Here is a 72,089-nt window from a genome sequence, read left to right as displayed (position 1 = left end):
GCTGTCTTTTATGTTTTTTCCCTGAGGTCTTACGTTTCATCCTTTTTCTACTTAACGACTTTCTAAATAATCAAGTTCCTTTTGTTCTAGTTTTTCTCTTATTTAAGGTCTTTAAGGTTTACATCCTATTACTTTTCATTCTACTAGTGGGTACCCTTCATTTTTTACAAACACAAGTTGAGGAACAGATTTGGGGAGTGGTGATTTCCGTTTAGGAAGGAGTTGGAGATGGTATGACGTCACTGACATAGGGAAGGCTCGGGCCTGTCACCTCCAAGTTTGAATGCTCCAAGGCCTGGGCAAAGTGCCCTCCAAAGTGCTCCAGAGTGCTCTGTCCTTAGCTGTCACAGCTCTGTGACCCTGTCTTATCACTGAGTCCTCCTTGTCTATCCTCGTAGAGGTGGATGTTGTATCTTGTTCTCTGGCCTCTCCTCGGCACCCAGCTAGGGCATACCAGAGGCCCAGGAATCCGCATTTTAAATCTCTTCCCTGTGGAACACTGACGGAAACACTGTTTCTAGGGCCAGAGACAAGAGAACTGATGTGTCAGCAAGAAGAATTTTAGTAGAGACCCCTAGGGGTTAGTCCTGGGCCAATCTTCCCACATTTCAGGGCAAGAACAGTTTCAGTGCAGGAATTGTATCCCAGCACTTTGGGGGCTTATGAGGCCTGAGAGGTCTCATGCCATTGGACAATTGTTGGAGGTAAGTGAGAAAACAGGGAGCTTCTCGGCCTTCCTGAGCCACAGAGAGCACAGCAGTGTCCTGAGGGAGAAAACCTGCCTGCGTCTTCTTACTGCGGCTAAGTGCAGCAGCCCATGTTCAGTGAACGCATTTACGCCTCCAGAAGGCACCTCTGTGGCCAGAAGTCATGTTGCTTTTCAGTCCGTTCTCCACCATCACTGACACAGAGGAAGCATACTTGGTGCATTAGCTCTCATTCCCGCTCTTTGGTCATCGCAGGCGCTGAGAGGTAGAGCGGGACACCTGGGAGGCCAATTGTGGGAGAGCCTGGAAACCTGTTTCACGACGCAGTACATCCCCTGGATTCGTCCGAGAGAGCCTGCTCCCAGTTACTTAACCACAGGGACAAAGATGATGTGTGGCAAGGATAATGGAAATCAAGATCTCCTGTGGCTTATTTCCCACCGTGGGAGTTCTGCTTACTCTGAAAATGTGCCATAGGGACTGAGGATATGTAGGTGGACGCAGAAGGGGGTGCCATGGACAGGAGGAAATGGCAAGGTGGGCAGAGGGTCCTGCAGAGCCCAGCTGGTCCCTCCTTAAAAACAGTCTCGCCTGCTCGGGTAACCTGCGGAAGTCTGTGTTACACCAGAAGCTTTTGCTTCTTCCCCTGGTTTGAAAGCCTGTTGTTACCTCTGAGCTCCCTTTTAGAATTGTGATTAACATAGCGCGTGGATTTCAAGTGATTGAAATGGTGGTATTTACATTCGAGACTCCTGTCTGTTTCAATATTAGGTTTGGTGCTCGTTGGGTATAATTAGATACCAGCGTGGAGCAGTACTTTTGTGTTTGCTGTCACTTCAAAACCCTAGAATCAGCCTCCCCTCAGGAAACTGTGTCTGTTACAGGAAATACACACGTGTTAGTTGCGTCCTCTTCATCCCTTGAGGAGGTGGATTTCTGCTCTGGGGTCACGGGGACGGCCGCACACATGACACCTGCCGCTGAACAGATGAGACTGGCAGCAGTTTATTAGTACATCTGTTTGCAGGCTGGGAGAGGAAGACACTGCGCGCCAGGCAGGGCCACGCAGGGCTTGTGCTTGGAGCAGCATGAAAAGACCAGGGGCTAAGACAGGGAGGCTTTGCTGCGTGAAGACGATAAGGTGCCTCTTGGCTCCCGAAGGGGGATGGGGTTGGCTTGTTTGAGTGATTCTATGGGATCGTAGGGAACTAAAGCCCATACTTGAGGATAAGCAGACACTGTGCCTGATCCCTTGGAAAAGGAGGGTTGTTGGCTAGAAGACCTTGTCCGTGGGAAGAGAGCGGGGAGGAGAATTTGCTATTAGAGCACTCAAGGCCTTCCCAGTTCACCAGATGTCAATAGCAAGCCTTAATCTCAGGCTCGACACCACAGGAGAGCCCCAGCAATTCCAAGGAAGATTATCCTTTTAATCATCTTGAGACCAGAACCCAAGCCCTCCTGGGCATCCTGATGATAGGATATAGAGTAGCAGTTAATGGTGGCATTCTTGGCTGTGATACATCTCCTAATCTTTTTAGTGTTGTTCTAGTGCTTACTTTTTTATTATGTAAAATTAGCATATACCGTGCAAGTTGGGTGGATTTAATGCATTTGTATATTGAATATCACAATGCTCTCCAGGTCCATCCCTGTTGTTGCAAATGGCGGGATATCCTTTCTTGCGGCTGAATAATAGTCCAGTCTACACATATACCACATTTTCTTTATCCATTCATCCACTGATGGACACTTAGATTGTTTCCATGTCTTGGGTATTGTGAATAATGCTGCAGTATCTTAAAGCAATTACATATTGCTTTATTTCAGAGGAAGAAGAACCAGATAATATCTGCTGCTTTACTTACTTGGAAAGATAGGGCTACTCAAGGGCTACTCAAGCATCAGCATGACCTGGGAGCTCAGTTAGACATGCAAATTCATGGGGCGCCTGGGTGGCTAAGTTGGTTAAGCATCCAACTCTTGATTTTGGCTCAGGTCATGATCTCAGGGTCTTGAGATGGAGCCCGCCCCCCCCCAAATTGGGCTCCATGCTCAACAGGGAGTCTGCTCGAGATGTGCCCCTCTTCACCCATGTGCACGCGCACTCTCTCTCTCAACTAAATAAATAAAATCTTAAATAAGAAGAAATACAAATCTGTTGACTCTACCCTAGAAATAATACCATCTGACTCTTGGGAAAAGGCCTGGGAATGTAGGCTTTAATAAGCCCTTCCAGTGATTCTTTTATTCCAAAACAGTCATGACAGTTACTCTCAATCTCAGTTAGTGGAAAAGAGAGAGCAGTAAGGAGAAAAAATGGTGAATAAAGGCCAGATAGTTCTGCCCTTCCCCTACCTCAGCCACTGGTAGACTGTGAGCCCTATTCCTTGAAACAAAACCCTTTACTGGCCCTGGAAAGGAAAAAGATGGAAGAAAACTGTTAACCTTAGGGTTGATATTGCAAAGTGACAGGAAATGTAGGGAGAACAGTTTTTGGAGAAAACATTTGTTTTTCCCAGTAAAGGTGACTTTATTTATTTATTTATTTTTAATTATTTTAAGTCCATTAGCCAATACATAGTACAGCATCCGTTTCAGAGGTAGTGTTCAACAGTTCATCAGTTGCAGAGAGAAAACATTTTTCACGAGGGAAATGAAAACATACGGGTTGAACTGATGGTCCTAGAATAGATGAAGAAAGACACCCTCAGTACAAAAAAATCAGGGTGCATTTGATTTACACTGATTAATCAATTTGAAATTGTAAAGTTGAGTTTATTAGACCTACAGTGAGGGAGAATGCCACTGTCATGGAATCTTAGTGGTGTCTCAAAATGGGGAAATTAGAGAATGAAACCTATCAGGCTTTAGGGTCTGAGCTGGAGAGGTTTAAGGCAGGTCTTCAAGAGGGCGAACTGGTTGGGACTGGACACAGGTCATGGCATAAGAGCTTTGGATGGGTGGGCCCAGTGTGGCCACCTGAAGTGGACCTGAAGAGCAAGTTGTAAGTCTTGATAAGTAATACAAACAAAATTAAACTCATTTACAAAAATGCTCCATAATATTTTAGATCACCTCATTTGATTAAAAAGAAATCTCTCAAGATTCAAACATTTCTGAAATATGACATGATCAGCATTGAAGAAAGCATGACCGCCATGCTAAAATATATTTTGATTCAACATCAGCCTCATCCTCAAAATTACGTGGCTTATCTAAACCCTGAATATATGTAAAAATATTTATAAATTTTGTCAACTCCAGCTTCTTTCTGATTGAGAGAGTGTCACTACTTATCTGGAAGCAATTACAGACTATTTTCACTGCAACCAATTCAAGAAGACTTCTGTTCCATCGGTTTCTTAATTTAGAACAATATTTTTCATGATGCTGTCCTCCACCAAAACTTGTATTTGCGTTACCATCCCCCAAACAAACAGCTTTTCCTTTCACGTTGAGTTTTTATGATTGAATTCATAATTCATTTACAATAATTTCAGAGGTGTTTCACTTTTGTGACAGGATGAGATTCAAAAAGCTTTGTTAGAATTTCATGAACTAGGTGAAAAAAATCACACCACTTATGGCATCAACCTCATTTTCTACTTGAAGCGTCTCATGCTTGCAAAGTTCTTGCTCTTCTCATTGTACTGGTACATTAACAGCTGTTGCTTGACTTTTTTATAGGCACAAGAAAACTTGGAAGAAGAGCAAGAAAATTATTTTAGAAGTGTCAAAATGATCTAAATTTTATTATTTTCATTTGATCTAAATGACAACTCATGTTTCAGAGGGATATGTAAATATCTTTTCTGCAGAACTGCATATGTGAACTTGTCTTTAGGCATGATCTTCTTTAAATAACTCTGAAATAATAAGATATATACATCTCTGACCCCTGCTCATGCTGATTTTTCATCTTTGACCCCGGTTCCTGACATAGCACTCATAAAACCCGTGTAATTCCCCAAGTGATAAGAGTATCCTTTGTTCTAATGAGGCGACTCTTGATGGGGCTCCTGGATAAGCACTGGTCACCAGAAAGACCCAGCCATGATAAGAATCATGGAATTTCCAGGCCCACTCCTCATTCTCCAAAGGGGAGATGGGCTGAAAAATGAATTAATAATCAATCATGATCACATGATTAAGGCTCTATAAAAATCCCCAAAGTATGGGGTTTTGGATTGCTCCTGGGTTGAACACATCTAAACCCCAGGAGAGTGGCACAGTCCAACTCCATGAGGACAGAAGCTCCTGCACGTGGGACCCTTCTAGACCACGCCCTGTGTATCTTTTCATCTGGCTGTTCATTTGTTTACAAAAATCATATTCTTTATAATAAACTGATAAATGTGAGTGTTTCCCTGAGTTCTGTGACCCATTTTAGCATGTTAATTCAAGGAGGGGGTCCTGGGAACTCTGATTTGTAGCTTGTTGATCAGAAGGACAAGTGACAAACTGGGGTTTGTGATTGTGTCTGAAGTGGGGGACGTCTCGTGGGACTGAGCCCTTAACCTGTGAGATCCGATGCTATCTCCAGGTAGATGGTGTCGGAACTGAATAGAATTATAGGACACTGAGCAGGTGTTGGAGAACTGGTCAGTGTGGAAAAAACCCACACATCTAGTGTGAGAGGTGTTGTGAGTGTGAGCAAAGGAAAATAGGGTTGTTGTTTTTTTTCTGCACAACTGGTAACTTTGACATAGGTGCGGATGCTTCTCCAGCAGACCCATATCTTCTGATTTTCATTGTAAGCTTGTTGCTGCCTAAAGGGCTTAATTAAAAAAAATTTCCAAAACCAAAATGAATGAATGTCTGCAGTTTGACATTGTACAATAAATAGCAAAGCCACTAATGCAAGAATGCTCTTGCCGCAAACTATAGACTTTGCAGTGGAACTTCTCTGTCTCTACTTCTGCATATTTGACACACACTTAACCTATAAGCTCCCCCATCTGCCATTGGTCTGGCCGATGTCAGTTCAGGGACTTCATGCATCTTGCAGACTGTGACCTAGACTATGGGGTCGGCCAAGGACAGTAGCACAAAATCCTCCCATTTCCTCCTAAGACCAACAGAATTAGCTGTTCTCAAACATTCATGTCCAAGCCCAGTTCTTTTTATCATCAGGGGACTTGCTTGCTGTCGTTTGAGAGAGAAATGTTAAGTTTGTTACATCTGGAAACAGTTGGGGATGGCGTGTAGGCTTAGCCATTTGTACTTGTGTCTTACGTGTTGCTAGAGGTTATAAGAAGAGCTAGGTCTGCAAAGCGAAACATCTATCAAACCCAACTTGCCTTATTTTGGTATAACCGTTGGTCATGATCCTTCATGAGAAAATGGAACATCTGGGTGAACGCGAAAGGTGACAAGACCTGAGGACAGCAGAGATAAACTGGTACTGACCTGGCAAACCAGATCATGTGATCACCCTACCCCCTCCACCTCAGCCTGCGTCTTTTTTCTCTCTGTAAATGTCTTCCTGGCCTCTTAAGATCCAGGTAAGATGGGCTGATCCTCTTGTCTTGTAAATGCCCAGTCCCCTTTCCAAAATGCCACTCTGGAAAACAGTGTGGAGGTCCCTTAAAAAGTTAAAAATTGAGCTACCCTATGATCCAGCCATTGCACTACTGGGTGTTTACCCCAAAGATACAGACGTAGTGAAGAGAAGGGCCATATGCACCCCAATGTTCATAGCAGCAATGTCCACAATAGCTAAATCGTGGAAGGAGCCGAGATGCCCTTCAACAGATGACTGGATTAAGAAGTTGTGGTCCATGTATACAACGGAATATTACTCAGCTATCAGAAAGAACGAGTTCTCAACATTTGCTACAACATGGACGGCACTGGAGGAGATAATGCTAAGTGAAATAAGTCAAGCAGAGAAAGACAACTATCATATGATTTCTCTCATCTATGGAACATAAGAGCTAGAATGATCAGTAGGGGAAGAAAGGGATAAAGAAAGGGGGGGTAATCAGAAGGGAGAATGAAACATGAGAGACTATGGACTATGAGAAACAAACTGAGGGCTACAGAGGGGAGGGGGGTGGGGGAATGGGATAGGCCGGTGATGGGTAGTAAGGAGGGCACATATTGCATGGTGCACTGGGTGTTATACACAAGTAATGAATCATCGAGCCTTACATCGAAAACCGGGGATGTACTGTATGGTGACTAACATAATATAATAAAAAATCATTATAAAAAAAAAAAATGCCACCGGGGCCTTGCCTTCTCATGATTAGCTCTGGCCCTAACTTTCTGATTCTTCTGAATTATTTTTCACGCCTCTCTTTTCTATTTCAGTTTACACTTTGGCATCAAAGGCAATTCAACTCCTTTCTTGATCTCTACAAGACAAAAACTTATGTGGAAGATGTTTTTGGATGTTGGATGTTGAAAGAGGAGCCGACAACTTATGTCCCGAATGTCTGAAATGGAAGATTTTGCATCTTTGTTTCTCAAATACTTTGGGTTTCTCTTTCATGCTCTTGAAAATTCTTGCCCTGCTGTCACCTCCTTCACAGGACTCCCTTCCTTCCATCCAATTTATACCATTTTTGCTGTGATTATCACTCACTAGATCTGTACTCAGACTCAGCTCCAGGAGTGCCTGTGGGCCGAGAATAGCTGGAAATTAGGACTCATAAGGAAGTACCAAATTAAATACTGTTTTCTTTCTTAATCTATGCGTGGCAGGTGGGCATAATTTTGTTCTTCCATATATTCCATATGTTCTTTTATACATTCATATATATATATATGTTTATATATGTAAAAATATATGTGTATGTGTATATATTTCCTCTAAAACATTTCCCTTGCCTGTCAGTTTGGATAGGATCACATGAATATTAACACCCAAATTTCATTTCCTCGCAATATCCACTTCTTTGTAGGACCTCAGGCTCACAGTCATTGCAATTATGATGGTTCCCTGGGATCTTATCATACAGATAAATCTGCTTTATTGGGTGCAGCTCTGATTCTCCATAGAATCTTCTTTTCTTTGAGCAGCTCATCTTCTTTGAGCTGCCATCGATGGTCAGCATATTTTCTGGCCACTATAATCCCTTCTGGTGTGTTGCCATGGTTCCTGAGATCATCAGCAAAACAGCGGCAATGGGCCCAGCACAGCGGGGATGTGTTCTTTTTAAAGGTGGGGCAAGAGCTTCTCTCCCAAACTTCATGTGATAGCTCTTCACCTAGAGACCCAAGCAGGAGGGCTCACGGCTCACCCATAGCTCTCTTGACCCTACTCACAGGTGTCTGTCCAACAAATTTCTCTTGACAGTCTTCTTCCCTCACCACCATTCCAATGTAAACCAATTGCCACAGACACTTGTGTGTCCCTGCCCCCCCTCCAGATATGTACACATGTCAGCTCAGGTTCATGTGGGAAACTGGCCCTAGTTTTTGTGTGTTTGTTTTTCCTAGATTCTTAGAACCACTGGTATAACAAGAGCTGTTTTCTTTTCTTTTCCTTCTTTCTTTCTTTCTTTCTTTCTTTCTTTCTTTCTTTCTTTCTTTCTTTCTTTCTTTCTTTTTTGGTTGCTGTTGTGTTGGTGGTTGTAGGGGAAGGCTGGGAGAAAGAACTACCATCCTATAGATATAGTTCCTTCTAAGACACACCTTAATTTCAGAAATTTCCAAATGTGAAAAATGTGAAATGTGAAAAAAATCAACCTTAAAATTGAAGAAAGAGATATTACTTAGTGGGTTTGGGGTGGCGGGGGGGGATTTTTTTGAATTTTGCTTTTGAATTTCCTTCATTCAAAAAAAAAAAAAACCACATAACTATGCCTTGCCATAAACTTAGTGCATATTCAATGCATATCTATGAGAAATAGCATGTTAGAGCTAGGGGCACCTGGGTGGCTCGGTGGGTCAGGCATCTGCCTTCAGCTCAGGTCATGATCCCAGGGTCCTGGGATGGAGCTTCACCCTCTCGCTCTGCCGCTCCCCCTGCTTGTGCTCTCCCACTCTGTCTCTGTCAAATAAATAAATAAAATATTTTTTTAAAAAAAGATATTACACCAAAAACTAAGGATATACTGTATGGTGACTAACATAACATAATAAAAATTATTATAAAAAAAAGAAAAAGAAAGATTAGAAGCTAGAAACGGTGAATTTCCTTATTAGCACATTGGGGACCAGCAATGTTGGTTATGGTGCAAAGAAACTGAGCTGGTATGATGCAATAGGCCAGGCACAGGTTTTCTGTCTTCCTGTTCACTATATTTTGTCCAAAGGAAGATAATGGGCATTTTAAGACAGTCATTTAATCATGAAAAGTTTCTTTACGATCAGTTTTGCTCTTACTTTGTTGACTGAAAAAACTGACATATGCACTTGATTCTTCGGAAGGTGAGCCATCTGTAATGCAGCAAGAGAAGTTGGGGAATATTTTTGTCTTACTAACGTAGAAAGACAGCTGTAACCAAAAGCGATAGTTTATAATGTTCAGTGTGTCTTACTGACACTGCAAATTTTTTTTAATGAAATAAGCACAAAAACATCTGGATATGTTTTACATAATAAAATAAATATGAAATTATATAAAAATCAAAGATTTGTTTCAGCCGATTTTATATGAGAAATTAAAAATATTGTGTTCTACAACCATCTTGGGGTTTACCTTTCTCTTTCAACATTCCTGATGGCTTGGAACAGAAATGCAACCCACGAGAATTCACCATGAAATTACTCATAGGAGTAGGAGAGCTCTGTAATGTAGACGGATACAACAATAGGATTAGTAATTTTTCTTTCTCTTTTTAATAACCAGTTACGAAAATAGTAGAGGGGTGCCTGGGTGGCTCAGTCCATTGAATCTCTGACTCTTGATCTCAGCTCAGGTCTTGATCTCAGGGTCGTGAGTTCAAGCCCTGCATTGGGCTCCACGCTGGGCTTGCAACCTACTTAAAAAAAAAAAAAAAAAAAAACTCTGTCCACAATAGCTAAATTGTGGAAGGAGCCAAGATGCCCTTCAACAGATGACTGGATTAAGAAGTTGTGGCCCATATATACAATGGAATATTATTCAGCCCTCAAAAAGAATGATTTCTCAACATTTGCTGCAACATGGACGGCACTGGAGGAGATAATGCTAAGTGAAATAAGTCAAGCAGAGAAAGACAATTATCATATGGTTTCTCTCATCTATGGAACATAAGAACTAGGAAGATCGGTAGGAGAAGAAAGGGATAAAGAAAGGGGGGTAATCAGAAGGGGGAATAAAGCATGAAAGACTATGGACTCTGGGAAACAAACTGAGGGCTTCAGAGGGGAGGGGGGTGGGGGAATGGGATAGACCGGTGATGGGTAGTAAGGAGGGCACGTATTGCATGGTGCACTGGGTGTTATACGCAACTAATGAAGCATCAAACTTTATATCGGAAACCGGGGATGTACTGTATGGTGACTAACATAATATAATAAAAAATAACATTAAAAAAATTAATAAAAAACAATAGTAGGAAAAAGATCTGATTAATAATATCAATAGAAAAATAAATAGTAGAATGAATATTATACAGAAAGAAGCTCATTTGACTGCAAAAAGGAGAGACCTTAAATTAAGGTTGCTTGTTTAAAAACAAACACAAAAATGTTCCAAGATAGGCAGCACAGGGCTAACTAAAGTGGTGGGTCCAGAGGCACCTAGGTACCGTTTCCCTTTCTATTCCACCATCCTTGGCTGCAGTTTCCAACTCCACAGTGGTATTATGGTCCCGGATAACTGCTCCACTTTTTCCCATCACGTCACATTTGCATTAATCAGTTTCTAATTGCCGAGAACTGAATCCTCTTTAGCTACTGAACACAAATGACTATGTTCCAGCATACTAAAGGGCTTATAGAATCAGAGGCAAGGCTGAAAACACAACCTCTAGGCTAAGATTTCAGGAATAACTCCCAAAGTCAAGCGAAAAAACCCGGCCACCGAGGGTCCTACTGTCCCTTTTGCGATCAAGAAGCTGCTTGCCTGGATGGAAAGCTGCCACTTCACTTGCTGGATCCAGAACCACACGTCTACTGCGGAATAAGAGCTACCCAATCCCTGGAGGTCACATAATCCCAAAGCTGCAAGGATTGGAAAGTTTGAATCGCTGTTGGTATTTTCAAAACCCAGGTGTTTCTGCTGCAATCTGCACCCATGACTTCAATGACCAAAAATGGGGTACTCAGCTAATGCGTCGCCAGCGTCACTGGATCCCACACAACGAGGCGTGCCAGCAAAAGCAGTAGAGGCAGCACTTCTGCATTCTGCCAACTTCTGCCTTCCAGATCTTTCATGCACGCCTCAAATGGGTTGAACATTTACCGTGTCCAGAACTATAGTTGCAAGGAAATCTGGGGAAAGTCATTTTTAGCTTTTCCAGTCTTTGAAATTTAGAAAGGCACACTTGAAGGGAGTTGCAATAGACAATAAGCCAATCTACCATTCTGCTAAAACATTCCAGGCAAAAGGAAGGAGAGGAAGGGGGAGGGTAAAAGGACAGCCCTTCTCACTAGATAAGCTGCCTTTAAAAAGCTTTTCCCGAGGTCTCACCCAGTGATTTCCATTTGCCATTCATTACCCACTCCTAGCTGCAAGGGAGACCTGGAAAATAGTATTTCAGCTTTGCATATTGCTCTCTGTAATAAAACAGAGTTTGATTAATAAGAAAGAAGTAAAGGAAGAAGACCCTGGATACTTGGCAAGGAATTAACAGTTTCAGCTGCAGCCTACCCTTTTGATTTCTCAGCATAGATACTCATCCTTCTTTTCTTACATAGAACACATCACCTCTTTCCTAAGGAGACATCGCAAGGTCTCGTCCAGGTGACGCACCTTGCTCAAGGGCCAGAGAGAAACGTGGCCCTCTGTATGAGGTCTGCGTGTGCTTTCTTATGATACAGTAATGTATAAAGACAGAAAAAAAATTATTTGCTGCCAATTAGGTGGAGACACAGTAGGATTGTGACGACTGAGCTCTTTCTTTCAGAGAGGGATAATGGGAGGATGCCTCTGTCACTATTTCATAGCAATTACGAGATCCTGCTGGGTAGGACCAGCAAGGCCTCCTGCCCTGGCAGAGTAGTTAGCTTATCTGGAAGTTCCATGCTCCAGGAGGCCCCTTCCCCACTGGTTCCATTCTGAGCTTGTCTCTTCCGTTGGACTCTATTAAATAGAGTGAGCAGCTAACACATGCCAACAGCTACGGTTTTCCTCTGTTTCCCCTGATGTGATGGTTGTACACATTCTGACTTCCACTGTACACCAGGTAACGGTTTGGTCACGTGTTTATCACTGCATCACCAAGGTCAACAGGCTTCCGGGTACCAGGTAGATTCTCACCGCCCACAGCGTAGCTGCCTGCGCAAGACAAAGGTAACGACAATTGTTTATAAGAATGTGCGCCTAGCTGAAAACAGTCTACTGAGTTTTATCGGGAAATTAAAGGACTTAAGTAATAGATTACAAATACTTGCTTTGGAGGGAAAGCAGCAATTTTTAAACATCAATTTTCCCCAACATAGAGGTTTACCACAATTCAAATTCCAGTCCTAACATTCCTGCGTGATTCTTGGAGACTTAGCAAGTGAAATGCAAATCAGGACTCATGTAAAACATGATAGCGCCTCACAGCTGTCAGAATGGCTAGATTCAAAGAGATAAGAAATAACGTGTGTTGGTGAGGATGTGAATGAAGAAAAAGGAACGCTCGTGCACTGTTGGTGGGGATGCAAACTGGTGCAGCCACTGCGGGAAACAGTATGGAGGGTCCTTAAAAAACTAAAAATAGAATTACTATATGATCCAGTGATCCCACTATTGGGGAATTTACCCAAAGAAAATGAAAACATGAATTTGAAAAAGATATATGCATCCCTGTGTTTATTGCAGCATTGTTTACAAGAGCCAAGAGATGGAAGCAACTCAAGTGTCCATCATAGCTGAATGAATAAAGAATATATGGTATAGAGAGAGAGAATATTACTCAGCCATAAAGAAGAATGAGATCTTGCCATTTGCAACAACATGGGTGGACTTAGAGGGTATAATGCCAAGTGAAATAAATCAGACAGAGAGCCATTCCACTCATAGGTGGGATTTAAGAAGCAAAACAAATGAACAAACAAGGAAAAAAGAGACAAACAGATTCTTGATCACAGAACAAACTGGTGATTGCCAGGGGGACTTGGATGGGGAGATGGGGGAAATAGATAAAGGAGATTAAGAGTACACTTATCATGAGCACTGACGGTGTATAGAACTGCTGCAGCATTATGTCATACACCTGAAGTTAATGTAACACTGGATGGTAATCACACGCCAATAAAAATAAAATAAAACAAGAAAAAATAAAGTGGCTCATTATGTTATGTAAATTTCATCTCAATAAAATAAATGAATATGAAAGATGACAACATCTGTTTTAAGGACATGAAGCAGAATTCACAAACATCACTTAATGTTTTTCTATCATGGGCCAAAACCTAGTGACATGTCCGTACCTACATTTAAGAGAAACTGGGACATGCGGTCCCTAGCTGACTGGTCACCTGTGCCACTAACATGTTTTGCCAGAGTACTGTGGTGTAGTATTACTACTAAAAGCAAGAAGGGAAAACGGGTGCAAGGAGACAATAGTCCATCACTTGTCTTTATAACTTGCTGAAAGCGGTAAGAAGCAATGAGCACACACTCATACTTTGGCTATCTCCAACCATTTTCTCGAATTTGAAAAATTCATAGGCATATGGTCTGTCTTTCAGGGGAATGCTGACCAGATGTTTACCAGACATTTTCCCACAACAAACAAGAGTCATCAGGTGTTTAGTTTTCAGACCTGTTTCCCCTCTTCCTATTACCTGACTCAACACCAAATATCTTAGTTTGCGTATGATAGCACCCCAGTTCTGGTATTTCTTTGCCAGTGGGTATAGAGACTAAGATCCTGTATGAAAGAAACCGAAATCTAATGACTAAATGGGGTGCTTCTCTCTCTCTCTCTCTCTCTCTCTCTCTCTCTCAGGACAGACCAGGTATGTGGGCAGAGTTTACAAGGTCATCTAATGACCTAGGTGGAAGCTCACATGTGTCTTCCATTGTTGGATCTAAGATAGCTGCTCCAGGTTTCCTGACTCACCGGATTGAATTCACTTCTTCCATGCCTGCATTTTAGTCAGTGAGGACACAGGAAGAACACACGAAGAGGAAGCATCTTTGTGTTTAAAGGCATGAAATAAAAGTCACACATATTCCTTCTGCTTATATCCTGGTAACCAAAGCCAAGTCACATGGCCAATTTAATTAGCAGAGACAGAATCTGAGAAATGTTTATAATGGTATGGCCACGTGACTACCACAATTGTGGAAGAGATCTATTAATAAAAAGAAAAAAGACATCATGGACACTGAAGGATAGAAGCAGTCTTTAATGGGGTGTGCACAAAACATTTCTAGGAAAAGAATTTTAAAAATATGAAGTATATAATCTCCAACAAGTAAAGGAAAAACATGGCATGAGAGAAAATATCCATCAGCCTAATTGAAATCCAGAAAGGAAAAGAAAATTAACACTCAAGAGTTGGGACAAATGAAAAGCACAAAACAAGATGGATGAAAAATAAATCCAAATATGTCAGTCATTATAACTGATATAACTATAACAAATCTCTAGTTAAAATGAATTGAGAGGGTGCCTGGCGGGCTCCATCGGTGAAGTGCCCGACTCTTGGAATATTTGGTTACCTTCTCAGTAATTGATAGATCAAGCAAATAAAATTCAGTGAAGACTAAATGTTTTGATCAACACAATTAATAGGCTCAATTAATGGACTTGTAGGAAATTCCATTATTTAGTGAAAAGGCCAAGTAACTGAAGAATAATATTGTTCCATAACACACACATAATTACGGGAAGCTAAAAAACTTGCAAAACCAACAAAAGCATTATGTCAGAAATCAAGCATATATGGTAAAACTATAAAGAGAAACAAAAAAATTGAAAGACACGACATTTTATTTTAGATTGTACCTACTATCTACTGTATCATCTACTATAATGAAAGATGGGATAATTTGCACCTGTAGACTTCCTCACACTTCCTTTTTTTCCCTCATGCATTTTCAAGCTTCCAAACATCAATGTTCTAGTCTGTAAGTACATATGTGAGAACAGCTGGATCTCCCCCTGTCTTGTACAGCAGTTGGCTTCACCCATTTCAGTAGGATGAATATTCCAAGACTGGCCTCAGGGGGCTGTTGCTTGTACTTCCTTAAGGATATCAAAGTGACAGCAAGATGTCAACAAGGCGTCACTACTAGAAGAATCCTGGACTCTTGCTTTGGAGAGCTCCTGTTTCTACTCCCTATGCAAGAAAAAGAAGGAAGGTTTCACCTCCGCAATTGTTTGAACAATTTAAAAGGAGAAATTTGGGTAAGATTAGCTCTTCTGGCATGTATGTGGTATAAATTTACTAGTTTGAATGATAGTGCGAATATATAAAGAATACTGGTTTGCATTATAGAGATGCCCCAATCCACGTGGCTTTGAATTCACTGGCAGCTGCAAGCTTCATGGCACTTGAGACCTAAGAAAACTACGCTGCCACGGGATGGGGTACCACTCATTAATTTCCCACCTGATAGTAAGAGATTTCTGTGTGTTTTTAAGGAAAAAAAAACCCAAACCCACTGTAATTGCTTTTTTCTTTAAAAGATTTTATTTATTTATTTGACAGAGAGAGATAGCGAGAGAGGGAACACAAGCAAAGGGAGTGGGAGAGGGAGAAGCAGGCTTCCTNNNTGCTGAGCAGGGAGCCCGATGCGGGGCTCGATCCCAGGACCCTGGGATCATGACCTGGGCCGAAGGCAGACGCTTAAGCTGAGCCACCCAGGTACCCCTGTAATTGCTGTTTATAAACCATAGAGATAAGCTGTGTATTTGTGAAGCTCTAACATGAAAAGTCTCTTTGTCATGTACGGCATCACATTTACAAAATCCAAACGTCATTTAAAAAAATCTGATACATGTTTGCATTAAAAAAACGTCATCAGCAAAATCCAAAGACAAATGGCAAATTAGGGGAAATACTTGCAATTCATGTCAAACACAAAAGCCTAATCTTCCCCATGAAAAGATGGACAGAGGATGTGCACATATAATTCACAGAAAAAGAGAAATGTATGGTCCCTAAACACCTAAAAAGATGCTCAAGATACCCAGTAACAAGAAAAAAGCGAATAAGCGATATTATTTTTTACCTGTTGGACCAGCAAAATCCCGTAATTTGGTGACATGCTCTATTGATTGGCTGTGGGTAAACAGGCTCTACCGTACAATAAAAGATGCAGTCAAAAATGGTATTACTCTTATGGAAAAAAAATAGTTCAGTATTATCTATCAAAATGATCAAATTCATGCAATCTTGGCTCAGAAATTTCAGTTCTGGAATTTGTTCCACACACACGCAGTGTGGTTTATTCCATAAACATTTTCTGTTGCTGCCGCGTCATTTTTTTGCAGCGAAAAGTTAGCAGGAGCCCGAGTCTTATCAAATGTTAGTGCTCAGTGCTGTCCAACAAAGATATGAGTCAGTTTGTAATTTTTAGTTTTTTTAGTACCCACATTTGAAAAAGTAAAAATAATCAGGTATATTGGTTTAAATAATATATTAGTGCAGTATAGATAAAATATTTTCATTTCGACATGCAACCTATATAAAAATTATCAATGAGATATTTTACATTTTTTTTTTCATACTAAGTTCTCAAAACCCAATGTCTATTATACTCAAAGGGCATCTCAATTCAGACTAGTCAAACTTCAAGCACTGAATAGCCACATGGGGCCAGGGGCAGCACAGTTAAATGGTTAAATAAATTATTAGTTAAATAAATTATTAATCTTAGACTAGGTTTACCAGAGAGTGAAACCCGTGGCAAAAATTTGAAGTGAGGCAAGGAAGGTCGAACCCAAATGAAGGAGCTTAATGAAACTAGCAACACTTGGTGTCAAGAGTGTTTTCCGGATGCTGGATCCTATAAGCTTCTTCCAACCATAATGCCTGCAGCTCAGGTCAGTTCCAGTGGGATAAGCAAAGGAGGAAAAGTAAGAAGAATCTATCCACCAGTCTTGTTGCCCACTGGGCAAAGGTTTGCACCACAGGGCTTTAATTCCAGGCATTTACAATCTTTGTATTCCTGGACACCCACCCCTCCTGCAGAGTCCCAGCCTCAGCTAACAAGGAAGTCTGGGGCAGGAAACATCAGAGGCGGTGGCGGGCAAGGCACCTCTAGGTTATGCGCTCATGAATTTGATTGGAGCGCCACTGGTTATCAAAATAGTGAGCTTGGANNNAAGAGTGGGTAACAGCCCCGGAGACAAGTGAGGCTAAGAGCATCTGGAGGGATTCTCAAGACGTGTCTGAAGTGCACCCGGAACATTCTCTAAGATAGATTGTGTGGTAGGTCATGGAACAAATCTCAACAAATTTAAAATTATAATCATTCCATACTTCCCAAAGTGATCTACAGATTCAATGCAATCCTTACGAAAATCCCAATGGCATTTTTTACAGAAGCGGGAAAAACAATCCTAAAACTTATTCTGAAACACAAATCCCTAAATAGCCAAAGAAATTTTGAGTAAGGAGAAGAAAGCTGAACATACCACATTCTGATTTCAAAACATATTGTAAATCTAAAATAATCAAAACAGTATGGTAGTGGCATTAAAAACAGATATACAGACCAATGGACCAAAATAGAGAGCCCAGTAATAATCCCACATATGCATGGTCAACCAATATTCAATAAGGGTGTAAAAAGTACTTAGTGGGCAAAGGACAGTCTCTTCAATAAATTGTGTTGGGAAGATCAGATATTCACATGCAAATGAATGAAGCAGAACTCTTAACGTCATACCACATACAAAAATCAATACGAAATCGATGAAAGATTTGAGTGTAAAACCTGCAACAGTAAAACTCCTAGAAGAAAACATAGGGAAAAAACTTGCAGACGTTGGACTGGATGGTGATTTCTTAGATGTGACGCAGAAAGCACAGGAAACAGAACCAAAAATAAACAAGGGACTCCATCAAACTAGAAAGCTTCTGCACAGCAAAGAAAACAATTAACGAAATGAGAAGGTATCCTATGGAATGGAGAAAACATTTGCAGACCATATATCGGATAAGGGGTTAATATCCAAAATATGTGAGGAATTCCGACAACTCAAGAGCAAAAAACCCAAATAACCAGATTAAAAAAGGGCCAAAGGACCTGAATAGACATTTCTCCGAAGAGATACAAATGTCCAACAGATTATGAAAAGGCGCTCAGCATCACTAATCAACAGGAAAATGCAAATCAAAACCACAATGAGAGATCACCTCATATTTATTAGAATGACAATTATTAAAAAAACAAAAAGACAACAGGTGTTGGTGGGGGTGTGGCGGAAAAGAAACCCTTTGTGAAAAATGTTGATGGGAAGGTAAATTGGTACAGCAACTGTGGAAAACATAAGAAGATTCTTCTGAAAAAATTAAAAACTAGAACTACAGTTTGGTACAGAAATTCCACTTCTGGATATATGCTGAAATCCGAAATCTGGATTGAATTGAAATCTGAATCTTAAAGAAATATCTGCACTCCCTTGCTCATTGCAGCATTATTCATAATAGCCAAGACAAGGAAATAATCTAAAATGTTCATTGATGGAGGAATGGATTTTTTAAACGTGTTATATGCCTACAGTGGGATATCATTCGGCCTTAAAAAGAAGGAAATCCTGCTGTTTGCAATAGCATTGCTGGACCTGGAAGACATCATGCGAAAGTTTTTTTTTTTTTTTTTTTAATGTCACTGAATATGTCAGTCTTTTTCTTGGCTATTTCTCAAGTTTAGGTATCGTTTACAAAAGGCCTTTGTTATTCCAAGGTTAGGGAAATAAGTTCCTGTTTTTCTAATACATTTATAAATTTTGCATTTAGATTTTCATTCTACCTAATATTTAGTTAAATGTACGGTAAGATAAGATGATTGGCCACATGCCAATCTAATAATTGTTAGAGCAAATTGTTTTAATGCCATTTATTCAACAGGTTATCTATCTTTGCACTGAAACGGAATTGTCATCTTTATTTTATACTAACTTTCAAAGGAGGCATGGGTCTCTTTCTGGAATTTGTAGCTTGATCTATTTATCTGTCTGTATTTTTAAAATAACTATGGTGTTTTTATTAATTATGGAAGTTTATTTTAAAAAATATCTTGTTTAATTCTATGCACTGACTTCTCCAGATAAATGTAGAATTAACTCAAGTTTTTTTTTTTTTAAAGCTTTTATTTATTCATTCGACAGAGATAGAGACAGCCAGCGAGAGAGGGAACACAACCAGGGGGAGTGGGAGAGGAAGAAGCAGGCTCCCAGAGGAGGAGCCTGATGTGGGGCTTGATCCCAGAACGCCGGGATCACGCCCTGAGCCAAAGGCAGATGTTTAATGACTGAGCCACCCAGGCGCCCCTAGAATTAACTTAAATTTTATGTGATATCTCATTGGGGTTCTTATTAGAACTGAACTGAATTTACAGATCAATTTGATATAACCATGTATCTTTGAATGTTGAGTATTCCCATGCCGAAATATAATTTGCATCATCTTTTTATTTAGGTGTTGTTTTATGACTGTAGTAAGTAGGGCTTTTGTCATTTTCTTCACATAGATCTAGGTTATTTTCCTCAAGATTTTTGTAAGTATTTTATAATTTGCTATTGTCGTGGGATCTTTCTACCTTACGTTTTCTAACTGATTTTTGGAAAGCAATTGATTTCTCCAGTTTACGTCTTTGTTGAGTTTACCATACAATTGAATATAATTGAATTCAAATCAATAAAATATAATAAGATTCTTAAATAGCTACTCAGATAATTGCCACTTCTGTAGAGACAGGAAGGGAGGCTGCAAGATACCAATGAGTTGCGTTGTACTCTGCAAACCTTCCGTATGAACCAGCCGGAGACTCACTTGCATTTTGTATCTGAGGTTAAGTAACATCAGAATATATACCAAAAGGGGCGCCTGGGTGGCACAGCGGTTAAGCGTCTGCCTTCGGCTCAGGGCATGATCCCGGCGTTATGGGATCAAGCCCCACATCAGGCTCCTCTGCTGGGAGCTTGCTTCTCCCTCTCCCACTTCCCCCTGCTTGTGTTCCCTCTATCGCTGGCTGTCTCTCTCTGTCAAATAAATAAATAAAATATTTTTTTAAAAAAAGAATATAATCCAAGGGTTTTGAATTTAAAGCATTCCTTTCACATTAAAAGCTTGAACAATTGTGCTTTCCCTGTAAACTGTATTTTTCTTTGATCAAGGTGAAAAGTACAAAAGAATGAATCTCCCAATTATTCCGTTTTTGCTGATATATTCTCACCGTTAGATCCTGTTTGTGAATCTGGCCTGAGATTTTAAATTGAGTTCATCAGTTTACCAGGCCTGAGGGATAACAAGCCTAGCCCCAAACTCCCCTCCCATTTCTAGAAAGGGGCAGCTTTTTACGAAGGAGTAAGCAGCCTGAGTTTAGAAAAATCCCAAGGAGCATGCTAATCAGATCTCTTCTTGGGTATAAAGAAACCTTGCTAATTTTTAAATACTACCTGTTCCCCAAATTACAGCATGGTCACTTTTTTCCATTACATGGTTTTATAATATTTAAGCCAGATCCATTTTTCTGATGTTAAGAAAAGGATGAATAGGCAGGAATATAGCCCCACCTGTGCCTCTTTAAAAAAAAAAAAAAGCCCTCATGCTTGAATCCAGAAATGTCACCCAATTTTCTAAAGTGTCTTGCCAGCCTTTTATCCTCATAAAACTCAACATAATGAGGCTAAATGCAATGCAGATGTCAGGGGGAAATGCGCGAACCACTTCCTGTCAGCCATACAGGTTTTCAACAAGCCCTCTCCCCAAACCTTCCTACAGTGTCCCAGGCATTTATCTTCTCTGTAGGAAGCACTTGAATCTGACAGCCCGAAGTGTTTTGTTTCATTTTTAGTATCTCATGAAGCTTTTCTGAGGTAGGAAAAGCAGGTAATGTAGCTAACAGTGATTACCACTCTATTTTCCTTATTCTTGGAGTGAAGGCTGCCCTAATTCCAAATCCCATTGTCAAGATCAGACAGAAGCTGAAAACATTGCCTTGACTTAATGTCCTGTAAAAATTCTAAACTGGCCAATCATTCTCTCTCCTATGCTGTTCAGTGTTTATTAAGATCGTCTTGAACGATTATCAGTCATTATCAACATTATCTCAGGCTCTGATTCTTTGAAGACTTTTAATTTTTTAGTACATTTCCTTACATTCCTACTTTTTCTAAGGACCCACTGGATTAGCCCAACTTTCTTAATTTACAACTCCTTAATGGCATGAGATGTGGAGCCTCTTCTCCTATGCTTATGTACCACCTGTATGTCTCCTTGTGAAGTGTCTGGTCTGTTCAGACCTTTCGCCCATTTTTTTTAATCAGGTTGTTTGCTTTCTTCGTGCTGAGTGTTAATACTTATTCATACATATTTGACACCAGTCCTTTATCAGACACGTGTTTTGCAAAAACTTTCTTCTTTGGCTCGTCTTTTCACGTTTTGAACAGTGTCTTTTGCAGAGCACAAGTTTTTAATTTTAATGAAGTCCCACTAACGATTTTTTTCTTTTGCGGATCATGCTTTTGGTGTTTTATCTAACAAGTCACTCCCAAATGCAGGTTCACCTAGATTTTCTCCTATGTGGTCTTCTGGGGGTCTTCTCTAAGTATTTTGTATCTTTTATTATGATTTCTTTTCTGTCTCATATGTTATTTAGAAACGCATTCTTAAACTTTTAAATACATGAAGGTTTTTAAAATTATGTTTTTAGAAATTAACTTCCACTTGATTTCAGTTTGTTTGGAAAATGTGTTTTATTTCTGTTCCTTATCCTTTGATATTTGCTGAGCCTTGCTTCATGGCCTATAGAGAAATAATTTTTGTAAATGTTCTGTGTGCTTGAGAAAAATGTGTTTCTGAATCTTTGGGCCAAATCCCGTTTGATGTAAAAGTTAGCATATGAACTATATTTTTGAAGTTTCTTGTATTTTCTTTGGTTTTTATTGCTGTTTTTACCTACCAATATTGGGAGAGCTGTGTTGAATCCTCCCACTTGGGTGGCAGATAGATTACTTTCTCTCTTTATTTCTATCAGTTTTGCTTTGTATGTTTTGAGCCTATGTTACTAGGTGCATATGTATGTATCTCTTCAGTGAATTGAGAATATTGTGTAATGATTCTATTGTCCCTAAAGATACTCTTTAAAATTTAAGTCAACTTTTTTTTCATTTTATGCAGCTTTCTCAAGGTCACCTAATTCGCATGTGGCAGAGCAGAATTCACATCCTCACACCCAGGAAGTCTGGGGCTGGAGCTCATGTTCCTAACCATTGCTCAATCCCTCCACCTCCAGCCATCATCTTCTGAGCAACCCTTTCACGGGTCCTGCTGCTTTTCACAGCATCTGCGGCAAGGACCAGCTGTGCCTGCCAGGTGAAATGGGAACAGGAGTGCCACAGGTTCCAGATGTGACCTTTGCACTTAGAAGAAGAGCTTCTAAAAACTTTGGCTCTCTTTACCCAAAGCTGAGCCTAGCCTACAGATTCCCTATAAAAGTCATCAGTGGTCTTTTTCCTACAGTTCAATTTTTTCTAGCCCTGCCTCTCATTCCAGTTTGTATACTTTAAGTCACTTCACTCAAGTTACTGTTTGCTTCCCTCCCATTGTCCCCACCATGTCCTCTTGCCTTCTATTCTACCAGCCTCCTTTAGGCAATGGACAATTGAACAGTTTGCGAGGATGGAGTTTAGATTCCCCCCTGAATGAGACTTGGCTAATCATTGTATGGGCAAACCTGTTCCCTACCTAATGCTTGGTCCAGACTCAGAAAGCATGGAACCTAAGCTGGTCTAGCCCTTCAACCTCTCTTTATTGGATGGAAGGATGGGTAAGTTTTTACCAATAGTGTAACTCTATTCTTGCATTGGAAGTTCCTTTTCTCAGTCCTCCTATACACAAAATTTTGTACAAATTGTTGTAGACATAATGCAAAAATAAGATGGATCCCCACTCAAAATTTGGCTTAGATATCCAGCCCAATGACTCCACACACTAAGATGGTATGAAAAAGTTTTTAGTTATATACTGAAAATTTTGGAAAGTGTAGGGAATGTCTCTCATGCTGATATAAAAATGGCTTGAGAGAGCAAGAAGAGGAAACTGGTTTGGGATTTTTACTGCAGGTAGGAATTGAGGCCAGGGTAAGGGCTCTTACATACAGGAAGAGGCTTATATGGATTTTGAAACTCCCACCACTGCCAAGGAGGGAGCACCCAGACTTTCTTATCAGCTTTCTGGGATGCAGAGCAGAAGAGAAAGAGGGAGAAATGAGGTTTCAAAGTTGTCAATCATAAAAAAAAAACAAAGAAACAAAAAAACAAAATCAGAGTCAGTACCCAAATTTATACCTCTGAGTTGTAATCTCTTGTTTCTTTGCCAATTGTGATAGTTCCACTGGAAAAAAAAAAAAGCCAAGAAATAATTCTGGTTTCCGAAACCAAAGTTAAAGGAGAAGTGTTCTCCAAGCTGCTCCAATGCCCTGGCACCAAGTTATGATGTTTCTGTGTCTGTCTGAGACTCCCAACCAAGACTGCAAAGATAATAACCAGCCATAGACATGTGGATAGTGCCTGAAGTGGTATCCCTAGCTGACTCTAATAACCTCTCCCTGACCATTGGTGAGAGAGGAGCACATTAGACAGGGAATAAAGGCCAGCCCCTCGATGTAGCAAAAAGTGAGCCATACAAAGACATTGGGGGAATCCTTCATGTCAGGGGCCAAGTTCATATATCACTGCACCATTAAGTAACGAATCTGATCTGTTTCTGTGATTATAGTCAGAGGGTCAATGATGGACCGGAAAGGAAGACTAGGCCACCATTCTGGGAAGAAGACATGTTGAGAGTAAGAGGGCGGTAGGTAGGGCAGTGAGACCACATTAACCACGCAAAGCATCATGGCCAAACTTCCTCCTGGCTGACACATACAATATTCCAATTGTAACAAGTATCCTTGCGGCCAAATGTAATCAATCTGCTCTTGTTTAAGTGGCAGGTGGTTGGGGTTGCTGCTTTTGCTTTTGGCAAATTAATAAAGAGGAAAACTCCCCTCTCGCGGAGGAGGGAATCTGTCGAATTCTAGGACAGGGACTTCATTCCTTAGTAGCAACAGCTAAAAAGAATCCAGGTGGTTTTGAAAAGAGACTTTGCTGTGCCCCCTCTCTCTGGACTCAATCCCCATATTGCAAGGGCAAGTGGAGGAGGGGGGGCAGAAGCGTGGAGGAGAGCAGGCTCCAGCCTAGCTCTGAACCCTCACTCCGGAGGTTGTCCTGCTTCATAGGTCATTGGCAAGTCTCTTGACCTAAGTCCAACTGCCGATAATGGGCGAAGACAGCGAGCAGAACAAAGGCAGCTGGATGGCTACTTGCAGGTGATTTCTCTTAGGGCAGGAGGGATTCTTTTCAAAGGAAAAGGTTGGAAAGCTGTTACCATGGTAACTCTCCAAGTTCTGAAGTGATGTAATCAGCTAATGCTCTGGAGAGCAGAGGGAAGATGGCAGATTTAACACACAAGAATAGCTAAATTCTACAAGTTGGGCTTTTTCTTTCTTTTTTAATGGTAAGTCTCAATATTAAGAAAAAGAAAGAAAGAAGAAAGAAAGAAAGAAAGAAAGAAAGAAAGAAAGAAAGAAAGAAAACAACAACAAAAAAACCCCAAGTAAAATAGAAGGGAAGAAAAGATAGAAGGAAGAAAACTCAAAAATAATTTATTCTAAACCAATATCCTCAGTAGAAGAAAGAGCTGCTTACAGAGTGGAAACAGAGAGGAAGGTTTGATTCTCTATGATTTTTGACCCTTTGCATTTTATGAAGATTGATAGAAGAGTTTATTCTGTTACTCTGGATTTCTATTAGTACACCTGGATGATTATTATAAGATACTTACCTTGCTACAACTGGGTTATTATCAGTTTAACATAAGATTTCTGCCATTTTGTCTTCAATGGCTGCTACTAATGTCATTGTGAAATATGATTGTACATGTGCTTGATATCAATAAGGAGACTAATCATAAGCTACTTCTACTTCTAAGACAGTAGAACTCAATCTATTTTCAATAGTAAAAAAATTGTTCTTGAGAGAAGCTTTTTAAAATGCTTTGAGATTGTTCAATGAATTCTTCGACATCATAGTCCTATCAAGTGGGTTGTTCACTCAACATCCTTGGCCCCTCTCCCTTTGTCATACTTGCTTGGTAAAACCCCACTTAAGTTCGATCCCACTCCCTGCCTTCAATGTGCAAGCTGAATGTGGTTTGAGAAACACACACCCGGGCCCACTGGCCACACTCTAATTCGTGACCTCACTGAGCTCCCACCCCTGCCAAGGGGCCCTACATGCTGTCCTTGTCACGGTCTTCTATCCTTCTGGGTGACTATTTAACCCTCTTGTTTCCTTCAGTCTCCAGTACAAAGATGAACATTCTTCACCCTCAGCTTCGTCTGTTGACTCATCCTCATTTTGCTGAGAAAACAGAACCCATAAGAAGAGTGATCCTCCCACCCAATTTTTTAGCTTGTCTTTATCTGTAATGATATACTGCCGCCTCCTCTCCTGATACTGATTTATATCCATACTGTGGCCCAGGCCCAGCTCCTCCATATGTAACTGGATCCCATGGCCCCAGAACACTCATCACCATTAGCTCCACCATCAATCCCGTCCTCTCTTTCCTATGTCATCAAGTATTTCCTCTCTTCCAGATCATTTTCAGTAGCACAAAAATATGTTATTTTGTCTCCCATGTTTCAAACGAAAAGATAAACACTGATTCTCTTGACTCCTCTAACCCCCAGCCTGCTTTGCACCCTTGTTGCAAAATTCCCGAGAGTTCCCTATTCTCCCCGTGGCCTCTTTCACATGCTCCCACTCTCTCTTGGACCAACTCCATTAATGCTCTTTCCCCTCAACACTCCAGAGAAAAAGCTTTCGTAGCTGTCATCAATAAAATTACATTGCTTAATCCACAACTGGTACACAGCCTTCCTCCTACTTGACTGACACCATTTTAGGACACCAATTACTCCCTCCTCTTGAAACATTTTCTCCCCTTGGCCTCTGCAACATCCATTTCCTGCTTTACCTTCAACATCATTTAGTTTCCATCTCAGTCTATTTTGTTGACTCTTCTGTCAGCCTCTAAATGCACTTATGTGCTCCCCTGATGGGTGCTCTGATGATGCCCAAATTTCTAGCTCCAGCCAACACTCCTCCCCTGAACTCCAGACTTATGTATTCAATTCCATGTAACATTTCCAGTTGCATGTCTAATAAGCATCTCAAAATAGGGTCCCTGAGTTCTCTCCTGCCCACACTAACCATCCCCTTTTCCCATGTTGTAAGTGATGAAAGTTTGTGTCCCCTCAAAATTTGCATGTTGAAGCCCTAGTCCCCAGGTTAGTGGTATGTGGAGGGGAGCCTTTGGGATGTAATTAAGTTTAGATGAGATCATGAGGGAACAGCCCCTATAATGGGATTAGTATACTTATGACTAGAGGGAAAGACCAGAGCCCCTTCCCCCACCTCTGTAATGTGAAAGTAGAGCAAAAACCAGGAAGAGGGCCCTCACCAGGATCCAAATCTGCCTTGACACCTTGACCATGGGCTTCCCAGCCTTCAGAATCAGGAGAAGTAAATGGCTGTGGTCTACACCAGTTGGTCTCTGCCAGTTTGCTGCAGCAACCCAAGCTGATATGAAACCCAGTGTTTCCCATAGAGCAAATGGCACTACAGTGCTCATTGTTGCTAAAGTCAAAGTCAAAATTTGGAGTTAGCTTTGAATCCTCTCCTCTCATATTTCAAATCCAACCCCTTATTAAAATATGTTGGTTCTAATTTCAAAATATATCCAGGCTCCATCCACTCCTCATCTCCCACATTGCTAGCAGGCTCTTTCAAACAACCCCTCATGCCCTGCCTTAATTATTATGTAATTTCTTATCCGGCTTCTCTACTTCTACTCTTACCATGTCATCATCTTTTGACACAGAAGTCAGAGGAGTTCTTTAAACAAAATGTCAGATAATGGCATCTGATCTTACCAGAATAAAATCCAAATTCTGGCAAGGTCCAATAAGGCCCTGCGTGATCTGGCTCCTATCTGCTTCTCAGACCTCATCTTATACTGTTGGGATTCTTTTTCACTGTTCCCCCCACACACTGGCCTTGTTGACCATACCAAACAAATACTCACAATTCTGTTGTAGTGGCCAGAACACTTTCTCCCTAGATATTCCCATGGTTTTTGCCCTCATTTTATTGAGGTCTTTATTCAAATGTCTCTAAGAGAGGCTTCATCTGGCCACGCTATATGAATTAATCCATTCCATCCTCTTACTTTCTTTACTTGTTTTCACAGTGCTAACTTATATTCTGTATTTATCTTTTTCTCATCTGTCACTTCATAATGTAAGATCTGTAAGAGGCTTTGTTTCTTTTGCTCATTGCTGTATTCCTGGAGAAAGGACAATGTTTTTCACATCATAGATTCTTAATAAATATTTGTCAAATAGATGAATGAATAAGTGAATGAATGAATATTGTTAGGATTCTCCCTGCAAAGTTATCTCAGTGATTTTTGTGATTCTAATACCACCATGGGAATACAAGATTCCCAGCCTTAGGCAGAGCCAGAAAATGAATCATCAGGTCGTTGGTGGTCAATTTACGTAATGCCTCTTTGGTTACCTGATGCTGTTGTTGAGTATTGATTCCAGCTCCCATTGATCAGCTTCCAGGGCCTCAGAAAGATCCTTCACAAAAGTCATAAACCCTAGACTCAACATTTACAGACAAGTGCCACCTCTTTTGGATATTGAGTTGTAGCTGGGCTCCAATCCCTCCTACTCATTGCCTACTTCCTTCCCATTCTCAGGGAAAGATCGAACCCCTTAGAAGATGGCATTTCTAGCTCATCATTCAAAGAACTTCCATCCTCTGCCTCTTTGGAAATAGCAAGTAAATACCCTCAATGAGGCTGTGGAGGTGAAATAGCCCGTTCCCCAATGTTTTCGCCAAGTCTTGTTGGTGCCAGAGTTTGGAGGAAAGGAAGTGAGTAGAGGGAATCAGAGAAATAGGATATAACCAAGGATTCAGCAGAGGATTTCCCTCCTTTTTGAAATTAATTATGGGGACACACCGAGGCTGTTTTGAAACCCTCAGGCAAACACTTATAAAGTCAAAAGAACTCTGAAGGAGCTAATTCTGAACGAGTTGTCCTTTATTGGAAATAAGAATATATTGAGTTGTGTTCTCACCACCCTCACAGCTGGAATAATTCATACGGCAATAATTTCCGTGGCTCCAGAGGGCTCAAGAGTTGATACTGAAGATCAAAAGGGCTTTATCACTCATTTTTGTCATGGTCCCAAAAGGCGTCTCCTAGGCTTGATGGCATTTTGCTGTGGAAGTTATCTGAGAGATTACCAGTCTGTGTCCTTCAGAGAACTCTATCAATTGCTCTGTAAAGTGAACTTCTAAGAGCTGCATCAGCCCAAGTGTTGGCAAAAGTTGAAATGGAACCCTTACGAACTCATCGTGATGACAATGGAATGAAATAGAAGAGCTGAGGAACGGTTGCTTGGCTCCAGGACCACCACATAACCACACTGATAAGTACCAAACGCAGCTTTCATTCCCCCCATTTCAAGTGAAAATTTAAAAAAAAAAAAAAACATAGTTAAAGCATAACAAAGATGTTGGAAACAGAAAGACATTGACTCATTGATTCAAAACAGGTTCCAGCTCTTTGCTATCATATCTCCTAAGGTAAGTTTCCTAACCCTTCTGAAGCTCCATGCCCTCATTTGAGATATAGGGTTAAATAATGTCACCTACCTCATGGTGTTACTATCAGATTGAAGTGAGATTATTATTAAAGTGTTGAGCGTAGTGTCTGTCAAATAGTTCATATGCAAAGCTTAGTTGCATGCATTAGCAACCACTGTTACAGTGATACTGAGTAGTAATCCACCCAAAACTCAGTGGCTTACAATAACTCACATTTATCCTTTTGTTCAAGAGTCTGCAGGTTGAACACAGGTTGGGGTTGACTGGGCAGTTGTGCTGGAGCTGGGGTTCATCTTGGCTTGGCTCCAGGATGCTGGTTGGGCTTAGTTCTGCTCCACGTGTGTTTATTCCATGGCCAAGGCTAAGAATCAGTAGCTACCTGGACGGTGCTCTTCCCATGACGGGTCACGGGAGCACCATGCTAAGCCAAAAGATAAGCACATTTACGCCCTCTGCCTAGATCACACCTGCTAACATTCCATTGGTCAAAACAAGTCACGGGGCAACCCCAACATAATGGAGTAAGGTCGATTTCACCCACTGTAAGATAGGGAAGGAAGTGAATATTTGATAAACAATAATCTTCACTATCACACTATAATAATAATAATGCTATATTAATTTATTTTTGCTGTTGTTAGTAGTAGTAATAGTAAAGAAAAATAATCATTGATTCTTTCCACTGATTTTGTTCAGTTGCTGGTCTGTGCCAGGGACGGTGTAGCCACCCTCTCAAGTAATATTAAACTTCTCCCAATCATGTAATGACTTGGACGTGTGGTTTAAAGGATGACTTCAAACACAATGACCTGAGTTGTGCCAATCATTTCTGTCAGCTTGGAAATAGACAAACAGAAACTAGATGAGGTACCAGACACAGCTCATTCCTTGCTGTACATTGACTAACTCATTTATGGTTTTGGTGACTCCTTGGACATCTCTGAGCATCAGTTCTTCTAATCTAAAAAATAAAAAGATGTTTTTTAAGTTCCTCCTACTTTACCGAGTCTTTTCCACACATGAAAAGACTTTTGCTCTGCACCCGTCTTATGCATTTCAGGCAAAACAGAACAGCATTGAACATAGTCAATTGGCATTCATTAGAGGGCAGGCTGGCGTAAATGCCAGGTTCAGTTCAGCTACAAAATAACTCATGGACGACGGAAATGATTTACAAAATGCATTGCTCAGTCCTTGCTGTGACAGGATAGCCAACTTGAAGAAGCTATTCTGACACAAAACCAGGTGTCCTGTCTTAGGAATTCCCTGCTAGACACAGTGGAATATGTGGGGTGGAGGTAGGGGAGCTGGAGATGAACTATGAAGGAAGAAAGAAGATCTTTGTCAGATGTTATTTGGTAATACAAACTTCTTGCAGTCTCTCATTCATTTTTCAAGCCAAAGAGAAGAGGAAGACCTATCAACTCTCCCTGGATGAAGAACTCTATACAAACTCATTAGAAACATCTGTAGAAACTCTATAGAAACATCAGATAGAAGATTACCTTACCAGGTCTGATCTTCTCCGCTCCACAATTCCATTGGCTAAAAACCAGAGGAAAAGAGCAAAAGCTAGAACCTGAAAAATGTAAGTTGAGCGTGCAGGTAGGTTTCCCATCTTAGAAGGCTGATAAATATTGAAATATCTTAAGGTTCAGTTGACAGCTTGTCTCGCCCACTCTCTTGGTATGCAGAATGAAAGAGAGAGAAACGACTGGCATTTATTGTTAATAAGGAGCTGCTATCCCATTAAACACCAAAGAACCCAGCCAAGTAAGTAGCATAACCTTATACTTTCAAAAAAGAATCCAGGATTGTTTGGGTTAAATGCATTATTACCCCCCAAAACTGTGATTAGAGAATGATGGGATTGACCTCAAACCTAGCCTCTGATTTTCCCACCATATTACATTTTGAACTTTAAGATATGCACACAGATTTCCAAAATTTTATTGCTGTTAGCGAAAAGCAGGGAGAGAGACTAAATTAATGTTCGCAAAGTCCCTTTCAGTCCCAGACATCTGTGAGTCTATGATATACAGCAAATTATTTCCTCCGTGAGCCCAAACCGTGGGCTACAGCGGACGTATTTTTCCCTTGTTTTCCTGTCAGCTCCTTGACTGCCCCTCACAAGACTTCGTGGGTCTTGATTGCCAAGCATTTATTTTCTTTTTCCAGTTTGTCTGGAAGACAGAAAGCCCCGGGAAAGGATTCTTGGGCTTTTGATAGCAGGCGCATGAAATATCGGTAATTATGGATTACATTTTGGTACCCAAGAAATGGCTGAAAGAAGTCCTATGATAGAAACTTTTCGAAGATAATTGAATGTGTCAACTGGATCAAAAAATTATGTGCTTGTTCCACCTCTGCAAACTGTGATAAATAGTCTATTGTCGGGAGTTTGCTTGGCATTTTCTTGTGCATTGCAAAATGATTGTAGCCCTTGTCACTGAATTTTTGGTTAACAACTCAAACAAACCCTTTAGACTAGAATTAATCTTGTAGATGCCAGACATTGCACATGGTTACCTGGAAAAACAACAGATTTTAATCATTCAAAACTTCCATTTCTTTCTACCATGATCCCGGACAAAAGCAATATATATATTTTTAGCAAATTTATTGGTGAAAAATGGGGTGTGTCTCATGCTTGAGAAAAAATTAGCATTTCTCTTTCTGAAAAATGAAGTGAGAGAAAAAGCATTTTCTCCGTTATTTATGTATCCAATTGTGTCCCTTGCATAATTGCCTTGAAACAGAAGCACCTTATTAAAATGGACAATCGATAGTAGCAATAGAATTCCCAAGCAGAAGAACGAAACAAAATACGAACTCAAATTTTCTATTAAACCCCGGCAGTATATAGTGTGGCCTGACCAAGAAGAATCGAGGCTCGTTTAAACATTTATAAATCATAAAAAGCAGTAAGAGTAAATGGAAATAAGGGGTGGCCAAATTCTAGATTGGTGTGAGAATTTTCTAAGCTCAAAAGGAACGGCAGAAATAACAAAGGGGAAGATCAGTAAGCACTTCACATGCAAATTACAGTTTCTCCAAAACTGCTTGACAGGCAAATAAACCAGGGGAAATACTCGCTCTAAACAGGACAAAGGGTGATATCCTTAATAAGAAAAGAGCTCATGCCCAAAGTTAATAATAAAAGCATTAAGTTCCCCATAAATAAAAGGGGAAGGGAACAAAGACAATTTAAAACACAGACATATCAATGGCTAATAAACATTTGATCATTTTTCAACTCTGCTCATTATCAAAGAAATAGAAGTTGGAATAACAATGAGATGCTATTTTTACCCTATCAGATTAACAGGACTGTAAAAAATGAGAATATTCGATTCTGGAGATTGAGCTCAGTGACACAGACACACTCAACACAGCTGCAAGGGACGCAAAGTGCTTCCAGCCCCGCGGAAGGAACGTGGCGACGCTGTGAGAGCCTTGAAGACATCTGTACCCCTCACCTCCAAAATTCTGTTTCTGGGATCCTAAAGAGGGAATGATCTGTAGCAAAGAAAGGGTTGTTTGCCAAAGACATTCATCACACTGCTGTTTGTAATATTAGAATTGGGGGAATAAACGAAGTTTCCCAAAATGAGGGCGATATTAAACAAATTAGAATAAAAAATGCAGCCACTCAAATACCTGTAAAATATGTTACATAATCTCATCAAATACCTAGGTTTTCATGTAAAATACAAAATTAGAGTGTAAAACATTATATGCAGAATGAGATCAAATGTATAAAATAGTGGATTAAAATGACCAGAGTGGGTGATAATAAAGGATTTATCTGGGTGGTAAGATGATGGGTACAGTGACCATATAATTAATTTTCCAAGAGGGGCCACACCCAAATGTCTGTAAGAAGGGACATATCAGGAAACATTCTTCTGCCAGTAAAGCCTGATAGGAATGTTACTTTTTATGAAGGTCCCTAAATATTTTTCAGGCAAGGGCTATTTTCATAAAAGAATTCTTTCTAATTATCAAAGTGATCTGTGCTCAATGTAAAAAAATTTACAGAACACGGAAAAATACTAAATTTGAGAAATTATACTGATGTAAATGGTGGGTAAGCCATAGCTCATTTGCAGGTGGTTTGGGAGAAGTACGGCTGAGAAACCACTTGGAGTGAGAAACCCAGGAGGGCACTGGGCAGATTTAATGTTGGACAAGCATGTACTAGGCCAGAGGAGTTTTTGCAAAGGGGTGAGTTCCTTGTCTCTGGAGTCATCGGGGTTGAGGTTGGCTGACTCCTTCGGGGGTGCTCTTAAAGAGAACTGAAGGCTGCCTAAGAGACACCAACTCTGAGATCTGGGGTTCTCTGGAAGACCGTCATGGGCCAAACTGAGCCCCAAGCTTTTCTGCAGCAGGGGTCTAACCCAGAGACCTAGGGACGTGTGGGCAGGTCATTGCTGACAGCAGCCACACCCCACATGGGAGAAGTGTTTGGGTGGGCAGGGATTGGGTGGAGCCGAAACCAGACTCAGAACACTACTTTGTACTTGAGTATGCTCTTTTCAAAATTGTTTTACATGCCTATATGATTTTTTAATATGTTGTTTTTATTGAACATGGAACCTTCTCAAGATTCCAGAAATCCCTTATTCCCCCTCCTAATTGTAACCTCCTTTTCCCATTGAAGGAAAACAATATCCTTACTTCTTATTCCTCTGGTCTGTTTTTAAATCCTTCTAAATGGATTCATACTGTATACACTCTCTTAGGTGTGGCTTCCTTCTTCATCCAACATTATACTTGTGCAATTTCTCCATACTGTTTCTTTATAGCATTTAATTCTCACAGGGACACCAAGGGGTAGGTTAAAAAGTGATCAGCAGCTTGCCATGGAGACAACGAAATAACCACAAAGAGATTATGTGACTTGCCCAGGTCACATAATGAGGAACCGGCCAGTAAGCGGTACCTAGATCTCCAGAGTCCAGGTTAGCACCCCCGGAGAAGTATGGTTTTCTGTAGACAGTGTGAGAACTGGATTTACTCATATCTTGGCTCCCCTTCTCGTCATTTTGGTGAGGTTGGGCAAGTCACTTACCTTCTCTGAAACTTGCGTGCCTCCCTTGTCAGATGGAACCCTGACATCAATGCCTCATGGGCCCTTGGTTAACATGTGTTAAGTGGACGAGTCTGGTTGAGTCGGGTTGTCAGGAGAAAATGAGATCGTGTGTGTAAAATCTAGTATTACTCAGCCAACAAAAAGAACGATTTTTCAACATTTGCAGCAACATGGACGGGACTGGAGGAGATAATGCTAAGCGAAATAAGCAAAGAAAGACAATTATCATATGGTTTCACTCATTTATGGAACAGAAGAAGTAGGAAGATCAGTAGGAGAAGAAAGGGAAGAAGAAAGGGGGGTAAACAGAAGGGGGAATGAACCATGAGAGACTACAGACTCTGGGAAACAAACTAAGGGCTTTGCGGGGAGTGGGAAATGGGATAGGCTGGTGATGGGTATTAAGGACGGCACGTATTGTATGGTGCACTGGGTGTTATAAGCAAGTAATGAATCATGGAACTTTACATCAAAAACTAGGGAAGTACTGTATGGTGACTAACATAATAAAAAATTATTAAAACAAAACAAAACAAAACCAAAAAATAAAATAAAGTGAAATAAAATCTAGTATGGTGCTTGGCACTTTTCAGCACTCAACTAAGAACAGCAATAGGTGGCCTTGGAAAGGCAGTCTCATACCAGGGGAAGCTCCCAGTGCAGGACCGATCCCGACACGTCGGTTAGAATGCATTAAAATATAATAACAATCATCTGGGAATTTGCAACGTCTGAGTACTGGCTGTTGTGCAGGTGACCTGGATGACCCACCATACACTCAGTGTCACCTAGAAGGTTCGGTCTAGTGACAGCTCCTCTCATTAACCCTCTTAAAGGCTTTCAAAGTGTTTCTCAGACCCCCACTTGCTCCTGGCTTTGGTGATATGGACGCAAATGTCAGTTTTTCAAAGCTAATCTCCTCCTGAGTTTTTGACGTGCAGATAGTGCTGGTGAATTTGCAACAACCTCTGGGACAGCATGGCTTTTCTCAAGCGGAATGTAAGTGCCATCCAGCTGGCAGGCCTCGCTGAGAAATCCGAGTCCATCTGAGTTAGTTTGTGCCTAAATGCTCTCTGGGGCTTTACTTATTTTTCAACTCGCCCTTGCTGTGAAAGTTCCATCTTCGAAATGTTAAGTCACCGAGCCATAAAAAGATGTGACATGACCACAGCCAGGAGGCAGTGTCGGTCGGTATGTGTGGTGTTAGCCATGGGGAAATTGGGGATGGATTTCTAAATATTGCGGCATCCTGTCCTTTAATATACAAGAGTTATCATGATTTTATTGAGCACTTGGTATGTGTCAGACTCTGGTAGCTACTCTTCCAGTGTTGGCCTGTGATCTTTACAATAAATCCCATGAGATAGGATTATCATCATCATTGTATAGAGAAGGAAAGAGACCCAGACAAGTTAAATAACTTTTTCAAGGTCAAACAATTCCTAAGAGGCAGAGCTGGGATGGGAGCCTAGTGCTGCCTGATTTCAACGCTAGTTCTCCCTCTGTGACTTGAAGCAGGAATGAATGAGGGGCTCTAATGAGAGAGGTCTGGAATGTGAGGCCCAGAGAGGAGATTCAATCTGACCTTACTGATATGCGTGGGTCTACGAGAGTGGGCACCACTGTTTCTCCAGAGTCCAAATAACTGAATCATTAAAGAATACAGCTTGCCCTGGCTAGAAGGGAGATGTTAGCACACCTTCCAAGAAGGAGGTCAAGCACCTCGACCTTGACCCCAGGCCATATCTGTTCAAAAGAGGATGCCTGCAGGCACTCTGGAGAAAAGGACACAGCTTTCCAGATTTTTCTTCCACCACCAAGGGGAGGTGAACTCTGTCGGTCTATCTCGGTTCTTTATTTAGTAAACTACTTCTGTTCTGCCAAAACATCCACTCCAAATATGAGTGCCTAAAATAATGACCACGATATAAACAAAACAACACAGGCACCCTTAGGTAACCTCCAGTAGTGAGGAAGGAAATATAAATGTTGTTTTCGGTGAGGGCCACGCCTGCTGCAGCTTTGAGGTAAGAGACATATCTCTGTGCGCACCCCCCTTGCTCCTTCTCCTTTGTCTTTGAGTCAAAGACAAGGGTTTAATGTAACCTCTGTCCAAACTGGCACTTAAACCCCAAATTCATTCTTCCTTTTTATACCTCCCCCCCCCCCCCCCATCTCTCGCTAGGACAACTTGCCCCACCAGCCCAGGCTCCATTCCCACCCTCGCCCCCCATAATTTATTCTCCTCAAAGCAGCCAGTGTGTCATTTCAAACACACAAATCACATTCTGTCTGGGGCAAATTTTGTTTTCCAAATCAGCTACGCCAATACATCTCCTTCCGCATGCTCTTACAAGGTGATACTAAGGCTCTTCCATCAATAGTAGAGTCTAGATTCTTTCCCCTCGAGGCTGGACAAGTTTGGGGGATGGCCTCCATGAGTAGAACACAGCAGACATCCAAGACTTAATTAGAAAAGGCAATACAAGCTGTCACTGGGCTCTCTCCTGGATGTTGCCCCGGTAACCCAGCCACCCTAATTTGAAGAAGCCAAGCAGGCACAGAGTAGGGCCAGTGGCAGCCCACCTGAGGTTCCAGGGGGAAATCCAGCCTCGCCCACCAGACATGAGAGAGCAGGCCTTCAGATGACTCCTGACCCCAGCCTTGGAGCTGCCCCAGCCACACCACATGGTGCAGAGATGGGCTGACTCCATCAGGCCCTGCCCACAAGACAGATCTCTGAGCAAGAAAGATGTCCTTGTGTGAGGACATGGGGAGGTTTGTTATGTAGCAGTAGGAAACCAGAATTCCATCACTCCTTTGCTTGAAAGCCTCTAAAGTCTTCCTTGTGCCATGTGAAGAAACTCCAGTGGCCTCACCTTGGTCTGCAAAACCGTTCACGATCTAGTCCCTGACAGCCCTTCCCATCTCTTCAGCCCTGTGCTCACTGCACTGCAACCACATGCTTCTTTCTCCCCATTGAATCCACTAGGCTTGTACTGACCTCAAGGCCTCTGTTCTTGCGGTTCCTTCTACCTGAATGCTATTCCCTGGATATTAGCATACCTGGATTCTGCTCATAATTCAGGTTCCAGTTCAAATATTGCTTCCTTCCCTGGTTACCAAGGACCCGCCTCTGGGTCTCTTCAGATTAGGGGTCACCTACATAAGATGAGATGGTCATTGTGACATTTTTTTCACCAGCCATGTTCAGCTGCAGAGAGTCAGGCATGTAACAGGTGCAGAGTAGAATTTAAACAGCTTTGGAGCCTTGTCAGTTGAATTCATTGTTCATGACCCCTTGAAAGTGACTCTGTCAGCAATCACTACGCCCCACCCCCGGCCCAGAATCTCTGAGGGTGCTTTCACCCATACAATATGCTAATGTTGAAAGAGTCAGTCTCAAAGATGTGTTTATCAGGTGCTGTTGAACTATTTTTTGGCTCACCTGCAGTCGCAGAGAGAAAATAGAAATTCCATGGCTCTCTTCAATCATCTCCAATTCTTTATTCTTCAAAATGTGTTTATTGAGTGCCCACTATGAGCAAAGAGGCTATATTCTAAGGGGAGGGACAAATGCTAAGCAAAGAATAAAATGGAGTATGTCACCCTGTGGTAATATAGGAGGGAAGCAGGAGGCTGGGATGAAATGTGTCAGCCATGCGGCTAGCCATGGAAGAGTGTCCCGGGAAGAAGTAACAGCAGGTACAAAGTGCCCAGTTTGTGAGTATGTGTGGCATATTCAGGGATTAGCAAAAAAGACAATTTGACTGCAGTGCCATGAGGAAGGAGAGAGGGTTCCAGAAACACCATGGATACACCTTATATGGACTTGTATATCAAGGAATTTTGCTCATGCTCTGAGGGAGGCGGGAAACACCATTTGGTTTCAAACAGGGTGTAACATACATTCTGGACGCTAGCTAAGGAGAGGCAGTAGGAGGACAGAGAAGAAGCAGGAAGTCTCACTGGGAGTCTCTTTCAGTGATCCAAGAATGGGGTGACAGAGGCTTGCATGACGGTGTTAGCAGCTGGCGTAGTGATTAAGTGGTTGTAGTTTGGATGTATTTTAAGCATAGAGCCAACATTTGCCGATGGGTTAGATATCCATGGTGAGAAAAATGGTGTCAATGGTGACTCCAAGTTTTTAGCCTGAGCTACTGTGAGAATGGAATTGCCTTACACTGCCATGAATGAGATAGTAAGAGGAGCAGGTTTGGAGAAGATAATCAGAAGTGTCGGGAATCCTATTTCATACAGGTTATGGTTGAAATACCTCCATATCTATTGGACATCCAGGTAGATATATTGTACAGGCAGCTAGATACATGAGTATAGCTTTCAGAGAAGATTAGTCTAGAGATATAAATTTGGTAGTCATCAGAGCATAAACGGTATTTATAATCACAAGTCTAGAAGATCTCACTAAGAAATGGACATAGAAGAAGAGAAGAAGTCCAAGAAGAGAGATGTGGAGGGGCGCCTGGGTTGCTCAGTTGTTGGGTGTCTGCTTTTGACTCAGGTCATGATCCCAGGGTCCTGGGATCGAGCTCCGCATTGGGCTCCCTGCTCAGCGGGAAGCCTGCTTCTCTCTCTCTCCCACTTCCCCTGCTTGGGTTCCCTCTCTAGCTGTGTCTCTCTCTGTCAAATAAATAAAATCTTTAAAAAAAAAAAAAGTGAGACATGGAGATTTCCAACATTTATAAGGATGATTGGCCAATGAAGTGGGAGATCAGAGTGGCAAGTGGAAAGCTAAGAATGTGCTTGGAGGGGCGCTTGCGTGGCTCAGTCGGTTAAGCATCCAACTCTTGATTTCAGCTCAGGTTATGATCTCAGGGTCCTGGGATCCAGCCCCGCATTGGGCTCCCTGCTCAGCGGGAAGCCTGCTTCTCTCTCTCTCCCACTTCCCCTGCTTGGGTTCCCTCTCTAGCTGTGTCTCTCTCTCTCAAATAAATAAATAAATCTTTAAAAAAAAAAAAAGAACATGCTTGGAGAGGGAGGGAGCAATCAACTGCTTGAAACACTGATGGTTGGAGTAAGATGCACGTTGAGAATTGCCCATGTTGCATTTGGAGATGAGAAAGTAATTGGCATCCTTGACAGGAGCTGTCTTGGGGGTGGAGAGAGGATGAAAACCTCAAAGACATTAGGTTCAGGAGAAGATAGGAGAAAAAGAAATGAAGACAATGACTTTATTCTAGGGCATTTTTCTTGGAAAAAATGGGTACAGATCCTTGAAGAGGGATGTGGGGCAAGTGACAGTTTTTTTTTTTAATATAAGAAACTTTAACATGTTTGTAGGCTAATGAAGAAGAGTGAGGAATGTTGATGATACAAGGTAGAGTGGAAACAACAGGTAGATCCCCAAGGGAGGTGCTGCCCAGAGAAAGGCGAAAGTGAGTCAAGAGAATATGAGATTTCTATATAGGTTGACAGATGGCTATAGCAATGGGAACACATGAAAATTACTTTCTGATTGCTTTTATGATGTACAAGGAAATAGGAAGCAAGGTAACTATTTGGGAGTGAAAGTGAGAGAAGAGGTAACGTAAGTTTGGGAAAAAGGAAAGAGTCAACCCAGACATGGATGAGTAAATGGATTAGGGAAATGCAGTGAAATTAGTGACAACACCAAAAGCCCACTTCAGATTAGTGGTTAAGCATTTAAAGTTAGATCAGTCAGTATAACATTTGCCATGTTCAGCTGCATACATGGAATAGATATAATGTTGGATTTTAACAGGTGTAAGTTTTGCTGGGTGCTATGAACTGAATTGTGTCCTCCCACAATCCATATGTTGGAGCCCCAATCTCCAGTGTGATTGTATTTGGAGAAAGCACTTTTAGGAGGAAATTGTGGTGAAATAAGTTCATAAGTGTGAGGTCCAAATCTGATAGGATTGGTGGTCTTATAAAAAGAAAAAGCGAGAAAGAGAGATTTGTTTCTTCATGCTCACGCACCACGAAAAGGCCAAATGAGCACACACAGAGATGGTGCTCTCTGCAGAGCCAGGAAGAAAGCTCTCACCAGCAATCAGATGGTCTGGTACCTTGATCTTGGACCCCCCAGCCTCTAGAACCGTGAGAAATAGATTTCCGTTGTTTACGTCACCCAGGCTATGGTATTTGCTACTGTAGCCTGAGCTAAGACATCAGGCGAGTATGATCAAGAAAAAAGAGCCAAGGTAATTGAGGGTGTGTACAAGAGAATTGTTAGGATCACAGCTCGTGGAAACTAGATTAGGTGAGAAGGAAAGTGATGACGATGTGGGGCGAAGGGTTGTACAACTGTTGAATATGATAAAATCAATGAATTATAGATCTAAATTGATCTAAGAGTCCACAGAGCCTGGTACTTGATGGGGATAAAATGGAAAGATAGGGGGCAATGGTCAGGAATGGGGTGTGTTCTGTAAGATCATAGAGGTGGTACAGGAATTGATGACAAAGTCTAAGGTGTGGTCAAGGATGTGGCAAGCTGGTTTATTTGAGGATAAAAGTTTGAGAAACCCAAACTCCAGAGTGTTAGATTGTCTTTGTGAATATTGGAATAATCAAGTATTACAGTAACTGTTGGAATTATAGTAACTGTTGAAGTGAGTGGCCATAAGCACAGCGCATACATCTTTGAAGAATGAAGAGCCATATACGAGAAGAGCAGTTTAAGTGATTTCAAGACGGTGGGGTATGAATAGTGGAGACTGAAGGGTCATCTTCAAAACTGTGGGCTGTTAGGGAGAGGGAAGAATAGTAAAGTGTCAATGAGGACTAAGGATGTATATTATATCCTCCTTAGAGATATCTCTATCTATCTGTCTATCTATTATCTATCTATCTATCTATCTATCTATCTATCTATCTATCTATCTATCATCTATCTATCTATCTCTATCACCTGTCTATCTATCTGCCATCTATCTAAGGAAGATATATAGATAGCCTTACATATATCCAAGGATGGATGGGAGATATATATATATATATCTCCCACCACCAGGCTCACAGAGGTAGAAGGAAGGGGAGGGAAAGCAGCTGCTTCTTGAGAGATCTGCAGAGAAATTTGAGTCCATGGAGAACAAAGTTTCAGTTGGGCAAACATGAAGGGCACATTACAGGAGAGGCTGATGATGAAGAAGATGTGCTAATGGCTGCCCAGAGTTCTTGAAGCACAGAAGAAGGGGTCAGGATTTGGGGGTGGCAAGGGGGTTAAAATATTTCATGTGTTGACCTTTATAGGCATAGTGTTAAGGTAACAGGGAACTGAGAGCCTGGACATCTTCTGAAAGCTGACTCAGAATGAGGAAAGGGCATTCTGGAATTAGCCACAAAATGGCATGGCATCTGTGTTTGACCCTGCTCCCAAACCCATTCCCTGATCTTTGCCCTTCTCTGTGTCCTGAAGCCTACTTTCCTTGAAAGTTGTACCATCTAGGTTACTTTCTCTCTTGACTCCCAGTCGGCTCTGGCTAGTAGGACGCTCTAGCAGGAGATCAGAAGGCTGGAGGAGATGGAGGTCAGTATTTTTCCTCTGCTTTCCATTGCCTCCTAGCAATTTTTGCAATGGTTGCCTTCCTCTGAGTGCCAGCTCTGTGGGCAGTCCTTCTTCTATGGCCCCAGCTCATGCTGGTCAAGGCCTGGTGATTCTTCTACCTATGCTTGTCCTTTGATAATCCCCATCCTTGTTGGTTCTCACATCTCTACCCATACCTCATCCAACAAACCCCTCATTAACTCCCCAGTGAGTGATCCGTTGGTTCGTGCCTGGACCCTGTGCCACCAGGTGTGCCTGCTTCCCTATGTCCAGGTGTGCCCAGGACAGCTCTGGCTTACATGATTGGTACCCGTGTAATTATTAATAGCATTCCTTTCACTCCCAGAAGTATTCCAGTTTTGATTAATTACATAGTCGCCCTACCTCTGGTCCCCTGTAAATCCGCATCTCCAGGTAACCTTCTCTCTGGCTGGAGTCTCCTTAATCTCTCACAGTCTTTCCCGTGAGCTGAGAGGCTGGATAGCTTGGAAAGGGAGGAGGGAGAGGAAGAGCCCGGCCCGGTCTTTATTTTCATTCTTTTAGCACAGCAGGCTAAAAGCAAACGAGAAAACAGAGCTCATCTTGTTTACGATTTACATTTTTCCATGCGTAATGATGTATAATGAAGAGACACTTCCCCAGGGTCATTGGCTCATTAGCTCCTTATCCTCCCTTATTTTAGATACATATACCGTCAGCCCGAATAGCGTGGCACAGGTGAATTGAGAAATATTGAGTGGCTTTGCAACCTTGGACAAGTTAAGCTAAGCTCTCTTGGCCTTGATTTCCTTCTTTGTAAACGGGAGGATTAATCATACCTGCTCCACAGGGTAACTAGGATTCAATGAGTTAACACATAAAGAGGTGAAATAGTGCTGACTATAGTAAGCACTATGCAATCGTAACATTATCACACACAGACACACACAGACACACACACACACAAACAGGGATGGGGAAAGGTGTAGTACAGGGGTGGGTATGAACCCTTGCGTAGCAGAGAGAATGTGACTCTGCTTTGCTAAGGAACACAGCACTGGGGCACTGATGCAATACCATGTTACAGATCACTGTAGTTTGTTGAAACGAGGGGCAATTTCCTGTCTGGACAGGGTATGCATTTCTAGAAGGGAGAAGGGGAGACTTGTGCTTGCTTCCATTCAAGTCTCTTCAGAGAAATGCAACTTTGATCTCCCACAGTCCAGCCACTCTGGGAAATGTGGAACCACTTCTAGCAGCCTGGACATAGTTTTTGTTTTTGTCCATGCTAACAAAATGAATGAAATCAGCATTTATTTTTATGATCTGGCATAGATTCTGGGTGGGGGGGGGTTGGAGGAGAAGGGTTTATCAACTGGGTCTAACCCGAAGATAGACATCATGTAATCCTTTAGACAGAGGAAGTATAATATAAGTAATTGTTAAGCTATGATAGGAGAGGAACTATAAAGATGGAGGAAAAAATTCTAAAAGGGGTACCCTGGGGCTGAGGGAGAATACTTCTAGAAGGACAAACAGGGAAGAGGTTCTGATGTCATTGGAGAAGCTGTGGCTGGAGACCAGTGGCTGGCAGAGAAGCTGACTGGCTTGCAGGAGCCCCAGCTGACCCACAGTCACTGGGTGAGCGGGAACAGCTCTCAGGCCAAGGCTGGCGGGCAGGCATGCAGAGGGAGTCAGGGGCTCTGTGGGGGTGCATGGCCCGGAACACATGGTATCCACATCAAGAGGGCAGGAAACAAGCCCCACCCCCCCCAGCCAAGGCTCGTGGGTGTGTATGCAAAAGGAATCCCCAGGGCACTGCTATGGAGGGGAGCTGGAGAGCCCCCTCTCTACAGGAACCTAAAACACCTCTGTGATTGGCTTAGGCTGGCCCAGATTTAAGTAGGGCCATGGGCTCCCTAGAAGGTCAATTCTGGAGGCATTAGGAGACAGCCCTTATTCTTCTATTTCTCTTTTGGTTGCACTATCCCGATTTCTGACAACTCTCCCTTCTATGGCACTGTGATCCCAGCCACACTGGCTGAAAACTCCCCTTAGCTGTATCTGTTGCAATATGCCAGAGGTATCATACTGGTAACGAATAACCAAAACAAACAAACAAACAAACAAACAAGCTTCCTGTGCCTAGATAGAAGAGTTCCAGGGAATTTTTGTTAGCTTTTCTAGCAACTATACAAAGGTTGTATTTTTGTTTAAGCGCGGTGCCCCAGACACTAATCACTTACGTGCAAATAAAACTCAACCTTACCTCTAGTTTTTATTATGGAGATTTATAGGCTTTCAAGCTATCGAAAATAGACTTTGCATCTTCATAATCACAATATTAAAGACTTGGAAATGTATTATGAGGTAAGCATTTCTTTGCGTGACATCCATTTTCTGACTCATTACCAGGAGGGGTCATTAGATAATCTTCTGATGGCATCGGGTAAGTCTATTTCCCGAAACTGTTCCCCTGGGATGAACAGATACTCGTCATTTTGTTCGCTGTGGTGTCTGTAACTCTCAAAATGACTGATGGGCCATCATGTTATTCCATGGGGATGAAGTGCATCGGCCCTGGGGTCGGCTTTTGGTTTCCCTAGCAACCCTCTCCTGGGGACACCACGGCAGCCACGTTTATTCAAAGTCAGGATTCTAGCAACAACAACAAATGACAGTATTTCAATTGAGATTTTTATACACCTAAATTAACTTTGCTCAAGAGAGATGCATTTTGCATTGCTGTCGTTTTTTCAGTCTGTGTGCTACCTCTCCTTAGAATAGCAAATTCCACCCTTGGAGGAGAGCTGGCTGCAAGGGGAGAGAGCTGGGGGTAGAGATTAGAGTGGCTTAATAACCCAAGTTCCAAAGAGGAAGTGGTTTTCTCTGAGCTCCGGTTTCCCATATAGCCCCGAGGGGAACTCATTTACAATCTAAGCAAGCCCCGTCCAATACATGGTCTCCTTAGTACCGTGTTATTCAATCCAAAGAGAAATAACTTAGTCTTTCCCATTGTTTTTACAGACAAGCTGGTCTCTGTGTGAGATTGATTACCATTTCCTATCAGGGTTTCTGAAGCTGGGAACCACTGGTAATTTGGATCGGATAATTGGGGGCGGGGGGGCGGTCAGGGAGAGTTTGCCTCGTGTCCTGGTGGGTGTTTAGCAGTTTTCCTGACCTCTACGCAGGAGATGTCGGTAGATCCCCTCCCCGTGGGACAACCCAGAGTCTCCAGACACTGCCAAATATCCCCTGCAGGGGCAAATGACTCCAGTTGCGATCTCTTGTCCAAAAGAAAGGTGTCATGCAATCCCACGAATAACTCATTGTCATTCTTCCTATATCAGTCCTTTTTTCAGCTTCCTACACTAGAGAACCCATGCTTCAAGTGCTTGAGAGCCCATGCTCAGAATGTCCACTAAAGAGGCTGATGTTCTATTTGAACATAATTTTGCCGGAATCACTGTCGCATCGATGTCCTTGCTAGAGGTGATTTGACCTGTCTTCTGGCCTCAATCATTTCTCATCTCTGCCATAGCTACCCACTATCACACCCCATATTTTTTTTCTGAGAGCATGCATGTCACATGGAAGGCACTAACACCTCCCAGCCCCAAGACATGAAAGCTAAATGCATAATAAAATAAAATAAATAAAATAAAATGAGAGAGGAAGTCATGGAAAGCCTACTGTGGATCCCATAGGACGCAATCTTACAGAATATTGTTTCTACTTGTGCCTACAATTAATCACAAAATTAGACACATTTGAGGGGGAAATTTATGTAACACTTGTCAGCCCTAGAAGATCATTCGTGTTTTTTCCAACAAAATGTACCTGTAACAAAATTTCTAAATCAATAAAAATACTGTGTGCAACTCCTTGCACTTCCACATGACCAAAATGATCTTTCTAGAATGAAGGTATCACTGTGTAAATCTTGTATGTGGAGAACCAGTGTGGTCTGATCTCAAAAAATTGATAGGGTTGTCCAGGTTTTTTCTAGAGCCTCCCCAATGCAGTTAGAACCGACCTGTGCTGGAATTGAGACAAATTAGACGCGAATTTTTGCCAGGCACGATGTACCCCAGCACAGATTCCGCGGCTGTTTGCTGGCTGTGTTGGAACTGGTTTTAATCTTAGGATGAAGCCTGGGTGACAAGGGAGATGGAAAGACTCTGGGTTTTTACATCTGATTGACTTGAGTTTTCAAGCCAGCGCTGGCTGTATGATTTCAAGCACCTTATTTTACCCTTCTGAGCTTTCTCATCTGTAAAGTAAGAATCTAATACACCCATCCCAGGGGCGTCTTGGGGATTGGAAAGAAGGCATATAACTCTGAGCAGAATGCCAGGTGTGGGAATGACATGGTTACTGTGACATGGTTACTTCTTGCTGACAACACTCCTGACACACAGGGCCTCAGGCTAGCACAGCTAATGCAGGTCCAGAGTCCTTTTCCATGTAGACGATCAGACCCTTTGTGTTTATTTGAACAACAACAGATTCCTGCGAATTCCTGTCTACCTCGGAGGTACCCAAATGGTAATGTCAGCCAGGCTGGGTCAGATACAGCTGGGAGCCTGTCAAAGGCAACGAGGCCTGGTTCCTACTCTAGAGCTTCAGATTCAGGGAGCCACTCTAGGACCTGGGAATGTGGGCTTTAGAAAGCTCCCTGGGAGCTGTCAGTGTGTTATTTCTCAATTCAGCCGGTTATATGGGTGCATCCAGTTTGTGAAGACTCACCAACAGCTACGCTTTTCTGCGTGGACGTGAAAGTACGCAGAAAACTTCCATTAAAGTTGACTTAAAAGTAAAATATCTCCCTGGGTGATTCTGATGCAGAACCGGTATGGGAGTCGCTGGTTTATACCTTATCCAGACCACATTTAAAAGCCAAAAGTGACAAATGTGATTTTTTTTCATCATCGATGACAGAATTATTGGACCAACATGATGGGCCAGTGGAAGAGTCACTTCCCAGAGCTACAGGAGAATGGGTCTTGACAACACCTACAGAGCGACTAGTTTGAACCTTCCATGCTATCGTTGGGGAAACTGAGAGCTATCAGAAGGAGAGAATTGCCATGCGCGGCCCAGGGAGGAGCTGGCAAAGTAGACGGGTGTCCAGGTGACCATTCCTGTCCTGCTTCTGTGAACTGTAAGTCACTGGTAAAAATGTACCCACATTTCAAACACAGTGCTATCACCAGACAGAGAACCAGTTCCAAACGGAGGTTTAGCTGTTGGCCAATGAGAAATCAATACTCGAGAGACAAGTGATGGTGGGAAAAGGAAGGTTGCTTTATTCAGGAAGCCAGAGACCTGGGAAGGTGGGGGACTAATGTCTCAAAGACCATTTTCCCCATCTAGAGGAAGCTGGGGTACTTTAAAGGGGAAGACACAGGGAAAAGGGAGGGGGGGTGCGTGCTGGGGAAGCAGGTGTCGGGGGTGGGCTAGTGGTATGTCGACTTGACCCTGAGCAGACTGGCTGGCATCAGGGGCTGCTGTTTTCAAATGCAGTCAGGCCTTATCTTCTGGAAAGTCTGGTCCTTCGCTCCTCAAGGCCAGTGGTCAGCAAATCTCCAGGAAGGTTGATTAGTTCTGCTACAGACCACGGGACTTAGGTCAACACGCAAGGAGTGCGTACGATTGAAGTCAGTTCACCCTTCAGACCAGCCGGAGGGCCGTTCAAGTACTAGATGTGCAAAAATGTTGGCCTCGCTTCCCTGGTATCTCACCACTGATCAGAGCTTTGACCAGGACTCAGTGCCTGGAGGGAAACTAACAAATCCTGCCTTCTTTCCAGCGGCTGATGCTGACCCACGCCTTTCACTTCCCTTAAAACTTCAAGGAATAAAAAGCCACAAGAATAAAGTGCCTTCAGGCTTCTACTAAAGAGCTCTCCTTTATGGCAACTATGTTTCTGAAATCAGAGAACGGCTCCTCAGCTGCATGGCCCTCACTGAACCTCAAACACCGAGAATGGGGGGATGGATTGCTAATTGCTCTTGTTTGCGCGGCGGCTCAACTAGGAATTAAAAGCTTTAACACTGTCGAGGCGAAGATCGCAGATTGTGCACAAAGTGGCATACTTCTACTTTTCTTGTCAAAAGTGGTTAATTTTCTCCCGAGGAACTCAAGCCACACACTGTTTCATCCAGCGTCGAAGAACAGAAAGAAATGGCATTTTTAAAGCTTGTAAGTATGGCATTTATTTGTACTTTCGCTGAAGAGATGAGCCACTGACGTGTCACACAAAAATGTCAGCATGTCTAAACACAGGGTGTCCAGAGGCAATTGCTGTGATTTTGACTAGGGGTTTAGTGTCCAATTTGCTACTTTACTTATTTATTTCAGTTCTGGGTAAATAGGGTGAGTTAAATTCACAACACTATGAGAATTTTCTCTCTGTGGCGATTAATAAAAGCAGCAGAGAGAAATATACCGTCCATGTCTTCATCAAACATTAAATGGATGAGATATTGATTTTAACCTAATAAAATCCCAGGATTTTATTTTTCCAACTAAGTGAAAGCCTAGGAAAACTCATTATATCATTCCGTAACAGTATATTTAAAAATATACACACTGCATAAGTGGATTGGGAGTAATACGACTGAATTGACATAGTAAATAATTTCAGTTTGATCCTCGCAATCATCCTTCGAGGTTAGGGTAATGCGCCCATTTTCCAGATGAGGAGACTAAGGCACAGAGGGGGTTCGGCTGGAATTCATGCAGATCTGCTTGAACACGCCTTCTTCCCCTGCCTCCCTGGTGGTATTTGTCAGTGAACAGCATTCATGCATTCAAATATATTGGTAGAGGGCCTAGGGATGTAGTCATGACTGACAGAAGGCACAGACAAGGAAGTGAGGCACCGTGAGGAATAACTAGAAAGTGAGGTCGAAATTGTGGAGGTGAAAGATGGCCAAGCGCCAACGGAAACCACAGCCAATGTAGTCTGAACAGATGCCCAGAAAAGTGCGTATCTGGGGAACCCAACAGGGTTCCTGGAGAAGCACGCGCCTTGACCTCTATTCCATTAGTGTGTCGACGCAAATGAGCCAACCTTTTGTAAAATTTGAAAGAGAAAGGTAAAGAATTTTATTCAAGCCCACGTTAGGACAGCTGCCCAGGATATACAGTCTTCACAGAGAGTGATCCGGGGAAGGAACATTTGGCGCAGGGTTAAATGTGTTTTTTAACATCAAGAGTTACGAATCAACATGACGAAGGACATTCCAGAAAGCAATAGGCTTTATCTTATGTTTTTAGTATGTGCAAGGCTATATGACTTTTATGAGAGCCAGAGGTATTTTTTTTTTTTGTTATTGTTTTGTTTTGTTTTTTCTTATCTTTATGTTTGGAATGCTCCTTTTGGGTTATTTTTTTTCTTTTAACAAAGCAGGTGTATAATGAGCTCAGAGGGGAAATAAAGCCGAGGCCTTGAGGTATTGTCGAGTCATTTCGACCTTAATAAATGTTAAGGTATAGCTTCTCTGGGAGCCCAAGAGCAGGGCCCACAGACATTAAAACTTGTAAATTTCTTTCACCAAGTGAAACAGCTGACGTTCTCCTAAGCACATGGACACCACAGAAGCTTCGTGAGTATTTTCATACACTCTTTGTGGTGGGTCGAATGGTGGCTCCTCAAAAAAGATGTGTCTACCTCCCAGAATCTGTGAATGTGACCTTGAAAAAAGGGGCTTCACGGATGTAAGCAAATTAAGGATCTTGAGATGAGGTCATCCTGATTTACCCCTGGAGACCCCAAATCTTGGGAGTATCTTCAGAAGAGAAGACCCAAATGCAGAGAAGAAGCCATGTGAGGACAGAGGCAGAGATTGGAGTTAGGCAGCCAAGGGGACACTGGAATCACCTGGAAGACACAGGGAAGGAGTCTGTCCAGAGCATCTCAGAGGAGCGCGATTCTGCCAGCACTTCGGTTTCAGATCTCTGCCCTCCCTCATTGTGAGAGAACGAATTTGTTGGTTTAAGTCACCAAGTCTTTGATAATTTGTTAGGGCGGCCCTAGGAACCCAGGACACTGTTCTTATCCCCATTTTATAGATAAAGAAACTGAGGCTTCAGATGGTAAATAGATTGCTCAGTTCACACAGCTATCAAGAGGTCAAGCCAGAGCTGGAACCTGACCACAGAGCTGATGCTCAGAACCTCACACTGGTGCCCTGAGCCTGTCTCCAGAATTAAGGCCACATTTCTTGGGTTGACCAGGTGACCTCTCTCAGGAGGGCTCAAGGCACCTTTCCCGACCTTGCGTTCACCACTTCCCTCCTCCACCACTCAGCACACCCTGTGTTATATTGAATATCTTGTACTGTGTGCATTTCTGAGAAAAACAGCTACCATGGATTCTAATGCCTACCATGTACCAGGCTCTGTCCTCGAGTCTTACATTCATATTGTATTAACTCCCCCAGAACCTATGATTCCATTTTACAGATGAAAGGGTCAATGTTGGGGTGCCTGGGTGGCTCAGTTGGTTAAGAGTCTGCCTTTGACTCAGGTCATGATCCCAGGGTCCTAGGATGGAGCCCCGTATTGAGGTCCCTGCTCAGCAGGGAGCCTGCTTCTCCCTCTTCCCCTCCTTCCTGCTTGTGCTCTCTCTCGTGCTCTCTCTAATAAATATAAAATCTTAAAAAAAGGAAAGGATCAAGGCTTGTAGGTTCAACTAGTAAATATTAGAGGTACTGGGCCAGCTCAAAAGCCATTTCCTCTGTGAAGCTTTCTGAATTTTTCTTACCACAGCAGAAAGTTACCACTTCCTCTAAGCTTCTTATCATTTGGACCTACTTCTAGCTCTATCAACCTTTCATTCCTTCAACACTTAGCTATGGAGCAAATACTTTTCACCAGGTACTGAATTTGGAAATGATGACATGGAGAGGAAAAAAAAACAACCCCCATGGGAGCTCATGGGCAGGTGGGAAAAAGGGACGCAGAGAACAACGTAACAGCAGACTACAATGACTGTTAGGAACATTTAGACTCAGGACGCCGTCTGAGCACCAGTGAAGAGCATCCCCCTAAATCCACCCGTAGCTGAGAAAGTGATGGAGGTACTCAACATTCAAGCCCCAGGACCTTTGCACAGGACCCTTTTTATTCCTGCAAAAGCCATCTCTCTTTATTTTTTATTCCTGCTATTCAACGAGTTTGCACAAGCTGAGGATGAGTGGATTCTGGAGGAGAAGGAGGAACATCTGGGGATAGAGCCTCCTGGAAACAGGCTCTGCATATTCTCCTGAAGCCGCTTAGACTTGAGAAGCAGTTTAACAATAAGCTTTGCAGAATTAGAAATGTACAAAAGTGTCAAGGCGACTGCTGGCCGGTTTCTTGCCTCCCCTTGAGGGTCAGAATTAGGTCCATCAGTCCCGTGCAAAAGGTCTGGGGCTTGAGTGTTGAGTGCCCCTTACCACCCCTCTCTCAGCTAAAGGGGGCATAAGAAGAGGGAGCCAGTACAGAAGGGTGATGACGGAAAGCTTCCCCACACATCGAGATGTTTCACATTATGTCACCATGACGTGAGAAAGCAGCTGTCTCAAGCAATAGGAAGTCAGTTGCTTGACAGCGGGGGTTGGGCTTTATTCACATTTGAGTGCTGGGGGTGAGCCTCCAGTCTGGGGCATAGCAGCTATGGGCCAGCGGTGGAGGGAAGGCACTGGGGCTCCCTGCCCCCCACTGCCCCACTTCTTCTCCACCCTGTATTCCACACAAAGTCCGTAGTTCTGGCAGCCCACGTGTCCCGCACATGGTCGAGTGACATCCCAGTGGTTTGAGCCTCTTCCCCACCTTACGCTCATTCAGTTACCTTAGTTGACTGGAGAGGGCCAGACACCCTGGACGACGCATGCCCCAGATCTCTCCTCTCTTCCAGGACCCAATGCTCAGGCACTCTCGCCTCTGCCATGGGCTTGCTGTGCAATCGCCGAATCCCAAATTTGGGCCCAGGAAGCGAGAAGCTCCCTTTCCCATTAGCCTCGGCCACCTGCTCGGACCCAGCTTCCCAGAGAGCTCATCAGCAGTGTTGGGGCACAGCCCCAGCTCACGTTTTAAGAAGAGGGCACTTTGGCTCTCCATCCGCCTCTGACCCAGGTGCATGTCACTCTTTAGAAGCCGGGTTTGGTCCGGGATGCAACCTGGTGACGTCACAGCTGTGCTCCCACCCACTGCCCCCAGCCTCTGCACATTCTTATCAAAGAAAACAGAAGCTGCATCTCCGGCCTCCATGTGCAGCCGGAGGAGCCCCAGCACCTCACTCTGGAGGGTGAAGGCTCAGGGCTGGCCATGCCTTTCACAGGAGAGGGGACAGAGGGAGGGTCACGGGCCCCAGGCCCGACAGTGGGGCTCCGCACAGAAGGACTAGCAGGGGGGAAGGGCTGCGGAGCCTGGCTGCGTCCCAGTCTCTCATTTCACAGCACCACAGTGATTTTAATTAAATACTCCCCCTACTGACTCAGCAGCGGCTGACGAAGCCAAATGCAGAGCCAGGAGCCTGATAAACACAGTGTTACTGAAGGTAGTCGATCTTGAAGGCCGTGGCTCGAGCCCACCAGCCCTGTCTTCTTGCCTGCCAGGCACCGGAGCCAGTGACAGCCCCAGTCCCCTTGGGGACGCCCTGGGGGCTTGTTGGAGGCAGGCAAGCTGTGCATTCTCAAAACTTCTTGAAACAGACACTTTCCTGGACTCCACTGGTCTTGGTTGTGAGCCCCTTACCGAACTCCTACTTGGAAAGCTGCTTAATGTACCCCATAAACCTCTCCTGGATTTTGCATGGCTGTGCTTGGAAGCCGACTTCTAAGTGCTCTCAGCAGCCCCTGGAAGAAGACAGAAGGGAACAACTCTGACAGAGAGGACCCTGGAATTCACAGCCCACAGTGCAGCGCGGTGGAAAGGCCCAGGCCTCGTACCCAGACCCGTATGAGTTCTGATACCAGCTCTTACCAGGATTCCTGGGCTCAATGCTCAGCCTACCGGCCTCAGCCTCCTCATATACAAACCAGAAAGAATACCATCTATTTTACTGGATGATTAGAAGGATTAATTGAGACAAAAAAATGACAACTAGCAAGCCTTCAACAGCTGGGTAAACGACAGCCTCTAGCAGAGCTTCCAACATTGGTGAGCACTTACGATATTATAATATTTCGGGCCTTGTGCTCCATAGTTTCCACATCATTGAGGCTCCTTCTCTTCCGGCGAGGCTGCCCTAGACCCTTCCATCCCAATGCCCTATGCAGCTGTCTCATCGAGTTTACAATCCTGGTGGCAAAATCCGTTATTACCCAATGACTTTTCACCCATACAAGGAGGTTATCTCTTCACCAGTGATATGGAGCTTGGCCCTGTATTGTTTTGGCCAAATGGCACGTGGGCAGAAGCGACAGTGTCCGAGTTCTGAATCCAGGCCTGAAGGGGCACTGCACGCTTCTGCTCCTTATTCTGGGAGTTTCCTACCTCCCCCATGAGTCACTGTCCCCCAGCCAGGGCCCCTGAATGGGGTACATGAAGGAAGCCCACAACCTGCAACAGGGACCCCCTAACCAATCTGCAAACCTATGAGCAAAAAGAAATGCCCAGTGCCACATGCCAGAAGATTCTGTGGCTATTTATTACTTAGCAAGAGCTGGTAAGTCCAGTGTCCCAGGGATCTGGACAGAGAGGAAGGCGACAGTTGCCTCTCTTCTTGGATCCCTGATCTACCCAGGAATTCTACTGTCCCTCTGCACCATGTTTTCAGGATCAACTCTCGGACTCCCTCCCGACCCTCTTGCCCACATCTAGGCTACACAAAGGAGAAAACGTTGGTATAGAAGCAACTCTTCTCCAACTTCTCCATCTTACACTTGAACCTTCGCATCTTATGGTCTCTGGCTCCCTTCGAACAACTTTCTGTTGGGAGTGGAGGTGGCCATCTCTAGCAGCCGCAGGGGGAAAAGGTTGCCACTTCATTCTATTCTGTAGCTACGGAAAAGTTCAAAGAGATGAAAAGACATAGCTAGTCCTAGGTAAATCTCATTATTTCTTTCATTTATTTGTTCATGGATGTGACAAATATTTATTGAGAACCTACTCTTAAGGTTGCCAGATACAATGTAGGATGCCCTGTTAAATTTGAATTTCAGATGAATAACACGTTTTTTTAGTATAAAGATGTCTCAAATTTCACATGGGTTGTAGTCATACTAGAAATAATTTATTGTTTGCCTGCAATTCAAATTTAAGTGGGTATCCTGTATTTTTATTTGTCAAATATAACAATGATACTACTGTAACCAGGCATGGTGTTGGAGGCTGAAGAGAGTGGTTGGTAATGACAGAAAGGGTGTTGGCCTTCCAAAAGCGTATAAGATTTTGGAGAATACAGGCACATATACAAGGATCAGATATATACATGCATACAAAACATGCACGTGGGCACACGTTATCACTTAGGGATCATATATACCCTTTAACTGAGAAGCCCAGGTGCTGTGAGCTATGAAGGAGGAATGTGTACCAGCATACGGTCTGCCTTTCGCTCAACCCACACCTGTGTCTTCATAGATTGTTCCCTGTGCCAGCTGACGAAAGAGGAAAGAAATTAAGCCTGTGTTTGGATGGCTCTGTGTGATATTCCGGCAATCGCCAAAATTAATTGATGCAATGTTGCAGCTTACTCAGGAACGGTCCTGAAAGAGAACAGAGAAGGAAAACTGGTTCAGCAAACAAAATTTAACAGCCCATCTCCTTGGCCGTTTTATTTGTAAGAAGAGTGAGCCCAACTGGAGTATTTATACTTCTTCCTGGGCGGTCACTAATGGTTTGGCTAGTTGGTCAGGGACTTGGAAGGAGGAGTGCTAGAGCCCCAGTGTTAAAGGCTTTTGGGAAAAAGGTATATGGCACTTTTGTAATGGCTCCAGAATGCAAAACTGTCTGTATCTCATAGGAAAGCCCAACAAAGCCCTTTTACCACACGGTGACTTCCTACTAACCAGGGAAAATGGACTCAGTCTGGGAATACCCATCAGCCTCCTTCCCCAGGCCTCCCACTTCCTACCCAATGGACAGGGAGATTGTAGCAGGAATCAGGGCCACGCATGTACCTAACAGCATGAACCCCTCTTTGCTAAGGCGTATCTGGCTATCCCGTTGCTAGGTGGTCAGCTTCCAACAGCAACAACTCACTGCAAGCCTTTCGTACAGTATCTTGGTGGACCATCTTGGTACCTGGTGGCTGGTTGATTCCATAAGTCCCTTCCATCATGGAGAGACATAAATTTCTTCCCAATGAAAGAGATACGTTCTGAATTTTAATGTATTTTCTCTGCTAGTCATACTTCTGCTAATTACTTGTACATTTATTGTCTATTATAGTGTGTGTGTGTGTGCGTGTGTGTTTGTGCGTGTGTGTTTGTGTGTCTGTAACCAGTCTCCTGGTCCGACTAAGGAATAATACCTTCCTTGGAAGGATTGCAGCCTTGCAGAATAAAGGATATGCTTAGAACAAATTTCTAATATATCATTTCATGAATTTCATGGTCGTATTACAAGGGTCCATTATAGGGTCTAGAACTGGCGGGGGGGAGAGGGCACATCACATAATTAAATCTAATGATTCACAAGCAAAAATTTTGCTTTGCAATCTTTAGCTCCCCATGCCATTCAATCAGCAAAAAAGGGCACTAGATTGTTGGCTGGGAACCTTAATCCCACCAAGGAGAAATAATGTTGATTTAAAGCATGGAATGGGAGGTGCCTGGGTGGCTCAGGGGCCCCTGGGTGGCGCAGTCATTAAGTGTCTGCTTTCAGCTCAGGGCATGATCCCAGGGTCCCGGGATCAAACCCCACATCGGGCTCCCTGCTCCGCTGGGAGCCTGCTTCTTCCTCTCCCACTCCCCCTGCTTGTGTTCCCTCTCTCGTTGGCTGTGTCTCTGTCAAATAAATAAATAAAATCTTTAAAAAATAAAAAAATAAAAAATAAATAAAGCAGTGGAATGGGAAGAGTTATAAATAGAACACAGGCGTTCCCCTGGGGGTCTCCTATTTCAACCACTCCCACGATAATAATGAACAAGACCACTAAGGGCTCACTTCCCTTCAGGAAGAAAGGTTTGAGTGATTACACTAGGCAAGCATTCCCAATCACCTCTGGTAACCATAAATTCTCTTCATTTAAGAGGTGGCTTTTAGTTTGTCTCTCTGTTTGTTTGTTCATTTATTTTGTTTCTTAAATTCCACAGTTGAGTGAACTCATATGGTGTTTGTCTTTCTCTGACTGACTTCCCTTAGCATCATACCCTCTAGGTCCATCCATGGTGTTGCAAACGGCAAGCTCTCATTCTTTTTTATGGCTGAGTACTATTCCACTGTGTATACCCCACATCTTCTCTACCCATTCATCTATGGATGGACACTTGGGTTGCATCCATACCTAGGCTATTGTAAATGATGCTGCAATACACATAGGGGTGTGTATATCTTTTCCAATTAGCGTTTTTTTTTCTTTGGGTCAACACCCAGTAGTGGAATTACTGGATCATATGGTAATTTCATTTTTAATTTTTGGAGGAACCTCCGTACTGTTTTCCGCAGTGGCTGCCCCAGTTTGCGTTCCCACCAGCAGTGCACGAGGGTTCCTTTTTCTCTACATCCTCACCAACACCTGTTGTTACTTGTCTTTTTGATTTTAGCCATTCTGATAGTGTGAGATGATATCTCATTGTGATTTTGATTTGTGTTTATCTGATGATAAGTGATGGCGATTAAAAAAAAAGTCTTTTAAAAAACGACACCAGAGCAACACAAGTTTAAAGCATAAAACTTAGAAAATACAGATAAACACAAAGGAAAAACCCACCCGTAGTAAACTGAGACCGCCAACCAGTTGGGCTGGCTGCGTCCCACTTTCCTGGTATCCTTGGTGAGCTCCCCAAATCCAAATCCCACCTGTCTTTTCTCTCTGCTCCTCTCTGCTTCTCTGCCCTTAAAACAACTTCATGCTACTCTTTCCACAGCACGTGTGTGTGTGTGTGTGCGTGTAAGCCTGTGAATGTGCTTCTTAAACCGCAAAGTCCCGTATGAGTCTCAAGTACTCTTAACTGAACAATTGAGCTAGAAAACGGGATTGTGTTAAATGCCTTTCCCTGCTGCCTCTCTGCTCATTTCTCCCGCTGCCTCTTCTTCGCGTATTTCTCTCTTTACCCATCTCTGTTCTTTCTACCTATCAGGGACTCTCTTCTCTGTGTCCCCAGATCACTGTAATTGTGCCTTATTGAAACACACTACCATTATCTGTGTATGGGTCTGCATCTCTCACCAGACTGAGATGCTGTAAGTGTTAGGACTGTGTCTTAGATCTCATTCTGTCGTTAGTACCCAGTTAATCTCTGGCACATAGCAGGCAGTTAACAAGGAGGTACAGAAAGAATACATGAGTGAATGAATTTGAATCTATTTAAATACATTTCTGGGAAATGCCATGTTATATTGGAAATTACTCAATCTTGGGGTGAGGGAAACTATTGAGTCTTAGCATCTGTATAACTAGGGAAACCATTGGCTTTATCGAAGGCATCACACCTGTTCTGTTGTCTACAAATTATTAAATGCACTTACAATCATGGCCAACACAATGGTACCTAAGTGAAAGCAGAGTAATTAATGAAATAAAATAATGTGTAGGGAAAAAAATTCAATCTCGTTTAAATTAAGACAGATGAAAAAACTGGTATAAAATTGGAGCACCAGATGGTATCAATACATTACCCTAATTTTCTATTCACATATTCAATTATAGTTTAAATAAAAACTAATATGGGTAATTTATCCCATGGTGTTTGTATGAGCCATCTGATTATAAATTCCCACGATGTCCAATTTACCCACCAATCTCACACTGCACAATTATTGAGCAAGCAGGGGATGACCTGCAGGGCATTCCAAGGCGTTGCTGGCTCTCCTGGGTGCTCGGAGGGAGGTATTGTAGGGCAGGAGGTCAGTACCGACTTCCGCTTCCCAAGAGTGTGGGTGCGTGATAAAATGCAGGATGCCCAGTTAAATTTGAATTTCAGATAAACAAAGGATACTTTTTTTTTAAGCACAAATATGGCAGGAGATGCAGACTGTAAAAATTCACATACTCTACTGTGTGCTTTCTTGTGCATTCCTTTACTCTTTGCCACTGACCCACGACCCAGGACCTTAGACTCCGTGGAAAAGTGGAGACCCCAAGGGGACAGTGCATCCAGGCAAAGCCTAGCAGCATCTGAGGACAGATCTGTGTTTAGCAGCCACAACCAGGGCCTCCTGAAGGAGCCAGGAGGGACTGGAGTGAGGTGGGACCAGGTCCTCTGGCCCTGCCTGGTGCTGGAAACTGATCAGAGCAGGCTTTGCTTTGGGCCAGGCCTTGGGACATGTCAACATCAGGCCTGGGGATGACCCCCACCTCCTTGCTACTCCACGCAAGAAAAATCTCTGCACCTGCTGTGTGTTATCAAAAATTAGTTTAAAATGGGGAGGCAAGTGCAAATCTTCCAAATCTTAAAAGATGTATAGTTTTAACATAATTGTAGGTAAATGCAACAAATGTGTATCTGTCATCTCAATAATGAGCAATTTGTCTCTACTTGATCATCTTTTCCATCTCTTCCCCATTTATACTTTGAGTCCACCCAGAGAGCTCAAAGACTACCTGTGGAACCTTTTTAAACCCTCATAGCCTGAAGGGATTTTCCCCTTTTCCTTTTATTTTTTTATAATAATCTTTTTATTATGTTATGTTAGTCACCATACAGTATATCCTTAGTTTTTGATGTAGTGTTCCATGATTCATTATTTGCGTATAACACCCAGTGCACCATGCAATATGTGCCCTCCTTAATACCCATCACCAGCCTATCCCGGTCCCCTACCCCCCTCCTCTCTGAAGCCCTCAGTTTGTTTCCCAGAGTCCATAGTCTCTCATGGTTCATTCCCCTTTCTGCTTACCTCCCCTTCATTGTTCCCTTCCTTCTCCTACCGATCTTCCTGCTATTTCTTATGTTCCATAGATGAGTGAAACCATATGATAATTGTCTTTCTCCGCTTGACTTATTTCACTTAGCATAATCTCCAGTCCCGTCCATGTTGCTGCAAATGTTGGGTAATCGTTCTTTCTGATGGCTGAGTAATATTCCATTGTATATATGGACCACATCTTCTTAATCCAGTCATCTGTTGAAGGGCATCTTGGCTCCTTCCACAATTTAGCTATTGTGGACAATGCTGCTATGAACATGGGGGTGCATATGGCCCTTCTCTTCACTACATCTGAATCTTTGGGGTAAATACCCAGTAGTGCAATTGCTGGATCATAGGGTAGCTCAATTTTTAACTTTTTGAGGGACCTCCACACTGTTTTCCAAAGTGGCTGTACCAACTTGCATTTCCACCAACAGTGTAAGAGGGATCCCCTTTCTCCACATCCTCCCCAACATTTGTTGTTTTTTGTCTTGTCCATTGTTGCCATTCTGACTGGCGTAAGGTGTGGTTTTGATTCAAATTTCCCTGATGGCTAATGATTTTGAACATTTTTTCATGCGTCTGTTGGCCTCCTTTTCTGCCTCCTACCTCATCTCACAGTTGAACCTCTTTGTAATGTATCACTTTATCTTACATGGGGATTGGTGTGTGTGACTTCTCTCTCCTTTAGTATAGACTCCTTGGGGTAAAGAATCCCATCTTAAGGTTCCAGGGAACACATTCGGTGCCTTAGCTATAACAGACGATCAATTATAGCCAAAAAAGGAAAAGAACAAACCATCCTTTAGAGTTAACCAAAACACTGTTTTCCCATAAAAGAAACCAGGGCTCCTTGGCGAAATGGCTGATTCCAGGGCTGGGGCAAATATAATACAAAATGCAGATCTTGTTAAAGGGACAGAGAAGCTAACTTGAAGGTGCTTCCACTAATCAAATATGGAATAATTTGAGCAACAAAATAAATAAGTATAGTAACTCATAGAATGAAATCAGAACCCAATTAGTCTTCACTAAGACAAACATGTAAGTGAATAAATAAATTAATGTTGCAGAAGAAAAGCTCTCCCTTCCAGAAAAATTCCAATAAAATGTAGCAATAATGACAGAATTAGAATATTAGAATATCGCCACTTGGCAGCAACTGCCGTAATAATTGTTTTGTATAAGAATCGTCGAGGCTGCCAAAACTAGTGGGGAAAAAGTGATGAGAAATGGCACATATGTACATATTTTCAATGTATCTCTTCATAAGATACCTTTTAATTACAAAGGGAAAAAGTAACTTTTTAGCGGAGAAACTTGGCAGGTGTCACCTTAACCTAGTGGTCAAAGTTAACGTCATTCCTAAAGAGAGAAATCGTCACCAGACACCTACTGATACGATGTACTGAGAACAAACACTTCTTCTGTGTATGTCTGACAAAAATGTATACCATGAATCGAAACACAAGGAAACATCAGACAGAGCCAAATTGAGGAACAGTCTACAAAGGTTTGTAGGTACTCTTCCCAGGTGCTGGTCATTCAAGAAAGAAAATACACAAATGGCAAATATGCAGATGAAAAGACGCTCCACATTGTAAGTCACCAAGGAAATGCAAATGAAAGCAACAATGAGATAACACTACCTACCTATTACAATGGCCCAAGTCCAGAGCTTTAGTAACATGACTGCTGGCTGGGGTGTGGGGCAACCGGAGCTTTCTTCTTTCGTCCCTGGGGGAAATGCAAATTGGTAGAACCACTTTGGAAAATGCTTGCTGGGGCAGGCAGTTTCTTACAAAACGAAACAGGCTACTAACATGTGATTCAGCAGTTGCACTCCTTGATATTTACTCAGAGGAGTTGGAAACATGTCCACACAAAAATCTGCCCATGTTTACAGTGGCTTTATTTAGAAGTGCCAAAATTTGGAAGCAACCCAGCTGTCCCTCAGTAAGTATACAGATAAACCATGACTCGGAATAGTATTCAGCACTAAAAAGAAATGAGCTATTAAGCCCTGAAAAGACATGATGGAAACTGAAGTGCCTATTCGTAAGTGAACGAAGCCAGTTTGGAAAGCCTACCTACTGAATACGTCCAATTACCTGGCACCCTGGAAAAAGCAAAACTATGGAGACAGTGGAAAGATCAGTGGTTGCCAAAAGTTGGGGGTAGGGGGAGGGTGAAGGGATGAAAAGGGGGAGCACACAGCGATTTGAGGGCAGTGAAACTACTCTGTATGTATAATAGTAGATACAACCATTATAAGTTTGCCCAAGCTCATAGAATGTCCAACACCAGGAGTGAGCCCTAATGTGCACTATGGACTCTGGATGATAATAATGTATCAATGTAGGTTCATCAGCTGTAACAAATGTATCACTTTGATGGGCAAGTTGATCATGAAGAGCCCTGGCATACGTAGGTGCAGAAAGCATATGGGAAATCTCTATACCTTCCTCTCGATTTTGCTGTGAACTTGAAACTGCTCTAAAAAATAAAGTGCATTTAAAAAAATGCCAATCACGAAAGACAAAAAAAGGAGTAGGCACTGTTTTGGGTTAAAGAAGACCAAGGACACGTAAGCCAGGGCATGTCAATACAGTGTGTGATGCCGAATTGCATCCCAGACCAGAAGAGTTTGTCTTTTGTTGTGTAGGACGTTAGTGAGACAATGGATGAAGTTTTAGTATCTGGAGATAATTAATATTAGAGTATCAAAGTTAACTTACTGATTTTGATCATTGCCCTGTGGTTGTGGTAGAGAATGCCCTCGTGTTTTGGAAATAGATGCTGAAGTATTTAGAGGTAAAGGGGTATATGCTTTCTATGTCCCCTCAAACTAGTGTAGAAACAAAGGATAAAGGGAGACAGGTGTTCGAGGGGAGACAGAGAATAAAGTGAAGGTGTTCAAGTTAACACTTAAAGAACCAGGGAGCACATTATGTAGGAATTCTAAGTGCTATTTTTTTCTGACTTTTCTCTAAGTCTGAAATGATTTCAAAATTTTAAAATGGGAAAAGCCTTCTGACATAAAAAAGTATGTATCTTCACGTTCCTAAATTATATAATCACTAAAGAGTACTTTAAAAGCCTATCGTGTATGTTTTAAATTTCCCCAAATGTCCCTGGCCTGGTAAACAAACGAGATTTATCTCAGTTACTCCTAGTTCCCGAATTTCTGGGAATTTGACTGCTTTTTGTCATTTTTTAGGTAATACTTCCAGAGCATTGATTTCCTTTGATGGAGAATTCGAAATTCAAAGTCAAATGAAAACTCCCATAGAGATCAGGGTGAGCTGTGTGGTGTCATTCTTGCAACTTAGCCGTCCTGTTATGAAAGTGTTTCATCGCACCTGCCACTGCAGTTCTGGTCTCCCCGAGAACCATTGCGCATCCCCCCCAAAGTCACTAGCTTCTTGTCTTGTGGTTGTCCTGACCTCCACTCCACTCTCCCTACCCCGCTACTTGAGGACTGGGAAGCTGTCTTGCCATGTGGTCTCCACAGAGCCTAGCATCTAAAATGTGGAATGCATATATATATATATATATATATATATATATATATATATATATATAATGATCTCACATTTCTAGACCTGTATTAATAAAAATATATCCCCTTGGGGCACCTGGGTGTCTCAGTCAGTTAGGCGTCCGGCTTGGTTTCAGCTTAGGTCATGATCTCAGCGTCCTGAGATTGAACCCTTAGTCAGGCTCCATGCTCAGTGGGAAGTCTGCTTGAGGGTCCCCCTGCTTCTCCCTTTGCCCCTACCCTGCTCGCTTGCTCTCTCTCAAGTAAATAAATAAGGCTTAAAAAATAAAAAATAAAAACAAAAATATGTCCCCTTAAGTTTCTACGTGTCTCAGTCTCTCGCAGAGCTGTTCCTTGTGCAAAGTGATTAGCGTTTATTGAACTAGCGCTTGATGAACATGTCCATCATCTCCTTCAGGCCCTAACATTCCCATATGACACAGGTCCTATGATGCCCATTTGGCAGATGAGAAAATTGAGGTTCAGAGATTTTTTTAAGTTGCTGAAGCTCACATGGTAAGTTAGTTTCAGAGCTAGAATTTGAACTCAGATGAGTCTACACATTCCCCTTCTACTATCCTCAGTAACCCTCAATTTCAATCCATTTTGTGAATCTAAAATGTAAGCAAACAGTTCTGTTGAATAGGCATCTGCTGGATGGCTGATCCTTACAGGTGCTTCTTCCTGGCTGTCTATCATTCTGGGGGTGACAGGGGGAATAGAAAATAAAAATGTGCATATGAGAAAGTAAATTGAAAGTCAAGTTCACAGCCACGTGGAACTAAGGAAAAAAGCAGTAGTTTATTGATTTCTTTCTGTAGTGTCGACACTGGAAATTAATTTATAGTGGTAGGTGCTTAGCATATGTTATCTTTGAAAGGAAGTGAGCAGAAGATGCCAACAAGAACCAAGAGGCACCCAGTCCCAGATTCACATCAGGCACCCTTCATCAGCATGGTGGATACACGGGGCGGCGGCATTTCCACGACACCTGATACCCCTTTCCGCTGTCCAGCAGAAAACAGAAGCTGCGATATTGGGAACTGCACACATCAGAACCCCTAGCTGGAATGGTACAGCCGCAGCCTACTCAGACCCAGCCCCAAAGTCTCTTATTTCCTTCTCACATGACCACATACTGAGCAAGACAGATGCTCATGGGTCCCCAGCAGGTTAGGCCACTCATCCACCAGGGAGGAGAGAAGCTGAGCCTACAAAGGATGTGTGGGAAAATGATAATAAAAGAAAACAGCTAATAGCCAATAGAGGCTCACCTGCTTTAGAAGAGCTTGAGGCAAGAACTGCCAGGACGTAGAACTGAAGGCAAGAAAATGTCCCTTGTCACCTTTTTGTCACATACCCCAGGCATGACCCAGCCTGGTCATTAGCGAACTTGTTTGGGGAGCAGTTTGGCATTCTCTAAGGGATCCACTCCTCCTGGGGGAGCTGCTCTGTGGCTCAATGCGAATTGTCTGGTTTGAAGTCTAGGGAAAGGGAAGGATCCTCCACCAGGACAAATACCACCTAGCAGACTCAGCCGGAGTCACCACATGGAGCGGAAGAATCACCTAGCTGATCCCTGCCCCAATGCATGACTCACAACATCACGGGCTGTCACAAAATTGTTGTTCTAAGCCACTGAATTTGGAAGAAGTTTGTCATGCATCATTCAGTACCTGGAAGGCTGGCCCTCAGTATCCTCATCTGTAAAATAAAAAGATGGAACTCCACTGGACTCCATGACCTCCAAGATTCTTTACGGTCCTCAGATAATCCCTTGATATGTACCTCGAGCTTATTTTGTCTGAATGGTAAATAAATGTGTGCCAAGGGGATATCGTGCTATTCCTTCTACCTCTGAGATTGCAGCAGGAAATAATATTTTAAAACATTACTTGAGCTCTGAGGGTTCACTGTTGAATTGGAATATTTGGCCAGTTGAGAGTCTCAGAGCATCCCATGTCAAGGGGGGTCTGCTCTGGCAATGCACAGAGCCCCCAGTGACCACAGTAGAGCCAGGAGGCCAAAAGAGTCCCCTTGCTCATTAAGAAACTGGTATGAGACAAAGAAGAGCCATTTCAGCAATGATGAGCTGAGAAAATGTACAAAGTACACCAAATCCCATAAATAGGAGAGGAATGTATTTCTCCTACGTACCAATTTTCCCTAATAACATCTTTGAGGGCTGTCATTTACAAATTTATCTCAGCCATCCTCAAACCTATTTTCATTTTCACCATCTTGGGATAACAAGCTCCATATCATCTTTATATTTATTTGGCCTAAATTTATCTCCTATAAGCTAGTTTTAGTAATCTACCACCTTCTTCCCTCTGTGTGACTAGGCTTAGCAAATCCAAAAATCGAAGTTGTGAAATAAAATATACCGAAGGCAAACCATGTTGAATTCTTTGTAAAATAAACCTAGATATAAATAAAAAATGCATAAAAATGGAATATAGAGTTTTCCCCTCAAACAGGGTCCCATGAAAATCTGTCAGAAAAATATGACACGAAGATGAAAGGAGCAAACATTTTTATAACCGAAGGGGGCACCTGGATTTTGGATTGGAGGGCAGAGTGGAAAGATCTTAGAGATGAGTAGAACTGGTGGTCCCACCATTTACTACGTACATATCCTTCAAGAGTTCCCTGACCACCCAATGGCACACGAAGAGGAAAGGCATCCCAGTGGTTAAGACCATGGCCCAGGAAGCCAGCCTGCTTGGGCTACGCCAGGCTCTATTATAGGCAGTTGTGTGACTCTGGGAAAGCTACTTAACCTCTCTGTGCCTCAGTCCCTTTCTACGTAAAATATGGAAATAGTAATACCTACTGTCTTGCGTTTTCACAAGGTTTCATGAGGTTTAAATATGTAAGCTCTCCGAACATGTCTGAGGCTAGGTCAATAGCATAAAAATTTAGCTGTTTTGATTACCCTAAGGTACAAAATAAATATGCACCCCCTTCCTGTCTTTCTTCTGCAGCTTTTGTAATTAAAACGAGGCGCTGCCGTTCTTTGGTTCCAAGGAGGCAGATACTTGGACAACGTAAATAAAAATCGCTATTGTACATATAAGCCAGCTTGTAAAAGGAAGAGATTCCAGACTGTTAAGCTCACTAATACAAATGATGGGAGGAGGGCTCTGATGCCATCTTTCCTGTGAATCTTTAAGAAGAGAATGGATAATTATGTGTCCTGGTCACTATTTAAGAAGTTCACCTGACAAACATATTTTTATCATGAAAAAGAAGAAGGTGGAGAGGAGGAGAAGAAGTTCACCTGACAAGCACATGGTAGTCACTTCATATGTATTTGGAGACAAAATGTTGCTGAACGACATCTAGAAAGGATGTTTTGTGGGCTGTGCCTCCAATTCGTGAATTCTTAAAAGGTCCCCAAAATGGAAGGCAGTGGCATATTTCATCTTTGGAGATAGAAAGATCCATTGCCTTTAGGGTTTCCCTGGTTTCCCTCTGTCCTTGACACATTGCTAGGGAGCTGACAGTCACGTACTGGGCAACCAGAGGCAGCCGCTCGTGAAACACTGGGAGGATCCAGGCATGATTACCCAGGGCTGTGTCCGGGGGTCCAGGGCCTGGCGCTGGTCACTGAGCCCATGTCTCCTCAGTCCACTCTAGAGTTCACCTGGTCAAGGTTCTTGGCTTCCCACGTCGAGTGTGCCCCAGCTGCCGTGTGTGGGGACCTCACCTAATAAGGGATGGGGGTAAATAGAAAAATACTGCTCTAATAATGTCCCTTTGTTTGGACTGAATCTTGGTGTCTCTACCCCAAATCCCTGTATTGAAGTCCTAACCCTTGGTGTGGCTGTATTTGGAGATCCAATGCAATGAGTGTCCTTATAAGAAGGGACACCAGAGAACTTCTGTGCTCATGCTTGTGCGCTCTCTCTCTCTCTCTCTCTCTCCATGGCACGCACCAAGGAAATGTAGCAAGAAGACAGCCGTCTCCAAGCTGGGAAGAGAGTCCTCAGCAGGAATTTACTTTGCCAACAAATTTACTTGATGTTAGGCTTCACAGCCTCCAGAATTGTGACAAAGAAACTTCTGTTGTTTAAACCACTCATCTGTGGTCTTTTGTTATAGAGCCCAAATCAACTAATATGTCCTGTATTCTACTTCTCCTAGAGGGTCCTCCACAGGATTGGGCCTCAGACACCTGCTGAGATAATCTATCATTCACATACCCTTTATTGGTTTTCCTTTACCCACTTGAGGTCCCTTCTTAAATAACCTACACTCAAATCCAGCCCTCAGGCTTTGCTCCCAGAGGAAAGGACACTAGGGAATATGTGGTCAGGCTCAGTGGGCAACAGAAGAAGTCTTGAACATGATAGGGTATACTTAAAGGCATCCCATATAAGAGTAAGTGTGCTTGTGGAAAGAGAGTGGAGATCCCATAGACGCACCTCATTTCCTGTACCATAAACTGAGGACATACTTCCTTCTTTCCATCTCTTGCCCTCCTTTGGGTGAGAAACACCTTCATCTTATGTAGAAACCCCTTCCTCCCCCATGGAAACACTCAGTCCAAGTCTGCCAGGCAGTTCTGCCACAATTCATTATATACCAGGGAAGGGCTTGAGAGTCTCTCAACCTCAGAGCTTCTGGGATGCTCCCTCCATTATGGCCCCCTACAGGGAAGAACTAACAGGCTTACTGGTGACTGATTGCTGAAGGCAATACGTCCAACGTGAAATGATGGTTGGAGTCCAGCGTGGGAGGGCATATCAGTTAGCCCCTACGGAACGTGGATTCACCTGCCTTGACCTTGGCATCTTATCCTGTGCTCCACTGTTGGCCCTGAATTTCCTGCGCTGACCACGCCAACTTTACTTTGTAATAAAGTCAGTGGGGTTGACGTTACTTAACAGCAGGTGTAATGCCCCAGCTGTTTGGTATAGAAATGTGACATTCCACAATAAGTACATTGGCCAGGAAAAGAGGCGGTTTTGGGTCCATCGCATGAGAAGCCTGGGCCAATTTCCCTGCCAAGCATATTTTTCCAGAACATTAATCTGCTATAAATCACTTAAGTCAATCTCCAGAACCACTTTGATCCCCATAATTTTCATTTACATAATTCATCAATTAAAAATATTGGAGGAGAAATAAATTTGTTACTGCAGAACATATTTTCTTGACTCTCCATCCATAAAATTATATCCTATAAACTTTCGGCTCTGAACTGGGCTCTGAATGAATTTGCTAGTCCCCTAGATCAACTGCAAGGGAGAGTTCTCGTTTTTCAGAAGTACCTTTTTTATATTCAGATATTCTGTTATTTGATAGACCTAGGTTTGCATTCTCCCTAAACATTCATTTTCTCCTCTCTATATTGGTAATAATAATAATAATAATGAATGATTCCTATCATAATGAGTTGCTGTAAGAATTCCTAAGAAAATATATGTGAGGTGTCTAACAAAAGCCCATTTTATAACTGGCACTTGTAGTACATATTTGACATTCTTTGTCCATTCAACATCCAAACCCCATCCCTGTATCCAAGTAATTCCCGGCTTTTGCATCTTTTTAGGAAATAGACACTGAAAATTCCAGACACCGATTTTTCACATTGGTGGGTCCATGGAGATTATTGACCCAGCTCTGACTGACATGCTCTTGCTTTTCTGCTCTTGAAAACTGCCTTTCTGATTCAGGGGTCAGCACCTCCTGTGAGAAGTCTGCCCTCACTTGTTTCTCCTGGTTCCAGGATATCTTGAGCTCTCGTGGGGTCAAGGCATGAGCATGGGACTTAGGGCAGTGGAAAGGAAAGGGGGAAAAAAAAGGTTCGAACCTTCAAGAGACTTCTGCAAACATTATTAACATGGATTTAAGATACGCTTCTTGTCATTAAAGCAGTCAAATCTCTAGATCATTTTTGGCCAAATCTTTCCATTTTAGTGACAGATATTAAGTATAAAATTGATGAAAACCATAAAAGAGAGAAAACTCAGAGGTTACCTGAGGCAACCAACTACATCAAATTTTAAATTGAAAAACTAATTTTTCTTCAAGTGATTATTTTCTGAGTTCGCTTGAAACTGACATCTACAGAGCACCCATCAGTTCCAAATAACAGGGTTTGAGATTTTACTGGAGTCAAGACATCATGTTTATCATCTATCATTTGTGTTTGTTTTTCGGAGGAATCAATCAGCCTGGAATCAAATGTTTATATTTATTTTTCAGATATGTCCTGGTTTAACTATCACCCATGTCTACGCTGAAGCAGAGAATTAAACTTTTTTTTTTTTTTTAAATCTTGTCTGTCTATACATAGAATGTTCTCTCTTTTCGGGGTACTAACATTAACAAGGGTACTGGTCTTGGGATCAGGAATGAGCATCTACCCAGATCCTATCAGGAAAATCTGCTTTATAATTCCCTGAAGCCACACCCAGCACCTGCTATGTTACGTATAACCTGGATCCTTGAAATAAAACATGACTGAATTCAAAGAATATCTATGTGAAGCCGACTAACCTGATTACATTGTTTCAATGCTCTAACTGAGGTCAAGGGCTGCCCGTGGTTTTCTCATAAATTAGACAAGCATTTGAGGGAAATTCTTAAAAAACGGCGTGTCCTCACGTATAGATTGACAACTGAGCAATTTTCCTGCTGTGCTTTAGAAAGAGATGCCAGCTTGGTAAGGGGCTGTCACAGTGACGGAGAACCACTTGCTGCCAATTTCTACTTCCCAGTATGAACACCAGTCTTCTCGCGGATTATCGCGGCTGGGAGGAGACAGAATACTGCCTCTGCCCTTGCCCACTGTGGTTAATTGGTCAGGGAAGCTTCGTATCCTGGGTCTTGGAACACTCATAGGGGTACAAAGATGCAAAGCGACAGGAAGAGGCCAGGACCCCCTGTGACAAAGGACACAACCACTTACTCCCCAGTAAGAGTCCGGGAGGAGACACCAGGCTGGAACACTCATTATGCTTGAAATGCCCTTTGAAAAAAGCACATTGTCGTCACAAGAATAATGCTCTGGCTCTTAAAAGCACCAAATATTATTTTTCTAGGAGTCATACCTCTTTTTTTTTTTTCTTGCTTGCTTGCATTAAAAAAGAATTGTGTGTCACTATAACCTTTGGGAATACTTTACCAAAAAAAAATCCATAATTATTTTTATTTTTTAATGTGTCCTGGTTTGATCCATGTGAAAGGATATTGATATAGAAAGTTATAATCAGAAGGGAAATACTAACTTATAATTCTCACTTTAATAATGTAGTTCAGGGGGTGCCTGGGTGGCTCCGTTGGTGGAGCATTCAACTCTTGATTTTGTCTCGGGTCATGATCTCAGGGTCCTGAGATCAAGTCCCGAGTCAGGCTCCACGCTGGACATGGAGCTTGCTCAAGATTCTCTCTCTCCGCCCCTCTGTTCCTCCCGCCACCCCCACTCTCACTCATGCGCTCTCTCTCTCTCTCTCTCAACAAACAAATAAATAAATAAAATGCAGTTCAGATATTGCTTGCCGTTTTTTCATAATTATCATTAGTCATAAATGTGTAATAGCTCATGTAGTTGAAATACATGATATCAAAATCTACGAAATGTACGGTCATTTCTAATCATGGATACTAAAAACTAAAATATGATACGTCTTCCCAATTTTTCACCATCATGGATAAGAGTTAACTTATTTCTTTTGCTTCTGTACAATTATGCCTCAAGATGAAATTCTGGGACTGGAATTACCGACACAAAAAGCTTGAGCCTGTCTGGTGGTTTCCTAAACACCTGCTTGCAATTGCACACAGCACAAGTCCAAGGGTGCTCTTCATAAAGCTTCCCTCCCGCCAAAAGTCATACGTGGTGAGCGGCGCCCCTTGCGGGTGTACAGAGCTTCACCTGTGCTTCCTTCTGGGGTAGCCCTGGATGCAACTTGAATACCAAGCTATTACTCGTCGCTTTCTGACGGATTCGCCGGAAAGAATCTCAAGGGAAAAAAAAAAAAGACAATGCCATATAACTTGTTGTTTAGGAGTTAGTGAAGGATATAAGGATGAAGAGTCAACAATAGAAGTGCGACTGCCACATTCCTTTATGGGACTCATGACTAGTTGATAGTATGGTACGGGAGATCGGGTTTCTTAGAGAAAATTAGAAATTTGTGAATTCAGTTTGAATTTTCAAAGAGAAAAAGAATAAACATGTCAAGATAAATTAAAGAAAGGAAATACAGATCTCAGAAGAAAGAAATTTGTACAAATATACAAAACAGTAGAAATTATAAATATCATGACTACATCTTTGAAAACCCTAATATAATAAATGAATTGTTGGTTGGAGAGGAAAAAGTGAAAAGTAGTGAAAAATACTCTCATAAGTAATAAATGGACCATTTAAAAATGAGAAAGGGTAAACAACCGTTATCAAAGATGTTAACTTCATACACATAGTGCATTAATATATATTAAATTTGAAAAAGCAATGAATTATATATTCCACTAAAAAACCATAAATGCTGTAATGTATAAACTTGTCAAATCACTAAGTTGTCCACCTGAAACCAATGTAACATTGTGTGTCAACTATATTAAAAAAAGATCCATAAATACCAATAGGCATGAATGAAATAAAAAACCTAAACAGATGTATGACCAAAAAAGAAAAAAAATTGACCAAGATATCACAGTTTATCAGTTTAGAAAAATCAGAATGTCATTCTTAAATTGTTTCAGATAATCAGTGAAGAAATAATCTCTTGTTATACAAACAATTGATGGCAAAAATAGGATCAGATGACAAAATTCTTCTTATGAGGCCAAGTTCACTGTGATTTTCAAACTTAGAGGAAATGGCATGCAATTTTAAATGTGTGGTATCTGTAAACTGTTTTAGAATGTCAACTGATGAAATCAAGAATCAAAATTGTGTATACAGTATGATTTCCATCATATAAGAAAAACAAAATTATATATCACAAAAATGAAACCAGGAAGAAAAAAATGTCAAAATATGGGGAGTAGTTCACTCAATTTGAGTGTGTGATTTCTTTTCCTTTAACTCGTCAAAGATTTCCTAGTTCCCACTATGAATTGATGCAGAGTTGGGGGACTCTTACAGGGTGAATTATGTCCCCCCTGCTAAGATTTATACGTTGAAGTCCTAAGCCTTGCTATCTTCCTTAGAATATATTTGGAGGGGCGCCTGGGTGGCACAGCGGTTAAGCGTCTGCCTTCGGCTCAGGGCGTGATCCCGGCGTTATGGGATCGAGCCCCACATCAGGCTCCTCCGCTATGAGCCTGCTTCTTCCTCTCCCACTCCCCCTGCTTGTGCTCCCTCTCTCGCTGGCTGTCTCTATCTCTGTCAAATAAATAAATAAAATCTTATAAAAAATAATAAAAAAAGAATATATTTGGAGGTAGGGTCTTCAACGGTCATTAAAATAAAGTCATTAGAGTGGCCCCTAATCCTTATCAGAAGAGGTGATTCAGACAGACACGCAGCGGAAAGATCATGTGAAGGTACAGGAAGGTGACAGCCAAGTACGAGCCAAGGGAGACATCTGGAACAGATTCTTTCCTCATTGCCCTCAAAAAGAACCAGCCTTGCTAACGCCTTGATCTTGGACTTCTAGCCTCCAGAAATGTGAGAGGACAGATTTCTGTTGTTTAAGCCATTCAGTCTGTGGTACTTTGTTAAGGTAGCCCTGGCAAACACATTCAAGGTCTTTCTTTTCCTTCTTTCTTTCCTCCCTCCCTCCCTCTCTTTCTCCTCTTTCTTTCTTCTTTCCTCCCTTCTTTCCTTCTTTCCTTCCTTCTTCCTTTTTTCTTTCTCTTCTTCCTTCCTTCCTTCCTTCCTTCCTTCCTTCCTTCCTTCCTTCCTTCCTTCCTTTTCTTCCTTTGTCAATTAAAATAATCTCATTGGAGGACATTGAGAAAATTTTTAAAAAGCATGTATTACGGGACACCTGGCTCAGTCGGTAAAGCATGTGATTTTTGATCTTAGGGTTGTGAGTTCAAACCCCACATTGGGCATGGAGCCTACTTAAAAAAAATTAAATAAATAAATAGCATGTATTACTTCTACACATGGGTTTTCATAAAACTACTTATCAACAACTTGATAGATTGGTTGGGGGGGATGATTTGAATTACTGGGAGTTGCATTGATAGTGTTATAATCAGCATTTGGAACAAGCAACTCAGGATGGGGGGAAGCCACCGGACTAGCTGGCTATAAAGC

This window comes from Ursus maritimus, unplaced genomic scaffold, assembly GCF_017311325.1.
Source record: "Ursus maritimus isolate PB19 unplaced genomic scaffold, ASM1731132v1 scaffold_27, whole genome shotgun sequence".
In the NCBI taxonomy this organism is placed as follows: Eukaryota; Metazoa; Chordata; class Mammalia; order Carnivora; family Ursidae; genus Ursus; species Ursus maritimus.
This window is presented reverse-complemented; position numbering follows the sequence as displayed.